Genomic DNA, 72089 nt, shown 5'->3' with positions numbered 1-72089 from the left:
CAGAGGGACGGGCTGCAGCAGCAGAGGGAGCGGCTGCAGCAGAGGGACGGGCTGAGGCAGAGGGACGGGCTGCAACAGAGGGACGGGTTGCAGCAGAGGGAGCGGCTGCAGCAGAGGGAGCGGCTGCAGCAGAGGGACGGGCTGCAGCAGAGGGATGGGTTGCAGCAGAGGGAGCGGCTGCAGCAGAGGGGGCGGCTGCAGCAGAGGTAGCGGCTGCAGCAGAGGGAGCGGCTGCAGCAGAGGGACGGGCTGCAGCAGAGGGAGCGGCTGCAGCAGAGGGACGGGCTGCAGCAGAGGGACGGGCTGCAGCAGAGGGACGGGCTGCAGCAGAGGAATGGGCTGCAGCACAGGGAGGGGCTGCAGCAGGGGGACGGGCAGCAGCAGAGGGAGGGGCTGCAGCAGAGGGACAGGCTGCAGAGGGAGGGGCTGCAGCAGAGGGATGGGCTGCAGCAGAGGGAGCGGCTGCAGCAGAGGGAGCAGCTGCAGCAGAGGGACAGGCTGCAGCAGAGGGACGGGCTGCAGCAGAGGGACAGGTTGCAGCAGAGGGAGCAGCTGCAGCAGAGGGACGGGCTGCAGCAGAGGGACGGGCTGCAACAGAGGGACGGGCTGCAGCAGAGGGACGGGCTGCAGCAGAGGGATGGGCTGCAGCAGAGGGGCTGCAGGAGAGGGAGCGGCTGCAGCAGAGGGACGGGCTGCAGCAGAGGGAGCGGCTGCAGCAGAGGGACGGGCTGCAGCAGAGGGACGGGCTGCAGCAGAGGAATGGGCTGCAGCACAGGGAGGGGCTGCAGCAGGGGAACGGGCAGCAGCAGAGGGAGGGGCTGCAGCAGAGGGACAGGCTGCAGAGGGAGGGGCTGCAGCAGAGGGATGGGCTGCAGCAGAGGGACGGGCTGCTGCAGAGGGGCTGCAGCAGAGGGACGGGCTGCAGCAGAGGGACGGGCTGCAGCAGAGGGACGGGCTGCAGCAGAGGGAGCGGCTGCAGCAGAGGGACAGGCTGCAGAGGGAGGGGCTGCAGCAGAGGGAGGGGCTGCAGCAGAGGGAGGGGCTGCAGCAGAGGGACAGGCTGCAGCAGAGGGACGGGCTGCAGCAGAGGGGCTGCAGCAGAAGGAGCGGCTGCAGCAGAGGGAGCGGGCTGCAGCAGAGGGACAGGCTGCAGCAGAGGGACAGGCTTCAGCAGAGGGACGGGCTGCAGCAGAGGGACGGGTTGCAGCAGAGGGAGGGGCTGCAGCAGAGGGAGGGGCTGCAGCAGAGTGAGGGGCAGCAGCAGAGGGACAGGCTGCTGCAGAGGGAAGGGCTGCAGCAGCGGGACGGGCTGAGGCAGAGGGACGGGCTGCAGCAGAGGGAAGGGCTGCAGCAGAGGGACGGGCTGAGGCAGAGGGAGGGGCAGCAGCAGAGGGACGGGCTGCAGCAGAGGGACGGACTGAGGCAGAGGGACTGGCTGCAGCAGAGGAAGCGGGCTGCAGCAGAGGGAAGGGCTGCAGCAGAGGGACGGGCTGCAGCAGCAGAGGGAGCGGCTGCAGCAGAGGGACGGGCTGAGGCAGAGGGACGGGTTGCAGCAGAGGGGCTGCAGGAGAGGGAGTGGCTGCAGCAGAGGGACAGGCTGCAGCAGAGGGACAGGCTGCAGCAGAGGGAGGGGCTGCAGCAGGGGGACAGGCTGCAGAGGGACGGGCTGCAGCAGAGGGAGCGGCTGCAGCAGAGGGACAGGCTGCAGAGGGAGGGGCTGCAGCAGAGGGAGGGGCTGCAGCAGAGGGATGGGCTGCAGCAGAGGGACGGGCTGCAGCAGAGGGACGGGCTGCAGCGGAGGGACAGGCTGCAGCAGAGGGACGGGCTTGAGTGGTATGATTTGCATAGCTGTCTGCCATTGGTGCAGAACACCGGCTTACCATTGGCCCTTGTCGGTCATGTGCCTCTCGACCGATTGGTTGAGGCCAGTCATGTGACGTCTCTCCGATTTTTCGAGAGGTTGAGTTAACCACGCCTCCATACCGAGGTATAAATAGTCAGAACGCCCGGCGGTCGTCCATTTATTGTAGTCGACCACAGGGCTAAGTTCTAGCTTATTAAAGCCTAACTTTTGTACAGCAACTCGTCTCACGTTCGATTGATGGCTCATCAATTTAATAAGCTAGATTTTTGAAGATGGAGTTCTGGATCAAGCCCGAAAGCCTCCGCATCAGCCCGCAAACTCAGAACGCTTCAGAAATTTTTCAACATTGGCTGGCATGTCTCGAAGGGTACCTGGCGTCTGCAAACAGCCCCCCCACCATGGCACAGAAGCTTCACATCCTCCACTCCAGCGTGGCCACAGCAGCTTACGCGATGATCAAGGAAGAGAATGATTACGATGTGGCCATGCTTAAGCTGAATGGACAGTTTCTTAAACAAGTCAACAGAGTATTCGCCCGACATCTGCTGGCCACCAGACAACAGCGCCCTGGAGAGTCATTAGACCAATTTTACCAGGCCCTCGCTGTCCTGGGGAGGAATTGCTCCTGCCTCCAAGTTTCAGCCATGGGGCACATGGAACTGCTGATCAGAGATGCTTACGTGGCTGGGATGCAGTCCCCCGCTATCCGCCAGCGGATGCTGGAGAAAGACGACCTCAGCCTAACTGTGGCATGGACTCTCTCCACCTCCCTGGAGGTCGCCGATTTAAACGCCCGCGCCTATGTCCCCAGCCGCGCTGCAACATCCTGGGCCTCCTGGCACGCTTCCCCACCGCCCCCGACCTCCCTCAGGCCTGCGCCGCGGGATGCCCCGACAAGTCTGCGGGACCCCGCTGCTATTTCTGTGGGTTCGCTAAACACCCTCGCCCGTGCTGCCCAGCCCGCTCCGCCCTCTGTAAGAGCTGCAGGAAGAAGGGCCACTTCTCCTCCGTCTGCCAGGCCAAAACGGTCGCTGCTGTACCGTGCAGCGACCGGGGATCCCCCCCTCCAGGCCCTTGCTGGCCCCCCCAGCACGCCGCGCCGATCTCTCCCCCCCGCCCCCGGGCCCCTGCGCCCGGCCCGCGCGCCTTTCTCTCTCCTCCGGGCCCTTCCGGGCCCCTCCAGCGCACCGCGCAACTCTCTCCTCGCCGCCCCGGGCCCCTGCGCCTGACCTGCGCGCCTCTCTGCCCCCGCTCCCAGCTGCTCCGGTCGGCTCGCCGGCACCACTAACTCCGCCCCCCTCAACCACGAGGGCCCCGCAGGCGCCGCCATCTTGGGGCGCCGACTCCACTTGTGGGTCCTGGGCGCCGCCATCTTGGGGCCCCGACTCCACGTGTGGGTCCTGGGCGCCGCCATCTTGGGGCCCCGACACCACGTGCAGGTCCAGAACGCCGCCATCTTGGGATCCCGACTCCACGTGCGGGTCCAGGGCACCGCCATCTTGGGGCCCCGACTCCACGTGCGGGTCCAGGGCACCGCCATCTTGGGATCCCGACTCCACGTGCGGATCCTGGGCACCACCTTCCGGGACTGGCACGCAAGGTTCTTCCAGCACCTACTCGGACGACGACGAAGACTATGGATCTGCTCCACGGCTCGCGGCCATTCAGCTCGACCAGTCATGTTCACGCACGCTCGCCAAAACGACAATGCTGATCCACCTCAACGGCCACGAGACGGGCTGCCTGCTGGACTCCAGGAGCACGGAAAGCTTTGTTCACCCTACCACGGTAAGACGCTGCGCGCTCCCTGTCCATCCTGTAAAACACAAAATCGGGTTTGCCTCAGGTTCGCACTCCGTCCGCATCACCGGCTGCTGGCTCACGGTCCAAGGGAAGGTTTTTTAAAATTATAAACTCCTTGTCCTCCCTGACCTTTGCGCACCGGCACTCCTAGGACTGGACTTCCAGTGCAACCTGCAGAGCTTGACCTTCCAATGCGGCGGCCCGATACCCCCCTCACTGTCTGCAGCCTCGCGTCCCTCAAAGTGGACCCCCCTTCCTTGTTTGCTAATCTCACCCCTGATTGCAAACCCGTCGCGACACGGAGCAGACGGTACAGCGCCCAGGACTGGTCCTTCATCAGGTCCGAGGTCCAGAGGTTGCTGAAAGAAGGGGTCATCGAGGCCAGCAACAGTCCCTGGCGAGCCCAAGTGCTGGTGGTCCGGACTGGGGAGAAAAACCAGATGGTCATCGACTATAGCCAGACCATCAACCGGTTTACGCAACTGGACGCGTATCCTCTCCCCCGTATTTCCGCCATGGTAAACGATATCGCGAAATACAAAGTCTTCTCCACTGTAGACCTTAAGTCCGCTTACCACCAGCTCCCCCTCCGCGCGAGTGACCGCAAATACACCGCGTTTGAGGCAGATGGGCACCTCTACCACTTCCTTAGGGTTCCATTTGGTGTCACAAATGGGGTCTCGGTCTTCCAACGGGAGATGGACTGAATGGTCGACAAGTACGGATTACGGGCTACCTTCCCGTATCTTGATAATGTCACCATCTACGGCCACGATCAGCAGGACCATGACGCCAACCTCCAGAAATTCCTCCAAACCGCAAAACTCCTTAACCTCACATACAATAAGGATAGGTGTGTGTTTAGCACCGACCGTCTAGCCATCCTCGGCTACGTAGTGCGTAAAGGAGTGATAGGCCCCGATCCTGAAAGCATGCGCCCCCTGATGGAACTCCCTCTCCCCAATACCCTCAAATCCCTCAAACGCTGCCTGGGTTTCTTCGCTTACTATGCCCAATGGGTTCCCAACTACGCTGACATGGCCCGTCCCCTCATTCAAACCACGACCTTCCCGCCGTCGACAGAGGCCTGCCAGGCCTTTAACCACATCAAAGCGGACATCGCAAAGGCCACGATGTGTGCCATCGACAAGTCCCTCCCCTTCCAGGTCGAGAGCGATGCATCAGAGGTAGCTCTGGCGGCCACCTTGAACCAAGCGGGCAGACCCGTGGCCTTCTTCTCCAGAACCCTCCAGGCTTCCGAACTCCGCCACCCCTCTGTGGAAAAGGACGCCCAGGCCATAGTCGAAGCGGTGCGACATTGGAGGCACTATTTGGCCGGCAGGAGGTTTACTCTCCTCACAGACCAACGGTCAGTAGCCTTCATGTTTGATAATGCACAAAGGGGCAAGATTAAGAATGACAAGATCTTACGGTGGCGGATCGAGTTGTCCACACACAACTATGAGATCTTGTACTGTCCTGAGAAGCTCAATGAGCCTCCTGATGCCCTGTCCCGCGGTACCTGTGCCAGCGCGCAGATAGACCGCCTTCGCTCCCTCCACGCGGACCTCTGCCATCCAGGGGTGACCCGTTTCTACCATTTCATTAAGGCCCGCAACCTGCCTTTCTCCATCGCGGAAGTCAGGACAGTAACCCGTGACTGCCACATCTGCGCAGAGTGCAAACCGCACTTCTACCGCCCCGAGCGCGCACACCTGATCAAAGCATCCCGCCCCTTCGAACATCTCAGCATTGACTTCAAGGGGCCCCTTCCCACAACAACCGCAACATTTACTTCCTGGCGGTAATCGACAAATACTCCCGCTTCCCCTTCGTCATTCCCTGCCCCAACATGACCACATCGACCGTCATTAAGGCCCTCCTCTCCATCTTCTCCCTGTTCGGCTACCCCGCATACATACATAGCGATAGGGGGTCCTCATTTATGAGCGACGAGCTGCGTCAATTCCTGCTCAACAGGGGCATTGCCTCTAGCAGGACGACCAGCTATAACCCTCGGGGTAACGGACAGGTCGAGCGGGAGAATGGTACCATCTGGAAGACCATACTACTGGCCCTCCGGTCCAGAGATCTCCCTATTTCCCGATGGCAAGAGGTTATCCCCGATGCCCTACATTCTATCCGCTCACTCCTCTGTACCACAACAAATCAGACACCTCATGAACGTCTTCTTGTTTTCCCCAGGAAGTCGTCCTCCGGATCCCCTCTCCCGATGTGGCTGGCCGCCCCTGGACCCATCTTGCTCCAGAAGCATGTGCGGCTGCACAAGTCCGACCCGTTGGTGGAACAAGTCCAGTTACTCCACGCTAACCCGCAGTATGCGTACGTGGAATACCCCGACTTTGGCAGGGCACGATCTCCCTCCGGGACCTGGCACCCGCCGGCGTGCGTCCTTCCCCCCCTTCACCACAGACCCCCCAGCGCCCCACCCAGGCCACCCCTTCCCCACCCATGGCGTCTCCACAGCCAGCTCGGGTGACGGAGACTGTTCAAGGACCATCGCTCCAGGACTCCCGGACGTCAGCGGAACCACCACCATCGGCTGAACCGATGTCACCTACTCCACTGCGGCGGTCTGCCAGAACGTCACGGGCCACGAAAAGACTGATCGAATTGATTTAAATTACAACAGCTCCATGGACCTTGTTGGAACTTTGTGTACTATTGTTAATTGTCTGGGCCAGTGGGAAGCCAAAAAAAATGTGATAAAAAAAAAGAAGAGAAATGTTCTTTTCTCTCTTCCTTCCCCGGCTGCTGCTCATATCACCAGTTCTCTCCCCCCCCCCCCCCCCCCCCCCCCCCCCACCCCCGCCCCGGCTCTCGTTGATACCCCCCCCCCCCCCCGGCTTCTTTCTCCGCAGGGGGTGATTGTGGTGATATGATTTGCATAGCTGTCTGCCATTGGTGCAGAACACCGGCTTACCATTGGCCCTGGTAGGTCATGTGCCTCTCGACCGATTGGTTGCGACCAGTCATGTGACGGCTCTCCGATTGGTCGAGAGGCTAGTTAACCATGCCTCCATACCGAGGTATAAATAGTCAGAACGCCCAGCGGTCGTCCATTTACTGTAGTCGACCGCAGGGCTAAGTTCTAGCTTATTGAAGCCTAACTTTTGGACAGCAACTCGCCTCGCGTTCGATTGGTGGCTCATGACATTGCAGACCTGTACATGCAGCCTGTCCCTCTGCTGCAGCCCGTCTCTCTGCTGCAGCCTGTCCCTCTGCTGCAGCCCATCCCTCTGCTGCAGCCTGTCCCTCTGCTGCAGCCCGTCCCTCTGCTGCCTGTCCCTCTGCTGCAGCCCGTCCCTCTGCTGCAGCCCGTCCCTCTGCTGCAGCCCGTCCCTCTCCAGCCTGTCCCTCTGCTGCAGCCCGTCTCTCTGCTGCAGCCCGTCCCTCTGCTGCAGCCCGTCCCTCTCCAGACTGTCCCTCTGCTGCAGCCCGTCCCTCTGCTGCAGCCCGTCCCTCTGCTGCAGCCCGTCCCTCTGCTGCAGCCCGTCCCTCTGCTGCAGCCCCTCCCTCTGCTGCAGCCCGTCCCCCTGCTGCAGCCCGTCCCTCTGCTGCAGCCCCTCCCTCTGCTGCCTGTCCCTCTGCTTCAGCCTGGCCCTCTGCAGCCTGTCCCTCTGCTGCAGCCCGTCCCCCTGCTGCAGCCCGTCCCTCTGCTGCAGCCTGTCCCTCTGCTGCAGCCGCTCCCTCTGCTGCAGCCCGTCTCACTGCTGCAGCCCGTCCCTCTGCTGCAGCCCGTCCCTCTGCTGCAGCCCGTCCCTCTGCTGCAGACCGGTACATACAGTTCCCAGTAGTCCGGGCCCACCAGAATGCCCGGGCAGCGGGATTCGCTGCCGTGGCTACGATACCCATGGTACAGGGGGCGATCGATGGGGTGCACATCGCTATGCGGATCCCAGCGGAGAACAGGGATGTGTTCATGAACAGGAAGGGGTCCTACTCCATGAACATTCAGGTGGTCTGTGACAACCACATGAAGATCATGCACGTCTGCGCACAGTACCCGGGCAGTGAATATGATGCATTTATCCTGGCACAATCGTTCATCCCCGCCATGTTCGAGGAATGCCCCATCGGCTGCGGGGCTGGTTGCTGGGTGACAAGGGTTACCCATTGCGGTCATAGCTGATGACGCCTACACGGAGGCCACAGACCGACGTGGAGACCCGATACAATGAGGCCCATACAGCAACCAGGTGTGTGATCAAGAGGTGCTTCGACCTGTTGAAGATGCGCTTCAGGTGACTGGACCACTCTGGCGGGGCCCTTCAGTACCATTAGGAGAGGGTCAGCTGCATCGTTGTTGTCTGCTGCGTGCTCCACAATATTGCCCAGCAGAGGGGCGATGTGCTGTAGGAGGAGGAGGGGGCAGAAGGAGAACCGGCGGGAGGGGACGCCTCTCCAAATGAGGAGAATGGGGACGAGGGGGCAACAGACGCGACGTGGGGGCAGGTTATGGACGGGAGGCTGCACAATGCCACTTACTTGGCCAGCGAGCACGTGAGGTGTTAATTGCCGCACGTTTCACCAACTAGGGGGGGTCAGTGCTCTCTGAACAGGGGCACTGGCACCACCGTACCGCCCCGCCTCACCACCCAGCACCCCCACCTCTCACACCACCCGACTACCTTACCTGCCACACCACCACATAAGAACATAAGAACATAAGAACTAGGAGCAGGAGTAGGCCATCTGGCTCCTCGAGCCTGCTCCGCCATTCAATTAGATCATGGCTGATCTTTTGTGGACTCAGCTCCACTTTCCGGCCCGAACACCATAACCCTTAATCCCTTTATTCTTCAAAAAACTATCTATCTTTACCTTAAAAACATGTAATGAAGGAGCCTCAACTGCTTCACTGGGCAAGGAATTCCATAGATTCACAACCCTTTGGGTGAAGAAGTTCCTCCTAAACTCAGTCCTAAATCTACTTCCCCTTATTTTGAGGCTATGCCCCCTAGTTCTGCTGTCACCCGCCAGTGGAAACAACCTGCCCGCATCTATCCTATCTATTCCCTTCATAATTTTAAATGTTTCTATAAGATCCCCCCTCATCCTTCTAAATTCCAACGAGTACAGTCCCAGTCTACTCAACCTCTCCTCATAATCCAGCCCCTTCAGCTCTGGGATTAACCTAGTGAATCTCCTCTGCACACCCTCCAGCGCCAGTACGTCCTTTCTCAAGTACGGAGACCAAAACTGAACACAATACTCCAGGTGTGGCCGCACTAACACCTTATACAATTGCAACATAACCTCCCTAGTCTTAAACTCCATCCCTCTAGCAATGAAGGACAAAATTCCATTTGCCTTCTTAATCACCTGTTGCACTTGTAAACCAACCTTCTGTGACTCATGCACTAGCACACCCAAGTCTCTCTGAACAGCGGCATGCTTTAATATTTTATTGTTTAAATAATAATCCCGTTTGCTGTTATTCCTACCAAAATGGATAACCTCACATTTGTCAACATTGTATTCCATCTGCCAGACCCGAGCCCATTCACTTAACCTATCCAAATCCCTCTGCAGACTTCCATGCACAGCACTCTCCAACTGCAGCACAATGGGCTGGTCTCACATGATTTCCTGTGGAAGCGGGTGTGTTCAATGCCATGCAGGATGATGACAACCCGCTCTGCGATGTGCTGTGAGCTCCAAATCGTTAGCCAATGTCTGACTCATGGCCACAGCTACACCCTCTACATGGGTGGTCCCTGCACACGTAACGGACACTCCATCACATGGACATATTGGGTGGCTGGTGGCGGGGGGCCGAGTACGGCGGGAGGAATATTTACACCCACCTGTGCTCACCGTTCCACCAACCTTCCAACACAGTACCACTCAGTCCCCTTCATGACCCCGCGGCTATCGGACATAGAACAGAGGCATCCTGCATTGGTGTAACAGTGAGTTTAATTGTAACAGTGACATACAAGTGCCCTAGCCCCTATAACTATACTGTGTCCTGCATCTGTGCCAACTTACTAGGTGTGAAACTTCTTGGCCTTACGGGCCCTACCACTACGTCCATGTGATTCCCAGACGGTACAGCAGGAGTGGAGGCGAACTGCTGAGACTCCTGCCCTGCGATGTGGCTCCCCGTTGGAGCGCGTTTCCTGTGACGGCCCAGCTTGGATGGGCCAGGCTGCTCGGCGGGCATGCTGGATGGCTTGGTGCTACCCTGTTCTGCCCGCTGCCCACCAGATGCACCAGGGACAGAATGGGGGGAATCCAAGGATCCGCGGTGTTCCAGGACCTCCCGTGCAGGAGTCAGCGGGGCGAGCCTCAGAACTTACTCCTCCCTCGCGGTGCCGGTGGCCCCCGGGCCTCTCTATGGGAAGGGAGTGCGAGTGGGGACAAGCCCCGAGGCACCCCCGACACCTGGCGCTTCCAGTCCTGGAGATCCGCTGTGGTATCGACCAGGGTCTGAATGTTAGCAGCGATGGAGCTCAGGGAGTGGGTCATTCCTGTCTGGGACTGCGGCAGTTCCCTCTGTACTTGTGCAACGCCATCCAGCATCTGGGCGAGGCCACAGATGCTCTCAGCGATGGCCTGCTGAGACTGAGCCATCGCCTGGGCAATGCCACCAATGCTCTCAGTGATGGCCTGCTGAGACTGAGCCATCGCCTGGGCAATGCCACCAATGCTCTCAGTGATGGCCTGCTGAGACTGGGCCATCACCTGGGCAATGCCACCGATGCTCTCAGTGATGGCCTGCTGAGACTGAGCCATCGCCTGGGCAATGCCACCGATGCTCTCAGCGATGGCCTGCTGAGACTGAGCCATCGCCCGTGCAATGCCACCGATGCTCTCAGTGATGGCTTGCTGAGACTGAGCCATCGCATGGGCAATGCCACCGATGCTCTCAGTGATGGCCTGCTGAGACTGAGCCATTGCTTGGGCAATGCCACCAATGCTCTCAGCGATGGCCTGCTGAGACTGAGGCATCGCCTGGGCAATGCCGCCGATGCTCTCAGCGATGGCCTGCTGAGACTCGGCCAGACTGCGGAGCGCGGCTGCAATGTCCTGCTGGCTCTGGCAAATGGCTGCCTATGAGAGGGCAGCCCTGTCTTGGGCCACTGATGATGCGTACACATGAAGCCCCACCCCTTGCATAACCTGACCCATGGCCGAAACCGTTGCACCCATTGCCTCCACTGCGGACGTCACCCGTACAGTGTCAGCCTGGGTGGTAGCCCTGACCGGCACCACGCCCTGCTCCTGGACGCGGATGGACTCCGGCGCCTGCAGTTGCTGGAAGCTGGCCGTCATCTAGTCCCTTGGTTTCTAACTGAATCGGATCTATGGGTGGGATTGGAAAATCCAGGAACCCGGAACTGTCTGGGCGGCAGCTGGTTGCTGGGGCTGGGCTGCGCTCCGACCGTCCAGCCCCTCGGCTGCTCCTACCTCCACCTGCTGTACCGGTACGGCTGTGTGGTGCACACCAGTCTGTGTCCCAGAAGTCTCAACACTAAAATGCCCAGCCAAGGTGCGAGTCTCTCCAATGGTGGGGGATGTGGGTGAGTGCAGTGATGCCAAGTCTAGGCCGTCATCGGACCCAATGTCCGGGGGCTCCTGTGTCGAGCCTGGGGCCTGTGTTCTTTCTGTTGCCCCCATCTGAGGGGCACTGTCTGGTCTGTCCGTCATCTGTGTGTCACTGTGCTGGCTCGACGTCCTCTGTGCATCACTATCCTGACTGTCGTGCGCCTCAGTGTCCATCGTCTCCATTTCGGGCAATGCTCATGGCATTGCCCACCTCACGCCAATTCATCCGGACTGTGCTGGCAGGGTGCCGGTGGTCATGTCAAGTGCACAGGATCACCCTCCTCTCCTCTACCGCATCCAGCAGCATCTCAAGGTGATTGTCCCTGAACCTCAGAGCGACACGGTGGGGGGGCGTCCATCTCGCCGGGCTTGGGACTTTGTGAAGCTCGCGCGCATTTTATGCGACGCTGCGCCGCGTCATCGGGGCGTCGCGTGAATGATGCCAATATGGTGCCACGCCCCCTGCAATTCTCGCTGCGCCCATGCTGGCCCCTTTTGCGGGCCAGAATTAGTTGTCGGGTCGGCATGTTCATGCCGTCGTTAAACGCGATGCTGTTTACGATGGCGTGGACACTCTGCCGCAGGATGAGATAATCCCGCCCTAGATTTTAAGGTGCCATCAAGATAGTTTCCAGCTGTTACCACCTAAACGCCACAAAGACAAACAAGCAGTTCACTGGTTTCCTAAATGAACCCAATATTCATGGGCTGAATTTTCTCCTTTCTTTCCAAGTGTTGTCTCGAGTGGGAAAAGCAGAGGGCAGACCTCCAGCTGCCTTGATGGCTGTCCCCAGCAAATTTTCAACCCTTTGGAAGAAAAATGGAAGTGGGCGAGAGAGTCAGCCCCTGCAGCAACCTCGGCCCCTGACAGATCGGGGTGCCAATTTTAAAAGGCACTCCAATCTGAAAAAAAATCAAAATACAGAAAAGGCTCCTTGTCACAGACACGGGATCTACCCTCCCACCCACTGAATCCCCCACCAAAATGTACATAAGACCCACCCCCCCCACCACAGGGAACCCCTGCCAACAGACACAGGATCCGCCTCCCTGCAAACATGGTCACCCAGCCAGGAAGCCCCTCCACCCCTGAGAAATCACCCTCCCCCCCCCATGCCCCAGGAAACCCTCCCCAACAGAAATCCCCAATGGAAGCCCCCCCGCAACATTGCCTGCTGGCACTGACTCCTGGCATTGCCCAGGACTGCCCCTGGCACTGCCTCTGACATCAGGTCCCCATTTGTCAGGACCTGTTGTAAACTCTACCGGCGTGACAGCACGTTGGTGGGGGCGTGGGAGAAATCCTAAGGTGGGAGATAATATAATGGGGAAGCCCAAAAATGACATTTAAATGTGTGCTAATGGGGTTCCTGACTTTTCATGGCAGGAACTCTGTCATGTAATTGGCAGGGGCCAGGAAGAATCGGAATGGGAATTCCCACTGATGGGGAAGCTGTTTTGAGACTACCATTGCATTCTCCATTCCCACTGGCTTTTCTGCCCATCAAAAACAGGGGCAGAAAACCGGCCTATATATCCAGACAACACACTGGAACATTTCAAGGATAATGTTCTCACTGAAAATGAATGGGAGAAACAACTTGAAGCAATGAGATCTTTTACCCTTCTCAAGCACCAAATACACTACACATGAACACTCGAATGTGATTGTTGTCGGGGGCGATAGAGCGCATTGGCCAATACATTCCAATGTCTGCTCTTTCTACTCGAGCAGCCAGAATGAATTACTGCGTCTTCCACAGCCTTGAGCTCTAACAAGCAAAATTAGGGTGACATCAATCTAAAGCATTTTATGGCACACAGTTACACTTTGCATATATTTGGAGAAATTCCTGTTACTTTTAGAAACTTCCTCAGAAGAGCAAATCCACCACTCCCACATATCCATTAAGGGAGCTAAGTTCAAAGACAGCAGAGGTCATGAAATTGGTCCTGCAAAGTTGCATTGTTTAAGTATTCCTACTTTTTGGAATGTGGGATCAGTGAATGGGAACATAGGAGCATGAGTAGGCCATTCAGCCCTTCGATCATGCTCTGCCATTCAATATGATCATGGCTGATTTTCCACTTCAATTCCCTTTCCTCCACACTGTCCCCATACCCCTTTACCTTTATTTACCCCACACTTTCATGAATAGCATTATTTCCACAAATTCCACAGTGTATTCTGCACCAATATAGACAAGATGCTTTGTCTCTTTCCTCCAACAGATTTTTCACAGCTTATGCACGTATTCAGTCACAGTTTACAAACGCTTCTCTAGATAGCATATGCCTTTGTGATAACAACTTCACACACTTGCTTTTTTTCCTTAAGGGATACCAGATTTGCTAGCTGTTGTGATCGCATCATAATGTTTCTAATCCCAGAACCAGAACAAGTCAGCTTTCAAGCATTGATTACACCTTGTCACACCTTGGTAACTTTCTTGGTGTCATAGGATTTATTTGGACCTCCAATACAGTACAATGGGATGGGACATGGAGGAGTGGTTGGTGGGATGAGGTGGGAAATGCTGGGGGATAAACTCTTCCCAAATGTTGTATCAGTCCTTGGTGTTCATGCAGCCCACTTGGAAGATTTCTTGCTGATAATCCAGTAGCTGATTTCCCAGCACAGGGATAATTATGTTAACTTTACTTTCCTCCTGCACTTTCTGGCCATTTGGTCATTAAAAGCTGCTTTGACCACTTGGATATATTGAGTGGAATTCTCCCATCTCTCAACTAAATCCGTGGCAGGGGCGTGAGCAGGGAATGTTTCCCGCTGCAGAGGCTGATGGGATACCACGCCATATCGTCCGGCCCCAGTCTCATTAATTGTGCAGCTGAAGGTTCAGTGTCATATTCTGTGGTGGGGTGGCCATTATTTCATCATCATATTTGTGTGCCACGCTGAAAAGACGCACAACATCACTCACTCACCATTGAAGAAAGAAGATTGACTTCCTGAAGAAAGATGGACCTCTTGAAGAAAGAAGACGAATCTCCAGGGACACTTTGAGGCTGGAAGACGGATCTCCTTGCTGACACTCAAGCTGGAAGATCCACCTGGTAAATGCTCCTCCTACCCATGACTGCGGTGTTCTAGAGTCCAGAGTCACTGACGGCGTTCAGAGTCACTGACGGCCTCCATCCTGAACTCCAGAGCAGCACCAGGCTTTCTTCAGGTAAGTCCCCAACCTCTGCACCCAACATTGTTGCAGATATGTTCTGGACCGGCGTGTTTCCCCGCTGGTATTACAGAGAATCGGGCGTGAGGTGCATCCCATTGGTGGTATGCAAATCAGTTTCACGCTGACCACGAGCGGGCTTCCCAATTCACCTTGGCAGGTACCAGCGGAAGATCCTGCAGAAAATTCATGTCGGTATAGAAATTATTTTTGGGTCTCCTGCCAAATTCACCGCCCTGCCTGCCATTAAACTCACTGGCTGTATTATGCAGTTGTAAAAAGCAAGGTGGCTGCCTTTAGTGCCATTACCATACCAGTTAATAATGGCACTGAAAGAAATGGACCCAAATTGAGTTCTGACGGGTGCTATGAATGGCTTGGCCTGGAGAATCATGACACCTAAAGTAGTGAACAGGGTCCTGGAGCAATGTCTTCACAGTGATTTGTGAGCAGATTCTTGTCTGATTCATCACTGACCAATATATTTCCTGGCATATCAGATGGGTGAATGAATTGCAACATGCCCTTTGCAGTAAATTTATCAGGTCAGTTAGTCTTTTCTGATAGCCATTACAGAGATAAGGCTGCAGGATGACATAGATTGGAACCTGAACATTGAATGTTATATGATATTTAGAAAGAACAGGAAGTTAGGGAAAGCTGGAGGGGTGTCTCTGTTAATTAAAGATGATGGGCAAGAACTACCAGCTGTCTCGCGCTCCATTAAGAGCACAGCATGGCCAGTAGATGCTGGGTGAAGCCTCACATGGGCTTCCTGGCAGCCAGTACGCCACATGAGGACTACCCGGACCTCGCAAGGCGGCACGATCACCGACTGCTTTCTTGGTGCATGTCACCTTTAAACAATTTGAATGCAAGATATTCTCATTTCCTGCAAACTTAATTGTAAAGATGCAATTCAATGTGCTGACCAAGCATTTTAATGAGAATGCATGACATTCTAATGCATTCAAACGCGTACCCGACGCTTGGCGTCGAGAACCACGATCAGCTGCCAACTTACTTCCCAACTTGCATCCCATCATCAGGAAGCTAACAGCTATGTAATTAAGTGTCCCTGTCAGCCTGGTTTACTGCTCTTGGGAGCTTCACTAGATTCTTCCCAATGCAAAGTTGGCTGGATGACTAGAATGCAGTTCGAATAATGCGAACACTCCATAATACTTGGAACCTGCCTCATGGCCCTGCCCCTGAGAGTGGAAGGCAATGGAAAACCACCGCTGACAAAAACTGCCAAGAAAATGGCTAAGGATGAAGCATGTGCAGAAATTACTTCCTCAAGAACCAGCCTTCCTCAGATCGGAAGTGCTCAGGTGAAATCCTGAAGACCAGTTTCCTGCTGTCGTCTAAAGCATGAGGTACATTTACAGCCTTGAAGTATTTCCCACTGTATTTATAATATACACTGTAAATTTTGTGAAGTGGTTTTATTACATTTTGGCAGTGGTGGATATACAGTAATGTAATTGCTACAAATTTGTCAAGTGGTAATTGGCAGTTGATATGGTTGGTATAGAAAAATCAATAACACCTTGGAGCGTTTTCAAGGCTCTATCTCATTTGTCAAGTTCTGATAATGTCATAACATATGACCATGAAGTTTGAGTATTTTATGTAGCTATCCAAACCAGGGAAAATCTATACCTTGAACACTTTCACAAATATAATTTCCTTTTAGCTCTCAGGTGTTTCCTGCTCTGATGAAGACAATTTTTACTTTATGATTAGATGAAATTTTATATTAAACACCATGAATGCTGTTGAACAGAACAATCATTGTGTTAGACTTAGACTTAGAACGTACAGTGTAGAAGGAGGCCTTTTGGCCCATCGAGTCTGCAACGACCCATTCAAGCCCTCACTTCCACCCTATCCCCATAACCCAATAACCCCTCCTAACCATTTTGGTCACTAAGGGCAATTTATCATGGCCAATCCACCTAACCTGCACATCTTTAGACTGTGGGAGGAAACCGAAGCACCTGGCGGAGTCCCACGCAGCCACAGGGAGAACATGCAGACTCCGCACAGACAGTGACCCAATGGGGAATCGAACCTGGGACCCTGACACTGGGAAGCCACAGTGCTATCCACTTGTGCTGCCTAACTTGAAGATAATGAGATTTCTGTAATATTATGACATTCAGAAGCTAAGTATTAAAAGATTGTGCTGCTTACTTTGGGCAAGGCGCAGTAATTAGCTGGAGTTCACAAAGGACGAGAGGCATCTGTCTCCTTTGGAGAGAGATAATTGGTGGGATTCTCCATTCCTGTGATTAACTGTTGACTCCGGAGCAGGATTTGTGGACTTCCACCACACCAAAACTGGAGCCGCACCTGAACTGATTCAGCTGCTGTTAAGGGACTAGCTCCGGCGCCACATGGAACACAATCGATTGCAATGAGAAACGGTGCTGGATTCGACAGGTCCGCGATTGACACTCAGGAGGCTGACATGCTGCAGCTGCATATGCCCACACACACCATCCCAGCCAACAAGATGGTGGGAGGAGAGCAGCACCATGATTCACTGATGTTGAGCTGGAGACCCTCCTGGACGCGGTGGAGGAGAGGTGGTTGACCCTGTCCCCTGCCCAGGAAGGAGGCTGCCAGCTGCCGCCGTTCGCCGTGCATGGCCAGAGGTGGCAGAGGCGGTCAGCGTCCTGAGCAGCACCATCTGGATCAGCCAGCAGTTCTGGAAAAAATTGCATGATCTCCTCAGGGGGTCAGGAGGCAATACTGTGGCTCTGGCACTAACTCGCGTCCCAGACAGCTATAACCCGACCTTCTCAAGGGAGTGAGACCCTGCGGTTCCCTGTGACATGTGTGTCAACTTCCCCCCCCACACCACCTCACCCCCACCCTCATCCCCACACCACTCTCACTCCCAGTGCCACAGCCGGACTGGGTTGCCACCTCACAGGCAGCCATGTGCGAGACCTACCTGGAAATTGCAGTGGTGTTTCCGAGCATGGCCCAGTTGCAACAGGGCATGGATGAGAACGTTGGCAGCATTGTCTAGGCGCTGGCCGACGTGGCGCAGACACAGAGGGAGGTGGTCCAGTCGCAGAAGGAGATGGCGCAGTCACTGGCTGATGTGGCAAAGACCCAGAGGTGGTGGCACAGTCAATGGGTGATGTGGTGCAGTCCCAGATGGCGGTGGCCCACTCCCTACGCTCCATGGCCGCGAGCATGCAGACCCTGATTGGGATCAGAGTGGGCCTCCAGGATTGGCCCCCCACCTCCCACCGCCCCCACCTCCATCACCCCAGGGATCCGCTGGGACCATGTGATGGAATGGCCAGCTCACATGCATGGATCACCCAGGTGGACGGTGGAAAGTGCTACCGTGGGCTATCGTTGCATTACGATGCGGAGCACCAGAGCTCATCGTAAAGAGGGTTCATCATTCTCCATCCCATGGACCAGATCCGGTGCCACTGTCAACCCACCTGCATCAACTACCACAACTGGTACTGGGATTGAACCCCATCATTGTGTATCATACTCCAGCTGAGGTAGCCAACCTCCACTTATTTTAGGTAAACATGTAACATATTAGCAGAAACCATGTGGGCTGGATTCTCTGATTGCTATCGCCGAAATCGCGATCATCGATCGGTTGGAGAGTGCGTTGTTACGCTGCAATCGGTGGTGGCGCTGTTTTTCCGATGCTCCGTCTCCTCAAATATGCCGTACTCAAGAGGTACACCACACGCCGTCGGGACAGCATCAGGGCATTACCTGAGGCTCTCCCCCAATGCTCCCCCTGCCATGAGCCATGTCCCTGATGGCGTGGGGTGCATGTCCTCACAACTTCCAGGGACCTCATGTGGCAGCTGCGGACTGTGTCCAGTGCCACCACAGTCAGGGGGTGGAGCCGTTCCGCTGGCAGGGGGGTCTTCGGTCGGGGCTCAGGTACTGGTTCGGGGGTGGTGAGGGCGGTTGCAGGGGGATGTTTTTGGCAGGCCGGGTCCGCCCACGGCCGGCACCATGTTGTACGCCGCGGCCGCCACCGGCCGCCGCCGTGCCCATGCACGGCCACGGACCCCGCCATTCTGCGGCAGTCTCCGGAGGTAACGCGGCGCGGCTTCTAGCCCCCCCCCCCCCACCGGGCGGAGGATCAGTGCGGGAGCGGCGCCAACTGTTTGGTCGTAAGACATGGCCACAGAATCGGAGAATCCAGCCCACTATGTTCTGAGAGAGAACCTCAAATCCAGGAAAATGTCTCAAAAAAGTCTTATATTGAGGTGGAAAAATCATGAATGATGAGCAGAAGGTAAATTGGGGGAAAATTACGGCAGTTATGGGGCTGATACAGTTACAGTATTTCGGAGATTATCAAAAATTGAGCAGTAACAAGATGTTGAAGTTTAGAGAACGAAAACTGGAGAACAGAATTATATTGGATGAAAAATCAGCGACCAATGCCTGAGCGGAGATTACAAAGGATAATGAATAGCAGTGATGCACAACCCTGTTTATAAATACATTGCGTCCAACTCTGGTTACCTTTCAGTGTATAAAGTCCCTTAGCAAAGAATATTGCTAAATATTATTGAACCATTATGTAATTATTTGACCATTACCATTGAAATTGAAAGGAAGAATTTACAAGACATTTATGAAACCGGCCTTGTACAGAAACCTGGGCAATTTCAAGAAGGTAGGAACAATGCCTGGATATGAATGAAATATGATTGGTGAGATTAATGCATGGAGTAATGAACACGGACAACAGCAGGAACCGGAACATCAGGGGGTTTAGTGCAAATTGTGGAAGCATTGAAGAAAGTAGCCAGGAAGAGATTGAAATGACATGGTATTCTGTTGTGGAGAGAGAGAGGAAACATGGTGAGGTGAGTAATTGAGATGGGACTATCAGGAAGGAGGAGAAGAGGAAGACCGAAGACCAGATGGAAAGGTGTGGTGGCAAGAGTTAAACGTGGTGGAATTGGAAGAGGAATGGGTGACTGACAGGAGGGGATGGAGAAGGATGGTCCAGCAGCACTGTGATGACTCCAAGTAAAAAGTGAGAAGGAAGGAAGGCACAATGTGGATAGCACAATCGCTTCACAGCTCCATGGTCCTAGGTTCGATTCCGGCTTGGATCACTGTCTGTGCGGAGTCTGCACATCCTCCCCGTGTATCCGTGGGTTTCCTCCGGGTGCTCCGGTTTCCTCCCACAATCCAAAGATGTGCAGGTTAGGTGGATTGGCCATGATAAAATTGCCCTTAGTGTTGGGTGGGTTACTGGGTTATGGGGATAGGGTGGAGGTGTTAACCTTGGGTAGGGTGCTCGTTCCAGGAGCCGGTGCAGACTCGATGGGCCGAATGGCCTCCTTCTGCACTGTAAATTCTATGATCGATGATAATACGGGAGAAACTAAATCAATCTACAAAGCACAGATTATTTTATTTCAAATTCGGAAAGCTTAAATTATCTGAAATAGGCAGGTAGATTACACAAAGTCATCTTCAGAAGAGTGGGAAGATCAGGACTAATACAGGATTAATAAATATGAAAACTTCAATACATCAGGCTAATCCTAATTACTTCTATAGGGGAGCAGCAATGTGGATGTGCGAGGAATGTTCCACACTGGAATGAGCTAAATTCTATATCTTGGTCACAGTAAAGGCACCTGTTTATTCAACATGATAATTCTATACATTGGGAAGAAGGCAATTAAGTCTGTAGAAAGATTGCTTGATACGTAGCAAATTAAAGGCATACTTCAAAGTGAGTTTGGTAAAAAATAATCCATGAACAGGTCTTTAGTCCTGTTCACATTTACTGTAGACAAATGCAAGGAAATGAATGTGGAGTTTGGAAATGTACAGTACGAGTATAAACTAGTGGCTCCCATGTACTGCACAACACAGGATTTGGTGGTTGCAGTGAACGTCTGGTAATTCAAAAGTTTCTTGCCAGGAGTTTGAATTAAACAATTAAAATAAAATGATACATAATTTCAGATATGATTGGACTGGCGGCTTCATGATCTCCCCAGCCATTTCTCAGTGGGAAACGAGTCGAGAAATGACCAGTTTGGCGATCACCTATTGTAAATTTGTTGAGTTGGTGCTGCTGTTGGTGAGCGCAGGCCTGGGGTCCCCATTTGGTCCAGACATCATGGTCCCAAAGCACACGGGGAAATCATGCCAGTCATTATAGAGCACTGATACGCATCAATTTTATCACCAAACCGCAGCGCTCTATTCGGAAATCATGGAGAAGAATGATTTGAATGTATGTCTTCTGAACAGGTGCATAATCAGGAAAGAAGTTGGTATATCAGGCACAATTTTCCATCCGAAAAATGGAAAATCATGCAAGAAGGACTGACCTCTATGCCTAGATGCTTGATGTGCATTTCTGTCAGGCAACACTCCATACCATGGGCACTAATTTGTAGAATCTACCAAAAGTCAAGGTCTGATGGTGATTTGGGGTGTTTGTCCCTTTAAGGGAAACGCAGCAGAAAAGGGTCACCTGGCTTGGGTGACCAATTCAGACTCAGGGGGCTGGGGAGAGTCCTTTCAGGCAGGAGACAGCTAGGGAGCTAGGTGCAGCCAAAAGGCTGCTGTTTTCTTATTAATACATCTTTTCAGTGTTCACAAATGAAGTCTGTGAAAGTGCATCATTAAATCTGGTGACCAGTATACAATTATTATGATACTGCATTTGGCCCGACATCTGTGAGCATCCTGTTTTAATCTCAAGTCTGAAAAAGGACTTACTCACTGGAATGTCTCTCTTTGGATGAATAGATCCATTTGAGATATTGAGATAGTACCAGACCCTGAGCAATATTGTACCAGAAAAAATAGACAATTTCAAGATACATGGGCAACAGAGAGAACATGGCAAGACCCCTAGGTCAGAATCCACAAGAAGGGTGAGCAAAATGCAGAACATATCTCCACTTACATTGTAGACTAAGAGGCGGTCTGAGAGGCTAAGTGCATTGTAAAGGTGGAGGGACCATTGCAGACGAAACCTGAATTGGCCGGCAGATTCAAACCTTTAGACAGAAACATATGGAGAGAAAAAAGAAGTGAAAGTAACCTTGCGGAGAGAGCACACGGAAAGCAGTATTTAAGTCAAATAAAAGCCCCAAGTAAAGTGAAGGGGTTGTCCCGAATCACAGGAAAAATTACGGAAATGAAACTGGCAAGATCCCAAGATACAGAATCAGGTGAGAAAGAGGGCAACTCTCAGAAAAGGTCCAGAAGCAATGAAGACCTCAAGGAAGATGCAATGGAAGACATCAGAGGAGGACAGGAGGGCAATGAAAAATCCCTAAAAGGAGGGCAATCAAATACTCCAGATGGCAATGAAGGACCCCAGAGGAGGGCAATGAAGGACCCGAGAGGAGGGCAATGAAGGACTCCACAGGAGGGTAATAAAGGACCCCAGAGAAGGGCAATGAAGGATCACAGAAGGAGGACAATGAAGGTCCCCAGAAGGAGGGAAAAAAGGGTCCCCTGAAGGAGGCAATGGAGGCCCCCAGAAGGAGGGTAATGAAGGATCCCAGAAGGAGGGCAACAAAGGTCCCCAAAAGGAGGAAACTGAAGGTCCCCAGAAGGAGGGCAATGACGTGCCTCAGAAGGAGGGCAACAAAGGTCCCCAGAAGGAGGAAACTGAAGGTCCCCAGAAGGAGGGCAATGACGTGCCCCAGAAGGAGGGCAACAAAGGGCCCCAGAAGGAGGAAACTGAAGGTCCCCAGAAGGAGGGCAATGAAGGATCCCAGAAGAAAGGGCAACAAAGGATCCCAGAAGGGGGCAATGTATGACCCCAGAAGGAGGCCTTGAGAGACCCCAGAATGAGGGGAACAAAAGACCGCACAGGAAGGGCAACAAGAGAATTGCAGAATGAAAAATAGTCAACACTTTGTCAGAGACAAACCTTACCAACAGTGAAGACAAAAGGGTTTGGGTGAAGTTAGACAAGTAGAAATGAAGGTTCCATTTTGTGAAATATATATGTCCAGTAAGAACATGATGGACTCCCCCCCCCCCCCCCCCCCCCCCCCCCCCCAGAAAAATGTTATCACATGGCCGAGAAAATGGCCTAGGTACCTGAAGCAGAGTACCATGACCATTCCGTCACATGCAACTAACCAAGATTTCGAAAGAACTGGGACCGGAGAGCGGCACTGCCCACAGAGCAATGTATGTAGTCACATGGTCAGAAAATAATCCATGACAGAACTCGGTAAGCAGCAAGCCTGCATGTCACAGCTCCATGCAGGACCATATTTGGAATTGTGCATAGTTAAAGCCAACTAATAAAAGTGTTTATGGTTAAACATACAAGCCTCAAGATCTCATCAATGAGTCATCACCACTACAAAAAAAGAAAAAAAACCTCATATTAAGTACATAATGTGACATGGTGTCACAACATGAAATTTTGACAGTGGATCAAGTTGGATCCCCGGAACTATTGTCGCTTCAGACCATACCTCTGTCGTAACAACTGGACAAGGAGAGATGGATGGTTTGTAAACAAGTGGATCACTTGAGGATTAAGAGATGCTGCAGCAGTCACAGTTGCTATCAAGAAATGTTTTTGAATCTGTAAGCACCAAAGTACCTGATCAATCTGTTTTAGACATAACTGTTGTTTCCACGGAAACAAGTAGTAATAAACTAGTAGTAGTGAGGGTGGTACGATGGTGCAGTGGTTAGTACTGCTGCCTCACAGCGCCAGGGTCCCAGGTTCAATTCCAGCCTTGGGTAGCGGTCTCTGTGGAGTTTGCACATTCTCTCTGTGTCTGCGTGGGTTACCTCCAGGTACTCCGGTTTTCTCCCACAGTCCAAAGCTGTGCAGGTTAGGTGGATTGGCTACACGAAATTGCCCCTTAGTGTCCAAAAGGTTAGATGGGGTTACTGGGTTGCGGGGTTAGGGTGGAGGCATAGGCTTACATAGGGTGCTCTTTCCAAGGGCCAGCACAGACACGATGGGCTGAATGGCCTCCTTCTGCACTGTAAATTCTATGATAACTGCCCGTGCCCAAACTGTTACTGCAGTTCCTGTTAGTGTCAATCCTATGGAATTATCTCAGTCTTCCAAATAATGCCGCTCTACAAGAAACAAAATAAACCCTCAAAGACTTGATTTATAATTGTCCAACGCATGTATATAATATTTAGTTGGTATCTAGGATTGAGTAACTTAGGGCGCGATTCTCCGCAAATGCGGAGAGTCGTGAAGGCTGCCGTGAAACTGGCCGTGTTTCACGGCAGCCTCCGCGCCCCCTCCCGGGACCCGATTCTCTCCCCGGGCGGGGCTAGCAGCGGGGCCCCGTGAACCACGGCATCGCAGACTTAGCGAACTTCGCTAAGCCCGCGCGCCAAGGGTAACAGCGGCTGACGCGCACGATGACGTCAGCCGCGCATGCGCGGATTGGACGGCTCCAACCCGCGCATGCGCGGATGACGTCATCACGCATATGCGTGAAACCCGCGCATGTGCGGGCCGTCATGCCCCTCAGCCGCCCCGCGGACTGATCCAGCGGGGCGGCGAAGGAACAAAGAGTGCGCGGTCGGAGCCGCTGCCCACGATCGGTGCCCACCGATCGCGGGCCTATGCCACCCTTGGCACGGCCGTGCCGATCGGTGCCATGGTTCTCCAGAACGGCACTTTGCGGCCGTTTTCACGAACAGTGAGAGCAGGTGTGTTTGCGTTCGTGAAAACGGCCGTAAAGGCCTGGGAACTCGGCCCATCGGATAGGGGAGAATCGCTGTTCGCCGTAAAAAAGCGGCGAGCAGCGATTCGTGTCGTGGGGCGGCTGTGGGGGAGGGGGTGGAGAGAATAGCGGGAGGCCGGGAAAAATGTCGGGAAGGCCCTCCCGCTATTCTCCGACCCGTCGTGGGGAGCGGAGAATCGCGCCCTTAGTTATTAAAGATTGTATAAGGCAGTTAAAGGGGGAGGGATGTGGTGATTTGTGGTGATTGTCCCTTTAAAGGCAACACAGCAGAAGAGGGGGACTAATTTGGACTCATTGTGGGTAATCATCCAGGCTGGGGGTGGGGGGGGGGCGGGGGCGGGGGAGGGAGACATATCGGGAGCTAGGTGCAGATATGAGGCTGCTGTTTTCTTATTAATAAAACCTTTTTATGTTCACAAATGAAGTCTGTGAAAGTGTATCATTCAGTATGTTAGTGGTGAGGACTGCTTAGCTCAACTGGCTAAAGGTGGTGGTGTCGGCGATTTATGGGGTTATTCTGGGAGAAGATAAGGTATCACTGGATGGGACTAAGGCAAAGTGGAAGGAAGAGTTGGGAGAGGGCATGGAGGCGGGCTTGTGGTGTGAGGTGCAACGAAGAGTGAATGTGTCAACTTTGTGCTCGAGGTTGGGGCTGATACAGGTGAAGGTGGTGTACAGGGCGCACCTCACAAGGGCGAGGACGAGCCCAGTTTTTGAGGGGGTAGAGGATGTTTGTGAATGCTGTGGGGGGGCTCCGCAAATCATATTCATATGTTTTGGTCTTGCCCAAAACTGGAGGGGTATTGAAGGGAGGTCTTTCGGGTAATCTCAAAGGTAGTGCACGTGAAACTTGAATCAGCTCCCTTTGAAGCCATATTCAGGGTATCAGATCAGCCGGGGTTGGAAGCGGGTGCGAAGGCAGATGTCTTAGCCTTCGCCTCGCTGATTGCCCGAAGGTGGATTCTGTTGGGGTGGAGGTCGGCTTCCCTGTCCTGTGCCTCGGCATGGCGGGGAGACCTGCTGGAGTTCTTAATGCTCACAAAAGTAAAGTTCGAGTTGAGGGGGAGGGTGGAAGGGTTCTACAATACATGGGACTTGTTCATCATGCATTTTCATGAATTAGATGACATAGAACATTTGGGGGGAGGGGGTTTGGAATGTATAAGTTATTATGATTCTTTTTCATTGGTGTTTTGAATTCAAAATGTTGGGATCTATTTGAGGGTGGGTGGGATGAGGGGATTTCATAGAATTTACAGTGCAGAAGGAGAACATTTGGCCCATCGAGTCTGCACCGGCTCCTGGAAAGAGCACCCTACCCAAGATTAACACCTCCACCCTATCCCCATAACCCAGTAACCCCACCCAACACTAAGGGCAATTTTGGACACTAAGGGAAATTTCTCATGGCCAATCCACCTAACCTGCACATCTTTGGACTGTGGGAGGAAACCGGAGCACCCGGAATAACCCATGCGCACACGGGGAGGATGTGCAGACTCCGCACAGACAGTGACCCAAGCCGGAATCGAACCTGGGACGCTGGAGCTGTGAAGCGATTGTGCTATCCACAATGCTACCGTGCTTGTTGGCTAGGGGATTGCCATTGTATTTGTTGTTATTGTTAATTATTTGTTGTTTCAAATATGATGAAAATGTGAAAAAGGGGGAGATTAAAAATATTTTTTTTTAAATGAAATGATTTACTGGCACTTTTAATTGACAACTGCAGTTACAACTGTTATTGAGAACCGCTAAAAGGCTAAATACAATCAATCTATAATCTGTCAGTCATGACTTCTGTCTGGGTGGAAGTAGCGAAGTAATCATTTATAAGCTGTCCCATCACCAGGTCCTGCCAGAATGACTCCTGGAGTTTATCTTTGTCCTGAAGTTGCGCAAAACTCTTGAGTCAGGCGTTCTAAAGCTTTCCTTTATACTTTTGAACAACATTTGATTGATAGTTCTGCATCTCGAAGTTTGGGAAATATATGGCAAATGTTCTCTGGGGTTTCAGTTCAGTTGATATAGTTTTGCTGCAAAGCTGGATTCCATGAGCAAAAAGGCATGAATTTTTTGAAGAAGTGGAAGTTTTGAGAAATGATGAGAAACAGCGCTGGGTATCATCAGCGCACACATGGAAACCGGACCTGTGCCTAGTGACAATTTTACAGTCAACAGGCGTAGAAAGAAAACACTGAGGGAAAATATGCTGACTGCATGCAGATAGCTCAGAATTGAACCAAACAAGGACAGTCCTATGGAACTGAGAAACAGGAGAGAGGCAATGCAGGAGGGTAATGGGTCCAAATGATAGACAAGGGAGCCAAAGGACATGGGGGTAGATTGGAAAGTGGAGCTGAGGCCAAAATCAGATCAGGCATGTCCATATTAAATGGTTGAGCAGGCTCGACGGAACAAATGCACCACAACCAATCCTGCTCTTGTATATTTGTATGTGTAGTTGAGAGAGTGTGGCGCTAACAATTGCACACAAAGACTCGAATCGGTACAAGACAGGCTTTATTACAGTGAGATGCTATTCCTTCGGCTGCAGCTGTAGAATGGCATCTCAGGAAAACTTATGAATATTTATACTGCTCCCTGTGGGCGGAGCTAGCCGGTAGGGGCTTACTGGAAAACCTGTAATACAGGTACTGTCGTACATCCCCTAATGCAAGCACACACATATATACAGTGGTAGATCACCACAGAGAGACTGGAGGAATATTGTTCTGCTGTCATTATCACAGGGTGGCCTTTTATAATTGTGATCAAGACAATCTTCGTGCTGTAAGCAGGATGGGCGCCAGGCTGAATGAATCGGACAAGTTGATTTGTGAGAGGTGGGCACAGAGCCGAGACGTAATAACCCTTCCTACGACATGGGGCAGTAGCTCTGGGGAACAAGTTGATGATAGGATTTTTCTGATGCAGAATACCAAAGGAGGTTTTGAAAGGAATAGCAACAGTGCTTAAGCTGAGAATGTAATTTACAGTAACAGAGCATTACGGAACATTAACCAATGCATCTCTACGCTGAAATAAAGGCATTGCTAACCTTCCCTCTTTTACTACCTCACAGATTTTGTGGAAAATGAATATGTCTCAGATTGCGGCTCTGGGATAATAAGCCTCATCCGCTCATGTCAATTGACTTTTAATGATTCAATATTTTCATAAAATCTCACTCACTAACGGTATTTATTACTGTGGCAAGCACATCCTTAATGGAAGTACAATATTGTAATTAGTAACAAAAACAACAAAGATGGTCATATAAAGCTGTGGGATGTTAGGCTGAATAGATTTTGAAAGAAGAGAATGTAAAATAGACATGAGAATATTCCACTTCGAGCCATCATTATGTTGAAACTTCCAACTTGAAATTAAGCGGCAATTATCAACATCTGAATTCTGAATATGTTTGCATTCATTTGCTATTTTAGCAGGGATTTTGCTTAGTTACTTTAAATAAAATTCACACAGCATAATTTTGCCACTGTGACGTTTAAATCAAAGCTCAGGATCAGTGAAATGAGCAGAACTGTGCCTGTTTTGCATAGCATGCATATATGCAATGCTTATTTCTTTTGAGTAAGTACAATTTATTTGTATAGTCATGATTGTGTAATATTACAATGTTGAAATACTGTATATAGGGCCAGGACCAGGTGAACTATGGAGTGTATGGAAAAACTAGTATTTCCAGGAGATGCTCAAATATTTTAGGGAAAAGAATTTCTAAAAATGGACCAGCATCTGAAATGGAGTCTGTGAAGTGTGCTTCCTCATTGGGAAGGTAATTTTCTATTCATGAGTTGTGCACTAAAATTTGTACTGGCACAAAACAAAATCGCTAAATTGAATATTGGGAAGCCAACATGGACTTGGCACAGAGCCTGAAAAATAAAGTTATTAATGCGAAGCTGACCTGGCCTCCTGTTGGCATAAAATGGAGACATGCAAATCATTTGAATCTTTCCAATGGGATTCCTTTGTGGCATTTTCTTATGGTCCTGTCATGTTGATTCAATGTCTGACTTCTTCCTTCTCCATCTGGATTGATTTATCCATAAAATCTATAGACTCCCTATAGTGCAGAAGGAGGCAATTCGGCCCACCGTGTCTGCACCGACTCTCTGAAAGAGCACTCTGCCTCGTCCCACTCCCCTGCTCTATTGGTCTAATCCTGCCGAACCTGCACGTCTTTGGACACTGAGGTTGAATTTGTTCACAGCATGGTCAATCCACCAACCCTGCAGATCTTGGACTGTGGGAGGAAACCGGAGCACCCAGAAGAAACCCACACACACATGAGGAGAACGTGCAAACTCCACACAGACAGTGACCTAAGGGTCCTTGGCGCTGTGAGGCAGCAGCACTAACCACTGTGCCACCTTGTACTCCTTTTACTGCATTGCTTACTTTCCACTAATTGTTAGCTTTGTTTCTTTGTGTCAGTCTCTTGTTCTCCCAGATGGCACACTCAGGAGGAGAAACTCTGTCCAACAATATCAAAACACAGGCAACAGAAAATCTGCAATTGTGAAAACTAAAAGCTAACTTTTCTCTCCCACTCCCTAGCAGATGTTTCCAAATAAATAACAATAACTTCCAATAGGGGTCTGCATTCTCAGCCACCTGTGGTCCCAGGAGGCCTTGTAATCCAGTCCTCAAAGCCAGGAAATGTTTGCTCTTCATCTTTTTTGTTCATTGTGTTCTCCACTTTAAATTTTGTTGATCTTGAAGGCTTAGAAATTATTGTTTTTAGTGCAGCCCGCCTAATTGCTGGATAACTCCTGAACTGACCAATCAATGGAGTAATATTATTCCTACAAAGCTAGTATGAACTAAATAGCTGGGAGGTTTTAAATTAGATAGATAACTTAGCTGTTGCTGTCCCTCCTGAATCCTGTTACCTTCCATTTTATCTACTCTTCTCAGCATGTGGCAGAAGCCTCTGTCTAAATCAATTTATTATTTATAAGGTTTGATGATATAATTAGGTCCCAGCTGCAATTGTAACCAGGCCCAGGAACCAGGACCAGAGAGAGTATTTAAGTTATTTTGTTTTATTTTTCTTGAGGGCCATGAAAGATGAATTGGAATGTTTACCCCTCCTCACGCCGCCCCCCCCCCCCCCCCCCACCATCAGGCCACATCACCTTCCCACAAGCCCCTCCAGAAACTCTTAGGTTTTACTTGCCTTCTCGCTGGTGAGCTTTCTGTAATAATAATCTTTATTGTCACAAGTAGGCTTGCATTAACACTGCATTGAAGTTACTGTGAAAAGCCCCTAGTCGCCACATTTCGGCACCTAATCAGGTACACTGAGGGAGAATTCAGGATGTCCAATTCACCTCACAAGCACATCTTTCGGGACTTGTGGGAGATAACGGGAGCACCCGGAGGAAACCCACACAGAGACGGGGAGAACGTGCAGACACCGCACAGACAGTGACCCAAGCCGGAATCGAACCTGGGACCCTGGAGCTGTGAAGCAACAGTGCTAACCACTGTCCTACCATGCCACCCATTTATATTGCTGTGAGCTGGTGACCTCCTGCCTATTGGTCAGCTACTGCTTCCAGCACATTTGAAACAGAGTCAGTTGACCTGCGGCATGCAGATGGAGCCCAGGAATTAAAAATCAGCCATGGCATTATGCTGCTGAGGTAGAGTGCATTTGCCCTGCCCACTAAAATCGCAGTACCAGTTAAAATTTCTCTTTGGGATCTATTGATATCATGAATGTACACAGATTTTAATCTTTGTAAACCTGACCTCCAAGGCTATTTGTTGTACTGGTCTTCTGCCTGGATCCGGGGAATGTTGAGCAAATCATCCAGGCCTAGATGCTTAGAGGTTGCTCTGACAGCTCCTTTAGGCAGTAACAGCAGTGTTCAAGATGGGGGTCAAGCTGAAATGTCAATTTTAGTCAGTTTTAGTGCAACATGCCTTATTGGGAAATTAGTTCTCTCTGGGAATGGTTGCCAGAGAAACAACAAGCGGCTGAATGCCATCTGAGCTCATTAGATGCATGTCATTTTAGTTGGTAGCAATTGACCTAATGCTCTCTTATAACAACAACCATCTGATTAGGGGTAAGTTGTTGCGAAGGAGTTTGAGCATTATTTGAAGGTACATTCATCATTTACTGTTCACTTGCTGCTGGAAGTTTCAAGAGGACTTTGAAAACATATCAAGAGACTTTCTGGGAGAGTTTTTCAAGACTTCACCAATATTCCATCAACATTTATTCTGGAAATTCTCTTCGTACTTCAGCGAAAGAAAAGTGAGTGCTGTGCTACTCTACCTTATTGGAAATCCCATGGGATGAAAAGGAGAATCGAACATGGTAATCTTGTTAGGGATCCTTCTCGAACAGCCAGAGGAATGTGAGGAGGCTACGAGGTCATCCAGAGCCTTGCCAACGGTATCAAGAAAGAAGGAGTTGACACTGAGGTAACATCCTTCAATGCTTGTGGGTATAGGGTGTAATTTGGAACTTACAGGGTGGTTATGCTTGTCTTCCCCATGCACCTTGCGGAGTATGAGTTCCCCTCACTAGGGTCGGGATATCTCAATTAACCAATGTAAGGCAGGCCAGTAAGGCACAAACCAGATTAGGATCCGGTAGAGATCCAACGGGTGGTGTACGTATCGTTTGTGTAAATATAAGTTTGTTTCTTGTTTTACTTGGTGTAGACTCCCCTATTCCTTATCAAACATGTCATCCCTCTTCCCTTGGACCTCCTCCACCAATACTGCCAGATGTACACCCGAGAATTAGTGCTGCACCCTCTTCCTCAGTGCCTGAGTCAGTCAACCCACAAAACTCAGTGTGGAACCCACATATACTGCTCCATGAAAATTGCCTCTGATCAATGCTTCAGTGCTAAACCCAAACCTCCAGGCAAATTCCGATCATGGTAAATCAGCAATAAGGATCAAAATTGCCTGCTAAAAATTGGGCTTTCAAACAGGGGTGTCTTATTAGCTGAGTATCCACTTAGCGCCTGTTTTCGCTCTCTCATCACAATCACCCCTAAAGGATTTTCAGTTGCTCAGGATAAATTGTGTGTGAATGTGTCAGTTGCAACAACAAAGCTTCTGTGGAAAGGCAGTAGCCAGAATTCTCTGTTTCAACCAGGCAGCAAATTTTAAATAAAAGCCGAAATATGAATTGTTTTATGAAATCTTTATGAAATGCTGCTGTTGTTGAAAGATTATAAAAGCTTCCAGTCTTCAACCTTGAAATAAAGCAAACGAGGTGAACTTGTAGAGAGATAATAAATGTAACAGAAAAGATTGACCCTAATACTGCATAAAGTTTAAACATAATTTCAGGATGGAGGAATGTCAATATAAACTGACAAAAGAAAACCCACACTTATTTTTGAACTGTGATCTAATTTGCTGTATCACAGCGATAGGTGAACTAATGCTGCATTTAGACTGCAGTGGTACAGTGGCCAATATAAGACACTGCATTCCAGACTATTCAACCACCTGAGTAGTGTCATTGTAATGATTTAATCGTTGCAGAAAAAAGAGGGAAAATTGGTCCTGCTTGTTGCAATCAAAGTATGGTTATGTTCTAATAAGGATATTCCGGTTGTGAAGATCACATATTTAACAGATCCTGTGACAAAATAAATATCCTGGGTTCAGTCATACAACAACTGTTACATCGGCTTTGATTTTTACTTATCTGACCTGCCAGGGACAGAGGGGTGGAAAGTGTTGGGGATCCCAGAGTTTGGGAATCCCCCCTCTTGCAAGAGAGTTTTAACTGCATAGTAAGCTTGAGATGTCACTGGCCAGTCTCCGACTTGTACGTCAACCTGTTAACAAGCTTCCAGTCAGGTAGGGGGACCAGACCATGGAGAATATGGGACATACCACCTGGGGGTGGCGGGGAGAACTTTTGGAGGGTCGGGGGTTGATAATCAAGGTTAACAGAATGGATATGCTAATTTATGAAGTACATGATTATGTAGCATTGGCATTAGGCAACCATGTGCTGGGTATTCCAGGCCGCAACCAGGCAGCCCCAATTGGGAGATGTGTCTTTCCTGTAATCCACTATTTACGGACTGTAAATGCTGTAAATAAACTTGTTTTTAAGTAAATACCCCAATATGTCTACAGCTCGTCCTTGCCAAAATCTAGACTTTGTATATTCCTGAACAGGGGGAATCCGAGTTCTGCAGAAAGATCATTTAGATCTGAAATGTTAAATCTGTTTCTCTCCATGGATGCTGCCAGACCTGTTGAGCTTATCCAGCATTCTCTGTTTTTACTTCTATTTCCAGCATCCGCAGCATTTTTCTTTTATGCCGGGAACACAGGCCTGATGGGAAAATGGGAAACCTGGGTCTGAATTTTCATTCCGAGGTTGGGAACCTGGCACCTGGAACATTTCTGGATCCCCAACCTACGCTGCACCAGTGGCTGTGCGCAAAACAATTTTCCAAGTGTCAGTCACTAAATGGCCCAGAGGTGGGCTCGCTGCCCAATTAGAGGCGGCAGGCACAGGCAGGAGGAAGGAGCTAAGCACGGAGGGATAATTTAAAGGTAAAAAGTATCAGCCAGGACTGGACTTTGGAAATGGATGAGGAGGGAGAGCGGAGGGCCAGCTGAAACAAGCACGGAAATGAAAGTACTACTTGTAAAAAGTGTAAGCACTATCCTGAGTGTAGTAGGGAAATTGTTTTTTCTTCATATTGTGCAATGGTTTCAGGGGGTTGTTCTACTTGGCTACCAAATTTGTTCAAGTCTCAGATATTGAATTTGTCTTTGAGACAGCAGCAGTGAATGTTATAGACGTGAAATTCATCATAGAAGTTGAAAATTCTTCATGCGCTTGGGCATTCCCTTAGTGTGCAAATCAGAAGCAGAGGGAATGTCAATTTATTCTCTTCCTATTCAAAGGGGTGTTATCGTCCATGTCCTGAAGATTTCTCTCTTCAATCAGTTTTTCATTGAAGGGGTTTCACTTTCTTTACAACCAAGTTGTGATAAAGGTCACAGCCCAGGCAGTCATTGGAAGCTGCTGTCCTACTCCACTATACTAAATCTGACCCTATTTCCAGTTCTCTTCAGCTGTGGCAAACAGTCATCCAGACTCGAAATGTTCACTCCCTTCTCTCTCCACAGACCTGCTGCGATTGGCCTGTATTTTCTGTTTTTGTTCCATTTTAGAAAGTTCCATGTTACATGTGTAAGTGTTTTCATTTATGTGTCTGAGTGCATGTAAATATGAATATATTTTATAATGCCGAATAGCATATCTTTTATTACGTAATGCAGTCGTATATGTGTGTATATGTGAACAGAAGGATGTAAAGAATATTCAGTTAAAGCTTTGATCTCAATAAATATGTGGTCATTTACTGATTCAAAAAATTTAAACTTACCTTGCTTTCCCTGAGGAACAGTGACATTTCTAAATTGTGCATTAATGGAAAAAGTGACCTTCATTTGATGAGAATTTAATTCAGTATGACACAAGGCAATGGTTGTTAACCAAAGAAGATTACAGACTGAGGTTGGTTAAATTTAGGGAAAGGTGCCCATGGGATATAGGAAGAAAGAGATAGAGGGCACAATTCTCCAGAAAGATTTCTAAGTGTGGTAGCGAGCGGGAACTGCCACGAGCATCCCAGCGCTCGGCGAGGCTAGGCCGGCAACGCAATACAATGTTAATTGGTCCGCTTAGCGAGGCCCTACAGACTTCACGCTGCAAATGAATGTTTGTCAGCCGATTCACCGGGACCACGCTCGCCAGCCCCAACTAACAAGGCTGGGAAGCACTTAAACAACATTCGCACAGCCAACCCCACTCAGCTCGCAGCCATGGCGCCGAGACGACCGGCCCCAAGATTTGGAGACGTGGACCTAGGGAGGATCCTAGATGCGGTTGAGGCCAGGAGAGACCTCCTGTTGCCCCAAGGGTCCTTGAGAGTGAGACACAGGGCAGCCAGTGTCCCCCAACCCACTCTTCCCTTCACTCCCCTCCCTTCAAGCTCCTGAATCTGCATTGGAGCAAAGTTTTTCTGGAAGCATAATTAAGGGTTTAAGCCCATCTGTTGGCAGAAAGGTGTTGCAGGTTCACTCAATTTGTGCTGAGTATTCCACTGCAAAACAATGGGCCTGTTTAGTTTACAGATTTTTAGCCCATTGAGGTGGTAATTTCATTAGAACAGGAATAATGTTTGATTTGTATTGTTACGGATGAATTGGAATATGGAGATGGATCATGCTGTACTTTGGAAAGATATTTCCATGACACTGTATCGAGATTAAAGGAAGTTTCCCATTACAATACGTTAAAGGTTTCCAAGACAACGTAGACATTTTAAAAGGCATGACTGTTGCTCTTTGTTGGACCATAAATAACACAAAAACGATAAAGGACGGCATTGGACCCAGCAGAAACTGGAAAGCACCAATTCAATGTATTATTCCCTCACTCTCATCCGTCATTCTACAATGTAATTTGCTTCAATTGTGTTAGATAATAGTGAATAATGTTGCTCAAATTTCAGTCAGTAGAGGAAATTCAGGATATCATCTTCTTCGTCATCCATCACCTCAATGAATGCTATGGCACTGCCTAGTCAGCAATGCTTCAATCTTAATATGATATGAAAATCAGGAAAGTTTTATTCCAGTTTGCTGAATTCATGCCAGACAAAACCTCTTTTAATTTCAGATTCAAATATCTAAATTCTAAACCACCTCTGCTCTACTCTAAATGTAATGTAATCTTACTTGATCTCCTATTGTGCTGTATGAGGAGTTACGCACCTAATATAGCAACTGTTTTTTGCTGCTGTCTAAATGATAAATTAAGTGCCTCTCAGCAATTAATTTCTGTGTCAATGTGTTGGCAGTTTCGTTCATGTTGCACCAAATATACTTTGTGCTAATATTTCCCAACTTACAGTGTTGTTAAGTGTTATGCCTCATTTACAATTGAAAGGCTGGTACGTCTCCTTTTTAAATTTGATTACTTAACTATTGTTGATTTCTGTTTTTATTTATGTTCCCAAGGTTTGCAGGGGCCACTCCTCTTTTCAACTGAGCAAATGTTTTGTTTCAGCGGCTTGCAAATTCTAGTTCCAAAACTGCTACTGATTTTATACATGGACATTTGATTTTCACCTAAGTGGCACTGTGGATAACTGCTCTGTCCTACTTCCTTTCCAGTCAGGGTACTTTCAAATAATATTTTAGTGGCTGGGTGCCATCATTTCTCAAGATTAGTCTAATGAGCTGCAGTAACACTATTGGAATTGACATGTCCTTGCAATTCTCGTACTTCCTACTGAATTTTTTTTGGTCTTTCCCTTTTTGAAAAATCTTTGTGTTCCATAACAATAGTTTCAGCGAATGCTGAGAGAGTTTACCTTTCCTGTAATTAACACGTTCCCTTTTAACTAACTTTTATTCTTACAGTCTCTATGAGTCTATGGGCGCGATTCTCTGGCCTTGTTGCACTCTCGCTTTAGCGACACGAGGCCGGTGAATAGTGGGAGAGGCAGAAAGTGAGAACTGCGCCATTGGCCAAACAGTTTGCGATGCAACGGGCCCGTTCCCCAAGGCGAAATCGGGATCATGCCATAGAGTGGCAAGAAACTAATTATCACCATTTAAGCCCTATTTCCATACAATTAACCCGAGCCACCCCATATCCAATGGCCTCCCGTCATTCAGCGGCCTCCCCAGCAAGTGGTCACGCTGGCGCCGAATAGTACTCCTTTTGAAAAACGTGAACCTGGTGGAAGGGCTTCTGTGGGGAACCAAGGAGGTGAGTAGCCATCTTTTCTCACATGCAAAGAGCCCATGGGTGCTAGGCCTGCCACCCCAGTGCTCAGCAGGGGTGGGGGGAACCTCCACATGGGTGGGCCGCCATGGGAGGGTGGGCAGAGGGGCATTGGGGGGGTGGGGGGGGGGGGTGGAGGGGGAACAACTGGGGCAACCACGCGCAGCACAACCATGCCGACCTCTGGATTGTGTGTACCTGTTCTGAGGGCAACTCCTGTCCCTGCCTGTCTGCCCCCCTGACCAACCGTAACCCCCACCGACTGCTGAGGCTGCTGGCCATGCGGCTGAAAGTTATTCCTAATTGGGAATTGGCAATCGTGGTTAAGTGAGCACTTCACACAACCCAAGTAGATTTCCGTGGGTGGACGGGCGATGTAGCATGTGGGAGTCATTGCCTTGCATCCCAATCACACCTGATGCACGGACACTGTGCTTGAATACTGAGGGAAGCAACACCACACACACAGCAGCAAAAATCAGAACACCCAGAGGATGGGACACAGCTCCGGGGACATGTCCATAGCTGGAGGGTGGGTGAGAGCCACGGGGAGGGGTAGATGCTTGGAGAGATGTTCGGAGGTCGGCCAGCATTGCAGAAGAAATTGACAGGGGCATCATACTGTTTGTGCACAAGGATATTTATTGTGTTTTACAATTCTCCATCCTCCTGATGGTTCTGCCTCCTCCCCTAACCCCGTCCCCTCAACCTCCCCTTCCCTTTCTCCCCCGGTGCCTTCAGTGATCCTTGATGTGCTTAGCCTTCCTTGCTCTACCGCTACAAATAGGTGTATGCACAGGATGCACATCTGACATGAAGGCAACCAGCTTCTTATCTCGTCCTGTGGCCTTCGATGCACCTGACGGGCATCCTTTGGGGGCTCGGAGACAGGAGGGCCCCGACTCACTTGTCGGGCCCCTGCATCATCTGGCTCTGCCAGCACTGGTGGTTCCCCATGATCTACACCATGGTTTTAACATTCTTGGCTATGCTCCTCAGTAACTGGGTCATTCTCTGCAGCACCTCAGTAATGCCCACCTGCGACTAGGAGAAGCTCCACAGCACCTCAGCCATTTCCGTCTAAGAGCGGGACATGTCCCATAGAACCTCACCAAGGTCAGCCTGGTACTGGGTCACATCTTCCAGCAAGTTGGGCATTCTGTGGAGGCCCTCAGCCACAGCCGTCACTGACAAGTGAAGCCTTGTATACCTTCACTAATGGTGCCGATGTTGTGCACCAGGCTCTCCACTGTGGTCGCCACCCTAGCAGTGTTGGCCTTGGTGCCACACATTGCCGGTGACATCTCCAGCACTCCGAGCCTCTGGGACTCCTCCGAGCGGCTATGGATCTGCTGGATGCTGACTCCTCCCTCTGAATGTGCCGGCCGCACCCTAACACCTCCATCAGCTCCGGAATGACCTCTTCCTCAGGCTCAACATCAGGCTGTGACCCAGCTGGATCCTGGGATCTAGCAGACCTCCGATTACTGTATTGCCTGGGGGTTCCTGCCGCCTCCTGATGTACATCAGCAGCAGAGTGGTGCTCACCAGATTGTGTCCCAGGCGCCTGACCACTAACATTTCCCATCGAGTAATCTCCTCAATGCCATTGTTGTGAGCTGGCTGGGGTCGGATGAGCAACTGCAGCTTAAGTGCCACTCAACCTTGTTAGCTGGGGTGCTGGCAAGCGCGGTGCTGCCGAATTGGCTGGCGAGACTTCATTTGTGGCGTGAAGTCCGTGGGGCTTCATTTAGTGGACCGATTAACAGTGAATCGGGTTGCCGACCTCGCCATGCGGAGCGCCGGGAAGCCCACGCCAGTTACTCCTCGCTACTACACTCAGAACTTTTTCCAGATAATTTATTTAAGTATTCAGAGGTGTACTTGAGATGCCAAGGCATCCAAGGCTATGGGCCAAGTGCTCGATAATGGGATTAGAATACTTAGGTGGATGGATTTGATCAGCACAGACGCAATTGTCTGAAGGCCTTTTCTGTGACTCTATTGTATTGCATGTGCCCATTTGGCAACAAGATGTCTCCAAGTTTATCTCACCACAGCTGAATTTGATGTTAGCCAGAGTATTATTTTCCAATATTTTTCCATGTGTTGCATTATTCATTCCAGCTATTACTGTTTTCCCTTAACTTGCTTTTCTGCTACTCTCTGGATGTGGGAGTGTCTTGACTTGTCCTTCTCCAATAACAGTGTGTGCCCACTCCATCATTTCTTTCATAATCAATGAATTATGGACTTCAAGGACACACGAACAATTTTTGCACACTCATTGCGATTATTGATAGTTGATCCGTGTTTGCGCATTTTTAAAAATTTAATGTGCTTTCAGATTTACTTTAGCCAGTAAGCATTGTTTCCCCAAGTATCATTTGTAAATATTGTAAAAAAAGAAAAATATACTGCAAGTGAAACCTCATCTCGTTTCACTAGAAGACCGCATCTATATGACTCAGCTATGAATCAGCACTTAATTTCTCTAATTACTTCCTTCAAACATTGCAAGAATAATTTCAGCTTCTGAAAAAGGCAAAAATGCTACTACGTACGTTTTTTAAGCTTTAAAATGTTACGTTAACTATCATACGTTTGACATTGAAACAAATCATGGACAGATTTACTTGCACAAGACAAGCACTTCATGTAAGGAGAAAAACAATACTCAATTCATAAATATTCCAAAGCACTTCATGAGTTATGAAGTACTGCTCAGGAATCCGCTGTCATTCCAATTTGAATGTCAGATAGCCGTTGACATTTAAAGAGCAAGATTTTCCCCCTCAATTCTAACTATACAAAGTTCTGCAATCTCTAAAATTCACATTGCTGCACCAAGGGAAAATAATCTAGCATGGCAAAAAATAATCTAGTATGACGATAACAGTCTATTTCATAGAATTGACTACATGGCTGATTATCAAATGAGTGTTGGCAAGTACAATGGTTAATCGTGCGCTGAATAACATAAGTTGATACTGCGCGATGAAGAACATTGTTGCAATCATTTATTTCCTTCTTCTGCATGGAGTGCTAATATTGACGGAGCTCATGAAGGACAGCACAGTTATAGTCATAATTGCCACAAAACAGATTGCTGCAGATGCTTTCAAATTCGAAAAAAGGATTTAGTTTAAAAGAAGCTGATGTTACGTAGGATCTGACCTTTTGCCCCCCAAAATCAACCAGTGCGTGTAAGCAACTCATCAGAACACATGCTTCAATTCAACTGATATCAGACTAGTATTTAAATCAACTTTGGTATTCTGCATAATTTACAACAGCTTCTTGGTTTAACAGTGGCGAAATAAGGTCATTCAAGCAAATTTGGATAACCAGTTTACTATGTCCTTCAACCAGAATCTAAATGAGGAATTGAACAAAATTTCTTTAAGAAACCAATGGATTGATGTTAATAGTTGTTTGCTAATACAGGACTTGAGTATCGCTGAAAACCACATGAGTCAGTCCTCAGACTTCAATTGTTTACAATCTGTATAAATGATCTGCAAGCAGGGACAGAGTGTAACATAGCAACATTTGCGAATGATACTAAAATAGGTGGGAAAAGAGGCAGTGAAGAGGAGATAAAGAGTTTACAGATGGATATAGATAGGCTAGGGGAATGGGCTAAAATTTGGCATATGGAGTGAGGCACAGACAGAGTGAGTTGTAAACTTGGGAATTTGAAGCAGAGTGGGAAGTCGGTGCAGAAGTGATTTTTGCTTTTTCTCCTTGCTTTGTAACTTTTACTCCGAGAGTAGTCTTGCCCTGCGGCAGCTGAGGCTACAAGGGAGGGAGCTGATTTGTAAATAGTGGGCAAGGTCGGTTAGTCTTTACAATGTTCATCACTTATAGTTTGAAAATTAATTTTGTCATTTATAATCTATAAATTCCATAATTAATAGGATCAAGGAAAGAAGGGCCAAGAGAATAGGATCTAAGCTAATACCAAGCACCTTCCAAAGTTTTAATATAAAGGTCATGGCAGGAGAACTCAAAGCCTTGGTTTGCTCCTCTTGCTCCATGTGGGAGGCTGGGAACATTTGCAGTGCCTGGTGCCAGCATTTGTGCAGGAAATGTCTCCAGTTACATGTCCTGGAAGCCTGCGTTTCAGAGCTGAAACAATGCCTGGGGACACTGTCGAGTATCTGCGAGATGGAGAGGATCACAGATAGCACATATAGAGAGGTGGTCACACTGCAGATTCAGACTCCAGAGGCAGGAAGGGAATGGGTGACCACCAGGCAGAGCAAGAGAGTTAGGCAGGCAGTGCAGGAATCTCTTGTGGTCATTCCCCTGCAAAACAGATATACCGTTTTGGGTACTGTTGAGGGGAATGAGCCCTCAGGGGAAAACAGCAATAGCCAAATGTATTGCACCATGGTTGGTTCTGCTGCAGAGGGGTGGGGGAAGAAGTGTGGAAATGTAATAGTTATACGGGATTTGATTGTAAGGGGAACATAAAATCATTTCTGTGGTCGCAAACGAGACTCCAGGATGAAATGTTGCCTCCCTGGTGATAGGGTCAAGGATGTCTCAGAGTGGTTACAGGATATTCTGGATGGGGAGGATGAACGGCCAGTGGTTGTGGCATACATCAGTACCAACTACATGGGTAAAAAAAGGTTGAGGTCCTGAAAGCAGAATATAGGGAGTTAGGAAGAAAGTTGAGAATTTGAACCTCAAAAGGTAGTGATCTCAGGATTACTACCAATGCCACATGCTAGACAGAACAGAAATAGTAGAATGTATGGGATAAATATGTAGCTGAAGAGATGGTGTGAGTAGGAGGGTTTCAGATTCCGGGGGCATTGGGACTGATTCTGGGGGTGGTGGGACCTGTACAAATTGGACAGGTTACATGTGGCAAGATCCGGACTGATGTCATTGGGGGCATACTTGCTGGAGCAGTTGGGGAAAGTTTAAACTAATATGGCAGGGGGATGGGAACCTATGTAAGAGTTTAGAGCAGGGGCAATCAAGAAAAAGAGAAAAGGACTGTGAGCAGAATAAGAAAAGTGATAGGCAGACAAATTGAGGCCCTCCATCAGATAATGACTCTGTCAAAAATATTAGGGGCAGGACAAGGAACGTTAAAAGGACTAGCCTTAAGGTTCTGTACCTGAACGCGCGGGGCACTTGAAAGAAAATAGATGAATTAGTTGCGCAGATAGATGTAAAGGGATATGATATATTTGGGATTACGGAGACATGGCTCCAAGTTGACCAAGGATGGGAACTAAACATTGAGGGTTTTTCAGTTTTTAGGAAGGACAGACAGAAAGGAAAAGGTGATGGAGTTGCATTGTTAAAAAAAAAAGAAAAAAGAAGAAAAAAAAAGGAGTTGCATTGTTGATTAAAGAAGATATTGATAGAATACTGAGGAAAGATGCTAGTGCAGATGATGTGGAATCTGTCTGGGTGGAGTTAAGAAACATCAAGGCGCAAAAGGCATTGACAATCATGAAGCTTTGATAAAGGGTCATCAGGACTCGAAACGTTAGCTCTTTTCTCTCCCTACAGATGCTGCCAGACCTGCTGAGATTTTCCAGCATTTTCTCTTTTGGTGGCAACAAACATTTGTAGGGGTGGTATACAGACCACCAAACTGCAGTTTGTTAGGAATAGCATTAGACAGGAAATCAGAAAAGCAGATGATAAAGGAACATCTATGATAATGGGTGACTTTAATTTGCATATAGATTGGGTGAGTCAGTTTAGTCACAGTACAATGGAAGAGGAATTTTTGGAATGTATACGGGATGGTTTTCTGGACCAGTATGTTGAAGAACCAACAAGGGAACATGCCATCTTGGATTGGTGTTATGCAATGAGGAAGGATTAGTTGGAAATCTAGTTGTGAGATGTAGCCATGTAAAATGGCCACCTGCAAAGGACCATGGGAATTGTGGTCAATTTGGGACACAGACAGGTACACAGCCCCTGTGTATTGCACAAAGAAACCACACTTGGCTGAAACTTGTATCCATTAAGAGTCGATCACCATTTCTCCCAGGACAATAGAGTTTGAATCAAGGAGTTACAACAGTAGCAGTGATGCACGATCAATAACTCCCGAAGCGAGATTGTAGGACAATTGAAGGCTTTATTGAACTAGATGTTTCCCCCAGCAGCGCAGGTACAGAATGCAGCAGCTAGGGAAACACAGACTCTTATACTCCGCCTTACTGGGCGGACCCAGCAGGCAGGCTTCACCAATGATCTTACAGTATCAGGTACCTCCAACACCTATGATCTTACAGCATCAGGTACCTCCAACCTAGGTACTGTAATACCCCTAATACCGACTACCACAAGCAGACTAACCGGCGCCACCCCCCCTTATTTGGAAAGGCTGACTTGCCTGGGACAATGATTGCTGGGACCCGCCCAGTTATTGATGTATCCACCCCCTAATTGGCTGAGATCAATGAGGGTGATCGAAAACCCTATTGATCCATTGGACCCGGAGTAAGGACCGCCCTAAAGGGTGTGAAAGAGATAAAGGATAAAAAGCCCTGCGCACTAGAGATCTGCCTCTTTTGGGCCCGATCTGTGTGCGACTAACTGCAGCAAAACAACGAAGTTCAAGGACCTGCAACCATTCCTGAAGGATGAGTGCAGCTGAGACGAACCCAACAACTTCCAAATCGAGCACGCGGACCCGATAAAGGCCTTATCTCGCACAGTGCCGGCCACTTGAAGTTAAGTAAAGGTCACCTTAGTCGTTAGGTGTAGTTTAGTAGGGAGCTACATGTGTTATTGCATAGAGATACAAGTCTTGTATTATTAATAAACTGTGTTTTTGAGCTAACATATTGGTTGTGTGGTCATTTGGTCGATATAAGAAACAGCTTGTGGTTCACCCCAAAGTGGGTGGATTGGCCATGACAAATTGTCCAAAATTCTATGATTAACCTAGGACAAAAGTTTGGCGGAACATCGTGGGCCGAAGGGCCTGTTCTGTGCTGTATTTCTCTATAACCTCTATAAAGAAGGCAACAGAGAGAACCCTTGGGGATAAGTGTCCATAATACGATAGAATACTTTATCAAGGTGTATCGTGAGTTGATTCTGAGATCAGGGTTCAGAACCTCAATAAAGGTAACTATGATGGCATTTGGCATGAGCTGGGTATGATTGACTGGGAATCCTTACTGAAAGGAAGGACAGTAGACAGGCAATGGCAGGCATTCAAGGAATGAATAAATGAACTCCAATTTGGCGCAAGAGTAGAAAGGGAACTGTGGCCAAACCATGGCTTACATCGGAAATTAGAGATATTATTAGATTTGAAGAAGAGGCAATCAAATTAGCAAGAAAAAGCAATAGACCTGAGGATAGGGAACAGTTTAAAATTCAGCAAAAGGCGGACAGAATGATTGATTAAGAAGGGAGGGCAGCACGGTGGAGCAGTGGGTAGCACTGCAGCCTCATGGCGCCGTGGTCCTAGGTTCGATTCTGGATCACTGTACGTGTGGAGTTTGCACATTCTCTCCATGTTTGGATGGGTTTCACCCCCACAACCCAAAAGAAGTGCAGGGTAGGTGGATTGGCCATGCTAAATTACCCCTTAATTGGAAAAATTAATTGGATCCTCTAAAAAAAAATTTTTTAAAGGGGACAATACAATTTGAAAGTAAGCTAGTGGGAAACATAAAAACAGGCTGTAAAAGGTTTCTATAGGTATGTAAAGAGAAAAAGATTGATAAAAATTAATGTCAACCCCTTACAGTCAGAAATGGGGGAATTCATAACAGGGAACAAAGAAATAGCTGAGGAACTAAGTTCATACTTTGTTTCTGTCTTCACAAAGGAAGATATAAATAAGGTACCAGAAGTTCTGAGAAACACAAGTTTCAGTGAGGAGATGAGGGAAATTAGTATTAGTAAAGAAATGGTTTGGGGGAAATTAATTGGGAATGAAAGCAAACAATCTCCAGGGCCTGATAATCTTCACCCCAGAGTGCTTAAGGGACTGGTCCTCAAAATAGTAGATACATTAGTGGTCATTTTCCAAAATTCTTTGGACTCTGGAATGGTCCCTACAGATTGGAGGGTGGCCTCCTCCTGCTTCTATGTTTCTGAGTGGGAGGTTATCCATTTTGGCCAAAAGATCGCAAGGCAAACTATTATCGAAATGGAAAGCAGATTCAAAATGCATCTGGGCAGAGGGATCTGGTTGCCTTTGTTTATGAATTACAGAAAGTCGATATGCAGGTGCAGCATGTAATAAAAAAGCCAAAAGAAATGTTAGCTTTTATTGCAAAAGGACTGGAGTATAAAAGTAGAGAAGTGTTGTTGCAATTGTATAGGGTGTTGGTGAGATCACATTTGGAGTATTGTGTCCAGTTTTGGTCTCCTTATTTGAGGAAGGATGTAATGGCACTGGGGGCAGTTCAGAGGAGGTTCACCAGGTTGATTCTGGGGATGAAAGGCTTAACATATGAGGAAAGATTTAACTCTATACTCACTGGAGTTTAGAAGAATTGGAGGGGATCTGATCGAGGCATATAAAATATTAAGAGGGATTGATAAAGTAAATGTAGACCAAATGTTCCACCTTGTGGGGCACTCTAGAATGAGAGGTCACAGAGGTAGCACGGATAGAGGATTGGTTAATTAATAGAAAGCAAAGAGTGGGGATTAATGGGTGTTTCTCTGGTTGGCATCAGTAGCTAGTGGTGTCCCTCAAGGATCAGTGTTGGGCCCACAATTATTCACTTACATAGATAATTTGGAATTGGGGACCAAGTGCAATGTGTTCAAGTTTGCAGACAATACTAAGGTGAGTGGTAAAACAAAAAGTGCAGAGGATACTGGAAGTCTGCAGAGGGATTTGGATAGTTTAAGTGAATGGCCTCAGGTCTGGCAGATGGAATACAATGTTGACAAATGTGAGGTTATCCATTTTGGTAGGAATAACAGCAAAAAGGATTATTATTTAAATGATAAAATATTCATTAGGTTAATCCCAGAATTGAGGGGGTTGGATTACAAGGAGAGGTTGAGTAGACTGGGACTGTACTCATTGGAATTTAGAAGAATATGGGGGGATCTTATAGAAACATATAAAATTATGAAGGAAATAGATATGATAGATGCGGGCAGGTTGTTTCCACTGCGGGTGAAAGCAGAACTAGGGGGCATAGCCTCAAAATAAGGGGAAGTAGATTTAGGACTGAGTTTAGGAGGAACTTCTTCACCCGAAGGATTGTGAATATATGGAATTCCCTGCCCAGTGAAGCAGTTGAGGCTCTTTCATTAAATGTTTTCAAGATGAAGATAGATATTTTTTTGAAGAATAAAGGAATAAACGGTTATGGTGTTCGGGTGCAAAAGTGGAGCTGAGTCCACAAAATATCAGCGATGATCTCTTTGAATGGCAGAGCAGGCTCGAAGGGCCAGATGGCCTAATACTGCTCCTAGTTCTTATGTTCTTACTTTCTTATATATGTTGAGAGACAGTAGATTTAAAACTGAGATGAGGAGCAACTACCTCTTGCAGAGGGTGATGAATTTGTGGAACTCGCTGCCCCATAGCCCCATTGTACGTTGGAGTCTGATTCATTAAATGGTTTTGAGAAGGAGATAGATATATTTCTTATAAAAAAGGGTCAGAGGAGAATGGGGGACAGACAGAGGGTGGATTTGAGACCAGGAAGGTATCAGCCATGATCTGATTGAATGGCGAAGCAGGCTCGAAGGACTCAATTTCCTACTTCTGCTCCTAATTCCTATGTTCCTATGACACACTGTCAAAGTTGTCAGTTATCGGTTAACTGGTGCACTCTCCATGGCAATGCCTCTCTCAATCAGAATCCACCGAACAATCAAATCAGCTTTCTCACCTCATTGTTTTTTCCTTTACAATTTGATACTCCTGCACGTTGCCTTAATGAGTGCAGGATGAAATGATTCAACACTTGTCTTTTTTCAACAATACTCAAATTGATTTTAAATAGAAAGCATTCCCTCTTGAATGATGTCCCCTATTATTTATATACTGCTTATTTGCATTAAAAGTTCTGCTCCTGGCTGCATTGAATGACCAAGATAGCTAATCACAGCCCTATCAATCATATTAACATCTTCATTCAGGAAATTGGAATTTCAAGAACTTTCAATCAGCCAAATAATGAAACTGGCATTCATAGATTCAACCGGTGTGCTAGTATTAAAGTGACTTGGAAAATAGATCTTTATTCATGGATTTGAAGATTTAACCAGCCACGTACTTAGATATGTTAGCATTTGTAACAAATATTTATTATTTCAACATTATCAATTCTTGTGCTTCCTTCACTTCTGTGAGTTAAATATTTCAGAACTTTGTTGACCTTGAAAATGTGTTCTCAATTATTCGACTTTATTTAAGTCTATGTGCAAAAGACTTCATTCACTTCTGTATGTTAGGGATTCTAGCATTTTGCTCAAGAATACATTATAGATTCCAGAGCTTAATCAAATTACTAATGAATTACAAGTTCCTGAGCTTTTCCATTTCTATATGCTGTACTGTAGTTCCTAGACTTTTAATGACTTGTATGCATTATAAGCGTCTGTATCCCAGTATAGAAAATTGGATTTGTTTATTGTCACGTGTTCCGAAGTACAATGAAAAGTATGGCTGTGCATACAGTTCAATCAGATCATTTCATACATGAAAAGAAAATACATAGGGCAAACATAAATACACAATGTAAATGTACAGACACAAACATCGGGTGAAGCATACAGGAGTGTAGTACTACTCAGTAGAGAAGATGTGTGAAGAGGTCAGATAAGTCCGTAAGAGGTTCGTTTAGGAGTCTGGTAACAGCGGGGAAGAAACTGTTTTTCAATCTGTCAGTGTGTGTCCTCAGATTTTTGTATCTCCTGCCTGATGGAAGAAGTTGGAAGAGTGAGTAAGCCGGGTGGGAGGGGTCTTTGATTATGCTGTCCGCTTTCCCAAGGCAGCGGGAGGTGGATGGGAGACGGGTTTGTGTGATGGACTGGGCGGTGTTCACAACTCTCTGTAGTTTCTTGGGCTGAGCAGTTGCCATACCAAGTTGTGATGCAGTCAGATAGGATGCTTTCTATGGTGCATCTGTAAAAGTTGATAAGAGTCAATGCGGACATGCCGAATTTCCTTAGTTTCCTGAGGTTGTACAGGCGCTGTTGTGCTTTCTTGGATGTAGCATCGATGTGAGTGGACCAGGATAGATTGTTGATGTGCAAACCTAGGAATTTGAAGCTCTCTAACTGCCTTGGCACCATTGCTGTAGGCAAGGGTGTGTGCGATACTTTGCTTTCTGAAGTCAATGAACAGCTCTTTAGTTTTGCTGACATTGGGGGAGAGATTGTAGTTGTGTGGTGGTATGATTTGCATAGATGTCTGCCATTGGTGCAGAACACTGGCTTACCATTGGCACTGGTCGGTCATGTGCCTCTCGACCGATTGGTTGAGACCAGTCATGTGACAGCTCTCCGATTGGTCGAGAGGCTGAGTTAACTCCGCCTCCAGAGCGAGGTATAAATACCCAGAACGCCCGGTGGTCATCCATTTACTGTAGTCGACTGCAGGGCTAACTTCTAGCTTATTAAAGCCTAACTTTTGTACAGCAACTCGTCTCGCGTTCGATTGATGGTTCATCAATTTAATAAGCTAGAATTTTGAAGACGGAGCTCCGGATCAAGCCCGAAAGCCTCCGCATCAGCCCGCAAACTCAGAACGCTTGAGAAATCTGTCAACATTGGCTGGCATGTCTCAAGGGATACCTGCCGTCCGCAAACAGCCCCCCCCACCATGGCACAGAAGCTTCACATCCTCCACTCCAGCATGGGCACGGCAGCCTACGTGATGATTGCGGAGGAAAAGGATTACGATGCGGCCATGCTTAAGCTAAATGGACAGTTTCTAAAACCGGTAAACAGAGTATTCGCCCGACATCTGCTGGCGAGTGATTAGACCAATTTTACCAGGCCCTCGCTGTCCTGGGGAGGAATTGCTCCTGCCTCCAAGTTTCAGCCACGGAGCACATGGAACTTCTGAATAGAGATGCTTATGTGGCTGGGATACAGTCTGCCGCTATCCGCCAGCGGATGCTGGAGAAAGACGACCTCAGCCTAACTGAGGCACGGACTCTCTCCACCTCCCTGGAGGTCGCCGATTCAAACGCCCGCGCCTATGTCCCCAGCCGCGCTGCAGCACCCTGGACCTCCTGGCACGCTTCCCCACCGCCATCCGACGCTCCTGACCTCCCTCAGGCCTGCGCCGCGGGATGCCCCGACAAGTCTGCGGGACCCCGCTGCTATTTCTGTGGGTTCGCTAAACACCCTCGCCCGTGCTGCCCAGCCCGCTCCGCCCTCTGTAAGAGCTGCAGGAAGAAGGGCCACTTTTCATCCGTCTGCCAGGCCAAATCGGTCGCTGCTGTACCGTGCAGCGACCGGGGATCCCCCCCTCCGGGCCCTTGCGGGCCCTTCCAGTACACCGTGCCAATCTCCCCCCCCCCCCCCCTCCCACCTCCGGGCCCCTGCGCCCGCCCTACGCACCTCCCCCCCTCCTCCGGGCCCTTCCGGGACCTTCCAGCGTGCCGCGCTACTCTCTCCTTGCCGCCCCCGGGCCTCTGCGACTGGCCTGCGCGCCTTTCTGCCCCCGCTCTCAGCCGCTCCAGTCGGCCCACCAGCACCGCTAACCCCGCCCCCAGCAACGACGAGGGCCCCGCGGGCGCCGGGAGAGATTGTAGTTGTTACACCACTCCACTAGGCTCTCTATCTTCCTCCTGTATTCTGACTCATCGTTGTTCGAGATATGATCCCCTACAGTTGTGTCATCAGCAAACAAGTAGATGGAGTTGGAGCCAAATTTTGCCACGCAGTTGTGTGTGTATAGGGAGTTTAATAGGGAGCTAAGTATGCAGCCTGGCGGGGCCTTGGTATTGAGGACTATCGTGGAGGAGGTGTTGTGTGTTATTGTTTATCCTTACTGATTGTGGTCTCTGGGTCAGAAAGTTGAGGATCCAGTTGTAGAGGGAGGAGCCAAGTCCTAGGTTTTGGAGCTTTGACATGAGCTTGCCTGGGATTATGGTGTTGAAGGCAGAGTGTAGTCAATGAGTAGGAGTCCTTATTGTCGAGATGCTCCCGGAATGAGTGTAGGGCCAGGGAGATGGAGTCTGCTGTGGACCGGTTGTGGCCATATGTGAATTGCAGTGGATCAAGGCATTCTGAGAGTCTGGAGTTGATGTGCCTCATCTCCAACCTCTCGAAGCACTTCATTATGATCAATGTAACGGTATAATGGTGGTCTTCTTGAAGCAGGTGGGGACCTCGGAACGGAGTAGGGAGAGTTTGAAGATGTATGCAAACACATCTGCCAGCTGGTCCACGCAGGCTCTGAGTGCACGACCAGGGACCCCGTCAGAACCAGTCACCTTCCGAGGTTTCACTTTCAAGAAGCCGATCTGTCTTTAGAAGCTGTGAAGCTGGGTATGGGTGTGCCCAGGGCTGCTGGGGCAGTTGACAGCGGTTTGATGGTTTGCAAGTTGGCAAAGATGAGCAATGATTTCACAAATGTATGTGTGCAATCTAACAGTGACGTGAAAAATCTGCTTATTTTGATCAGCCAGCCTTCAGTCCCATCCATACTCCACTGACTTAAATGTTCATATTGACAAGCTTTAAAAGCTATTAAAAACCTTTCTTGTGCAATGCTAATAAGCTGATGAATGGATTGAAATGCTGACGCCATATTCAAAAGCTAAAGGTTGGCAAGTGTGTATAGGTTCTTGAGCTTTGCTCACTTATGTTACGGGTAAGTTGGCTTTACTGACTGTTACATGTTGTAGATTCCCGAGTTTTATCAATTCAGTTTTGCTTATCCATACAGAAATTCATTGCAGATGCATTTCTCGTATGCTCAAAAGTTACATATAAATGAATAATGACAATTAAAAAAAGAAAATGACCCAATCACAAATCTTACTTTAATGAAAAATATCTATTAAAGCTATTCCAATGCATTAAAATATTCAGTTAGTGAGTACGACCGTGAGTGGACACCCTCATTGTTATGACCCCCTCGAGGGTCATGGGTTATGCACCATTTTGTTCCCCGTGACCACCATGCAGTATGAACTTCCCGGTAAATGGGGTGGGGTTTCCACTTAACAAGGGGGAACCTCATTGTATTCAAACCCCGACATGCTCTTTGGGGTTAGGAGAGTTAGCTGTGTATATTGAATAAACCTGTGTTCATTTTACTGCCTACTGTGCATCTCTTCATTGGATCCGACATTGGTGATGAGGCTGAAGAAGTGGAGCTGCCACTGGCACCACGTACTGCACAACCAGTCTCCAGACTTCGGCCCAAGGTGCCAGGTTGTCCACCTATGTAGGGGAATCTCTGGCCATTGAAAGCACCTCTCTGGTAAACCTTATGGTAAACAGCCAGAATGCTTGCCCTTAGTGGTGATCCTCGGTGGCGACCCCAGTTTATTAGGCCGCGACTGGCTGCATCACCTAAAGTTGGGCTGTCACAGGTGCCCCCACGGACCTGAAGGGATCCTGGCAACATTCCTCGGGGTTTTCGCCGAAGCTTTGGGCACCATCAAGAGGCCTGCAGCAAAATTCAGCGTGGATCTGCAAATGCAGTCCCCTATTTTTGCGTCAGCCAGTACCGTACCCATTGCGTCCTAAGGTCAATGCCGAACTGGACTGCTTAGAGCATCTGGAAATTATCCGCCCTGTCCAGTAGTATCGGTACTGAAACCTAATGGGTCAGTGATATTGTGCAGTGACTAGACCGTCTGGACTGCTACTCGGTCCCAAACATAGAGGACTTTACACAAAGCTCAGTGGGTGAAAGACATTTACTAAATTTAATATGAGACAAGCACACCTAAATCTGGTCCTGGACCCCACCTCCAGGCAATTTGTCAACATTAATACCCACAAGGGGCTATACAGGTACACCTAGCTGCTTTTTGGTATTTCATCAGCTTGCGTAATATTTCAATGAGTGATAGAAAACATCCTGGGTGGCCGTGTATTTGGACAACGTCAACAACACTGGAGCCTTGGACAAGAAACTCCTGAAAAACCTGGCTGAAGTCCTCCGGTGATTAGAACAGGCTGACGTCCACCACCGAAGAGAGAAGTGCGTTTTCAATGCCCTCCAGGTCACCTACTTGGGGTATCGGGTAGACAACCACAACCTACACTCTAGGATATGGTGAAAGCAATCAAGCAGGTACCCATCACTGGAGGACAGATTGAGTTACGCTGCTTCTTGGGGTTAGTCAACTATTTTGGGAAGTTTCTCCCGACCATGGCAACACTGTTCAGCCCGCGCCACCAATTATTGAAGAAGGGGCATCCTTGAGAGTGGGGCTCTCCACAATGGAAGGCGTCCACAGAGGTGAAACGGGAACTATCCTCCGAGAAACTGCTCACCGTCTTCGAGCCCACGAAGACACTTCTATTAATATGCGATGCTTCCCCTTATGGGGTGGGGGTCGTCCTTACACACAGCATGCTTGATGGATCGGACGACCCATAACATTCGCAACCGGAACACAAGCTGCAGCGTAACAACACGCAAATTGAGAAGAAGGCTTGGCTGTCATTTTTGCAAGTTCCACTAGTACGGCCACGCGTTTACAGTCTACAGCGACCACAAGCCACTGCTCGGTTACTTAAAAGAGGATGTGGTGATTCCCCTGATCGCGTCGGCCAGGGTCCAACAGTGGGCTTTGCTATTAGCCACATATGAATATACCTTGGAATAGCGCCCTGACACACGGATCCCACACGCCAATGCATTGAGCCGCCTCCCCCACTCCACGAGGCCACCGGCACCCGGATTGGCCGGAGAAGTGGTTGCCACCCTCTATTTCACTGATTCTCTGCCAGTCATGGCGACTCGCATCAGCATTTTCTGTTTTTATTTCAGATTTCCAGCATCTGCAGTACTTTGCTCTTAATCAGTCAGGAATTTGTTTGCAGGTTTAACATCAAAAGACTGAAGTTAATGAACAAATCTGCTAATTTGTACCAAGATATATTTCGATCCAAACTGAAAATGAAAGCATTTTGAAGTTGCACTCAGCCTTTGTTTGTGCAGCAACAACAATCAGCTCAGATGGATTTCCTCAATTAAAACATTTCCTGTTAATTGAAACGCAGTGGGAAAGACATGCATGGTAGAGTCTTCTGTGGATGTACAGCTATCATAAAAAGAAAATATTAATTCAACACCAACATAAATTTGGGTTATAGAGGTAAATGACACACTGATGAGGAAACGTATGGTGACATATCAGCCTTAGTCAGTTGGTACAATCATGCCTCTGAGCTGGCAAATAGTGAGTTAAAACTCACTCTATTTGTAATCTTATCCATTACAGAATCTAGGCCAAAACGTCAGCTCAGTTCTGACAGAGTGCTACCCTGTTGGAATTGCAGCCTTGAGTATTAAATAATAAAAATCAGCGAGATGAGGCAGACATAAGACAGCTCAAGGCACCATTTGAAATGATTAGGGAGTTTTCCTTGTATTTTCCTAGTTCCTTGTCTATTTATGCCCTTTCTGATATTTGGAGAATTTTAACCCGTCAAAAATATTTGTATTTCAGTCGACTGGCAGTTCAAAGTGTTCTAAATCTGAATCCCGACACCAACCCATCACTTCCAGTTTAAACAGGATGGTGGGTGAGTGATGAACCCACACCAAGAAGGTAGGTTGGTACTTTATAATGAGACAGTGAGTCTCCATATTATTCGCCATTTTGAATTGAACAATGAATGACCAAGTTTGCCGAGCCTCGGGAAACCTGATGACTAAACCCAGAGCAGGGGCAGTCAGGATTTAAATGGCTTTCCATCACCCTGCTGGATCCAGCATAATTGCACACTCATCTTGCTCTTCTGATCCCCCTCTGAATTTCCCTTCAGGCCTCCTGCCTGCGGCCTCTTCTCAAGGCCTCTGACTCCCCCCGAGGCCTCTGCTCCCCTCACCTGCAGTTCTCCCAATCTCTGACTCCTCCTGTGACCGTGGCCTCGATTACAAACCCCAAGGCTGCCAATACCTTAACCCCAGGACTCTGGGATTGGCAATCCTCATAAACCTGCTCCTGGCAGATCAGGCAAGTTAAAACCTAACTGTTAATGTCTCTCTTTCTAAAAGTCTTCTCTTTATAAAGCAACTCTTTTAATTCAAGCCTTTTCCCTCCAAATCTATTCATGGAAAAGCAGCCAAACAAATTCTGGAGAAATGACAATGCCACGCAATGAGACGAATTGTCATATTTCTATTTCTGGCTCTCACATTATTAGCTCTAAAATTAGGGTAAATTAGAAATCTAGATGTGTAACTTTCTTGGCACGGCAGACAGGATTATCTCCCTCCGCTGGTTTTCTAATCAGAGAAAAATTACCCACTTTGTGTCCCACACGGCACTATCAGAGAGAGTAGGGTGAAAACGTAACCTGATAATGTGGGTGGGTTTGCCAGCAGGTTAAAAGTGGTGTAAATTGCCAGCGGCAGGATTGTGCTGATATCCACTTTTAACACCAATGCGATCAGTGGCATGCAGGAAACATCTTGGGGAGAGGTGGGAGTCAGACATTTCTATGTGTTAAGAGCTCATATCTGCTTCTTTAACCCCAAATTCTGCTGTTAACTATGTGCATGGGTTTCCCAGGCTTCTTGAGAGTCTCCAGATAAAACTAGATGAGAGGAGAACAGAAATCGATGGAGCTGATCAAACAACATGCAAAAAGGTTTTTGAATGATGGGATCTCATACCTGTACTGTGAGATATTAAGCGGGATTCTCCGCAATCGGCTTGATGGCCTGACGCCGGCGTCAAAATCGCCACGAACCACTCCGGCGTCAGGCCGCCCGGAAGTGCGGAATCCTCCATCCAGAAGGGGCTAGCACTGGCGTGACGCCAATCACGATGGCGTGACCCGGGAACGGGGTCACAGACACGCGTGCGTCATTGACACCGTGCGCTGTCGCTCCACAAAGGACGCCACTGCCGGAGAGACGGCAAAATGGCCGCCCGCCGCCGAGGTTCCAGGAGCGGGACATCGAGGCGCTCCTGGACACAGTGGAGCAGAGGAGGGAGGCCCTGTACCCCAGACATGGCCGCAGGGTCACACCAAACGTCAGCCGGCGCCTGTGGAGGGAGGTGGCAGAGGCCATCAGTGCCGTGGCCGTAACAGCCAGGACAGGCAGCCAGTGCCACAAGAAGGTCAATGACCTTGTCAGGGCAGCCAGGGTGAGTACGCCCCCCCCCCCCCCCCACCCCCCCATTGTCACCCTCCCCCCTCCAGGATGGGCGGCACAGCCCCAGCTGAAACCGACATGGCTGCACCCACCCATGCAGGCTGCATTGGCAGGATGGGCTGCGAACCTCTGCCAACATACACAGAACCGCTGGTCCGCAAGGATATGACCGCCTGACACTGTTGCCGTTTTCCTCCCCAGGAGAAGCGCGCCCATAACAACCGGGAGCATGAGAGGTCCGGAGGGGGTCCACCTGAATTGCGCCCCCTCACCATTCATGAAGAGAGGGCCCTGACCTGGCAGAAGGACCCGAGGACCGGGAGGTTGCGGAAGCAGAGGTCGGGGCCGCAGCACCAAGTGAGACACCCCACTGCCTGCCCCCTGCACACCTATCCCAACTTTCACCCTTCCCCCATCCCCCCATCACCCCATCACCCAATCCCCCTTCCCCCATCCCCATCCCCCATCACTCTTCCCACGTTCCCCCCATACCCCCTTCCCCCCATCTCCCCTTCCCCCCTTCCCCCCCATCCCCCCTTCCCCTCCCATCTGTGTCTAACCATGCATGCTGTATTGTGTATTGCAGGACCAAACGTCGACCCACCCGTCCCTGTGGATGCCGACCGCTCCCAGGACGTGCCAAGGTGCCCACAAGGCATGGAACGACCCGGGCCGTCAGGCATACGGCGCCCCCACCCAGTGCCAGGGCACCCACGAAGCCAGGGATAGACCCGGACCATCAGCTGTCCGCCGCCCCCATTTAGTGCCAGTGCGGCGACGACATAGGGCCACATCCAGCGACGAGGAGGGCAGCCACACCAACAGGTCCCCGTCCCAGTCAACCCAGGACACTGACACACAGGACACAACCACCCAGGACACTAACACACAGGACACAACCACCCAGGACACACCCACCCAGGACACCCACACACAGCATACACACACCCAGGACACTAACACACAGGACACAACCACCCAGGACACTAACACACAGGACACAACCACCCAGGACACACCCACCCAGGACACCCACACACAGCATACACACACCCAGGACACTAACACACAGGACACAACCACCCAGGACACCCACACACAGGATACACCCACTCAGGACACCCACACACAGCATACACCCACCCAGGACACCGACACACAGGCCACACCCACCCAGGACACCGACACACAGCACACACCCACCCAGGACACCCACACACAGGACACACCCACCCAGGACACTAACACGCAGGACACACCCACCCAGGACACCCACACACAGCATACACCCACCCAGGACACTAACACACAGGACACAACCACCCAGGACACTAACACACAGGACACAACCACCCAGGACACTAACACACAGGACACAACCACCCAGGACACTAACACACAGGACACAACCACCCAGGACACCCACACACAGCACACACCCACCCAGGACACCCATGCACAGGACACTGACACACAGGACATAACCTCCCAGGACACTGACACACAGCACACACCCACCCAGGACACCGACACACAGCACACACCCACTCAGGACACTGACACACAGCACACACCCACCCAGGACACTGACACACAGCACACACCCACCCAGGACACTGACACACAGCACACACCCACCCAGGACACAACCTCCCAGGACACTGACACACAGTACACACCCACCCAGGACACCCACACACAGCACACACCCACCCAGGACACTGACACACAGCACACACCCACCCAGGACACTGACACACAGCACACACCCACCCAGGACACTGACACACAGCACACACCCACCCAGGACACTGACACAGCACACACCCACCCAGGACACCCACACACAGCATACACCCACTCAGGACACTGACACACAGCACACACCCACCCAGGACACTGACACACAGCACACACCCACCCAGGACACTGACACACAGCATACACCCACTCAGGACACCCACACACAGCACACACCCACCCAGGACACTGACACAGCACACACCCACCCAGGACACCCACACACAGCATACACCCACTCAGGACACTGACACACAGCACACACCCACCCAGGACACTGACACAGCACACACCCACCCAGGACACCCACACACAGCACACACCCAGCCAGGACACTGACACACAGCACACACCCACCCAGGACACTGACACACAGCACACACCCACTCAGGACACTGACACACAGCACACACCCACCCAGGACACAACCTCCCAGGACACTGACACACAGTACACACCCACCCAGGACACCAACACACAGCACACACCCACCCAGGACACTAACACACAGCACACACCCACCCAGGACACCCACACACAGCACACACCCACCCAGGACACCCACACACAGCACACACCCAGCCAGGACACCCACACACAGCACACACCCACCCAGGACACTGACACACAGCACACACCCACCCAGGACACCCACACACAGCACACACCCACCCAGGACACCCACACACAGCACACACCCACCCAGGACACTGACGCACAGCACACACCCAGCCAGGACACCCACACACAGCACACACCCACCCAGGACACCCACACACAGCACACACCCACCCAGGACACTGACACACAGCACACACCCACCCAGGACACTGACACACAGCACACACCCACCCAGGACACTGAGACGCAGGGCACACCCACCTAGGACACCCAAAGACGGGACGGACGGACAGGAAACACCACCCCAGGGGACCCCAGACTTCAGGTCCGTGAGCACCTCGACATTATGCCACTGCTTTCTCCTACACCCTCCACCATCGCAGAGACAGTCACCTCGGTTGGTCACTTTAGTGATGAGGCTTCTGGTACACTCACTGGTGTGTACCACATTGCCGTCCCGGTACAGCAGGTGGAGGTCAGACCAGCCGAGGGGCCGGATGGTCGGAGGGCAGCCCGTCCCCAACAAACAGCTGCTGCCCAGACGGGTCCCGGGTTCCTGGAGTTGCCACACCCACCCATAGACCGGATGCAGTCATGGACCCAGGCACGATCGAAGGGGGTGACGGCCGGCTTGCAACAGCTGCAGACGCAGGTGGAGGAGTCCATCCACGTGCAGGAGCAGGGAGTGGTGCCAGTCATGCGTGCCACCCAGGCCGAAACCGCACAGTGGCGTCCGAGGTGGAGGCAATGGGTGCGACGGTGTCAGACATGGGGAGCAGTATGCAAGACCAGGGCCTTTCCGTGCAGGCGATGTCCGTGGCCCGGGACATGGCTGCCCTCTCACAGGAAGCCATGAGCCAGAGCCAGCTGCAGATCACAGTGGCACTCAACGCTGTGGCCCAGTCTCAGCAGGCCATTGCTGAGGGCATCGCTGCCATTGCACAGGTGCTGACCGGAGTGGCCCAGACACAGATAGGGATGGCCAACTCTCTGAGCTCCATGGCTGCAAACTTACAGACCCTTGTTGATACCAGGGCGGGCCTCCAGGGCTGGCAGCGCAAGGTGCCGGGGGTACGTCGGATCTGTTCACATCTCTGACCCATGGAGAGGCCCAGAGGCCATCGGGCACCCCGATGGTGGTCGGACTCCAGGGAGGTCGGGGAACACCGCGACACCTCGGACACTACCCCTTCCGTCCCAGGTGCACCTGGTGGGCAATGGACAGAACAGGCTGGCAGCTTGCCATCACGCTCGCTCAAGGCGCATCTTGGCCTATCCAGGTCGGGTCGCCCCAGGAAACGGGCGCCAAAGAGGATCCCAGTCACAGGGCAGGAATGACAGCAGCCCACCTCAAGTTCTGCTATACCGTCTGGGGAACCACCTAGATGTAGTCATAGGGCCAGTAAGTCCAAAAGATTATACACTGAGCCCAGCCCTGGGGAGCGTCCTCCACCGGCACCCGCAACCCCCCCTCCAGCCTCGGCCGTCTGCCACCTCCTCTCCAGTGGGTCACCCCACGCCGCTCCCTACCTCCTCGCTCGCCAGCGTCAGCGAGCATGACTGGTTGACGCCATTTAAAACCTATTTTGATTTACGCCGGCCCCTCTGTGGGGATTTGCAGCAGCAGTCAATTCTCGCCATTCTGCGAGGCGTGCGGTATGATTCCCGTCGGCAGGCTTTTTCGCAGGCTGGAGATTACGGCAGCCGGTGTCGGAGCGGCGGGGTGCGATTCGCGCCACCCTCTGGAGATTCTCCGATCCGGCGGGAGGTCTGAGAATCCGGCGCGAATCCCGTCCTGCCGCCCCGATGCAGGCTGCCGTATTCTCCGGCGCCGATTTTCAGGCGGGGGCGGTGTTCACGCCATGCTGATCGGGGGCCGTTGGCAGCGGCCCACCGGCAATTCTCCGGGCCCCCATGGGCCGAGCGGCCGTCCGTTTCTGGCCAGTCCCACCGGCGTAGATTAGATATGGTCCCTCATGGCGGGACCTGGCAGGTAAGTCAGCTGGTGCGGTCCTCAGGGGGGGCGCGAGGGGATCCGACCCCGGGGGGCCCTCCACGGTGGCCTGGCCCGCGATTGGGGTCCACCAATCTGCGGGCAGGCCTATGCCGTGGGGGCACTCCTTCCTTCCGCGCCGGCCCCTGTAGGGCTCTGCCATGGCCGGCGTGGAGAAGACAACCCCCTGCGCATGCGCCAGAATATGCCGGCCGGTCTGCGCATGCGCGGAACCAAGCCGGCGGTTCTGCGCATGCGCGAGATCACGAGGGCCTTCGGCGCATGCGCTAACTCCCACAGTCTCTTCGGCACCGGCTGGCGTGGCGCCAACCCCTCCGGTGTCCACCTAACCCCGCAGTTTTGGTGGCTGTTGATGCCAGAGTGGTTCACGCTGATTTTCCTGCCGGCATGGGGACTTAGTCCCTGGAAAGTAGAATCCTCCCCCCGGTATTCACTCTAACTTTAATTGTAAAAACTTCAGTCGATTGTTAAACTGAGTTGTGAGAATAATCTAAAAGGAGCCTGCAGTTCCGATTCGCTACTAACCATTCTGGGTACGAGTATGCTGTCACAAGTTTCACAGAATTTGTTAAGTTAATTGCAATAAGCACAAAATGCAACACTTAGAAGAGGCAGTGGATCAGTCAGTTCACTCTGTTACACTGGCTCTAGATTTCTGGTTGACTGCAGCGATGCCTCCTGTCCTGCTGACCGAAGTCTATCTTTGTTCTTTTTACCTCATCATGCTGCATGCCTAGCTGCTGAAAGCTGCTGCTTATCAACCCTTACTAGCCATTACCTCTGTGCATGGTCAGTAGCTTCCTTGAGTTCTGATTGGTCCAGGCAACGCATGATCAGTCCCCGATTGATCAAGTGGTCCATGTCTTATTGACTGTCTGATTGGCCTCGAAAAGGCGATGGTCTTCTTACTGATGTTATTGTCTGACTAGCTCCCTAAAATATCAGTCACTTGTGGGATATTGATTTTTGGTTTGATTTATTGTCACATGTACCGAAGTACAGTGAAAAGTATTTTTCTGTGGCCGAGGGAATGTACACAGTACGTCCTGTGGTAGTCACCACTAGTTCTATTACATGTATTATGGCACTGCCCGTATATTAGAGGTACATGGGTAAATCCCTGCCTGCTGGCTTCGCCCAATAGGCGGCGTATAAATGTGCGTGCTCGCCGGTGCTGCAGCCATTCTGGTTCCAGCTACAGGAGGCACAACATCTTTGCTCAATAAAGCCTCCATTATTCCACTACACTTGTCTTTGTGGTGATTGATAGGGCATCAATTTATTGAATAAAGATTTTTTTTTAAACGATGGATCTCCGCATCAAGACGGATCACCTGCAGCTGTGCCCTCAAGCAGCCAACGCTACGTCCGCCTTTGACTACCGGCTAGCCTGCTTCGAAAGCTACCTCCGAGCATCCGCTAAGGAACCCTCGGACTCGCTGAAGCTCTAAGTCCTCTATTCACGGGTAAGCGCTGACATTTTCGCTCTCATCCGGGATGTGCCCACTTACACCGAAGCGATGGAGCTCTTGAAGGGACATTACGTTCAACCAGTCAATCAAGTATACGCCAGGCACCTCCTGGCCACGAGACAGCAACTCCTCGGGGAGTCTCTGGATGATTTCTGGCGTGCCCTGCACGTCCCAGGTAGGAACTGTGACTGCCAGGAAGTTCCGGCAGTCCAGCACACAGAACTTTTAATTTGAGACGCTTATGTTACGGGCATGAAGTCTGCTTACGTCCGCCAGCGGCTACTGGAAGGGGGTACGCTCGATCTTGCGGGAACTAGGCAGCTCGCTAATTGGTTAGAAGTGGCCTCCCATAACGTCCTATGCCCCCGACCGCGCGGCACCCTTGAGGGCGTCGTGGACCTCACCGGCTGTTGACTCTAGCTCACCGCAAGCCTGCGCTGTGTGGCAGCCAGCCAACTCTGGGGGGGCCCAGTGCTATTTTTGCAGGCGTAACAAACACCCCAGGCAGTGCTGCCCGGCGCGGAACGTGACCTGCAACGGCTGTGGGAAGAAGGGACACTTTGTTTCTGTTTGTCAGGCCCGGTCGGTCGCCACTGTTTCCAGGCCCGGTGTTCCTACACCCCACACATGCCACCCACGGGCGCCGCCATTTTCCCCTTCGCAAGCCACGTGCGGCCCGTGTGCACCGCCATCTTCTTCACCGCAAGCCACGTGCGGCTCGTGGACGCTGCCATCTTTGATGTCACCCGCCATGTGCGCCCCGTGGGCGCCGCCATCTTTGGCGCCATTTTGGACAGCGTCTCAGGACCCCTGCTCATCTGGCCGTTCATCGCCTGCCGCTACCTCCACCACCGCTGACCAGCCTGGGACCTCGCAGCATCTGCTGCAGCTCGCCTCTATCACCCTGGATCAGTCCTGGCCCCGCAACCTCGCGGCGACAACGGTGAAGATCGATGGGCACGAGATGGCCTGCCTTTTTGACTCCGGGAGCAGAGAGAGCTTCATCCACCCCACTACGGTAAGGCGCTGCTCCCTCCCGGTACACCCCGTCACCCAGAAAATCTCCCTGGCCTCCGGATCCCATTCCGTGGAAATCCGGGGGTACTGCATCACGACCCTCACCGTCCAGGGCGTAGAGTTCAGCAACTTCCGGCTCTATTTCCTCCCCGACCTCTACGCTGCCTTGCTTACTCGGCCTGGACTTTCAGTGCCATCTCCAAAGCCTAACCTTAAAATTCGGCGGAACCCTACACCCCCCCCCCTCACTGTATGCGGCCTCACGACCGTTAAGGTTGATCCACCTTCCCTGTTTGCAAACTTCACCCCGGATTGCAAACCCGTCGCCATGAGGAGCAGACAGTACAGTGCCCAGGACAGGACCTTCATTAGGTCGGAGGTCCAGCGGCTTCTGAGGGAAGGAGTCATTGAGGCCAGCACAGCCCCTGGAGAACTCAAGTAGTAGTAGTAAAGACTGGGGAGAAGCACAGGATGGCCATTGACTACAGTCAGACCATCAATCAGTACACGCAGCTCGACGCATGCCCCCTCCCATGCATATCTGACATGGTCAATCAGATTGCGCAGTATCGAGTCTTTTCCACAGTGGACCTGAAGGCCGCCTACCACGAGCTCCCCATCCGCCCGGAGGACCGCCAATACACTGCGTTCAAAGCAGATGGCCGGCTCTATCACTTCCTTAGGGTTCCTTTCGGCGTCACTAATGGGGTCTCGGTCTTCCAGCGAATGATGGACCAAATGGTTGACCAGTACGGACTGCGGGCCACCTTCCCGTACCTAGATAAGTTCCAGATCATTTATAGAGGAATTTCTAGTACTGTGAGTTTACATACAGAAGCCCACAAAACATTTTGTTGGCTAGCTTGAGGGGCTTTGGAGTCCTTACTGACTATAAAATCTGTGCCATTGTCATGTGGTGTTGCACACATCCCATGGACAAATCTAAAAATATCTTTCAACAAATTTCACATACTACTATTCTGAAAAACATTTTCTACATGCTCCTACAGGTGTTGTAGCGTGCAAATATTCTATTTTGTTTCCTTTTACATCCCACATCTGTCAATTAGTCTAGACTGCCTGTAAAGATCAGAGCAACAATATAGTATAAAAATTGGATGTTTGGCCAGATTGGCACAATATAATCCAACTGACCACAAATGATGGATGATACCTGACAGACTCTGGAACAGAATAAAACAGCAGGATGCAAAAGGGACTTTCTACTTTTTAGTGAAACAGGAAAATACGTTTTAGCGTTCCTCATGATGCTGTCGAACATGCTAGCATCACCCATGGTTTAAACAGCATTCAGTTGATTAAATACATGTACAAAATTTCTGGTCTTTTTCCAACACGTTTCTTCTGTTTTACTTTGTCTCCCTGGGATACAGACCAAAGACAGCCACCGGGTAGCATACATTATTGAGGCCTTTGGCAAAGTCACTTTGAACAGATTGTTGGCAATGGTTTAGAACTGGGTTTTAATAATATTAAAGACAATAATCACTCCTTTTCAAGGAGTCACGTGTTAATTCAGCAATCGTGTCCTAACTTGTTGGGGCTGTATATTTCAGCCAGAAGCTTACCAAGTGGCCTCTAGGAATTGGCTTCCACAGTTGGATTCAGCTGTGATTACATAATACACTACAAAGTACTGAGGAAATATATTCCAGTTGACTGTTGCCTCGTGATATTCCCCTCCTGCTGTGGGGAGTGTTCCCAAAGGTTGGCAAATTGGTGTTGGACACAAACCAATTTCTCATGGTTCTTTAACGCTGCAACTTTTTAAAAGTAATTTTAAAAAGCATTTGTTAAAAAATTTAGTGGTTAGCTCACCCACACAGTTTTGCTCAATATAATAGTGGGTGTGGGTTTAACCAGCATTAGCAATCTAAAATGAAATAATTTAATTAAACCTTGTTCCTTACTTAACTTTACTTAATTTAATTTTAATTCAATAATCTTTACTGTCACAAGTAGGCTTACATTAACACTGCAATGAAGTTATTGTGAAAAACCCCTCGTCTCCACATTCCGGCGCCTGTTCGGGTATACTGAGGGAGAATTCAGAATGTCCAATTCACCTAACAGCACAGCCAGGATTCTCCCCCAATCGGCTGGCGGGCCGTACTGGCGCCAAAGAGTGGCGTGAACCACTCCAGCGTTGGGCCGCCCGGAAGTTGCGGAATCCTCCACAATTCCAGGGGCTAGGCTGGCGCTGGAGTGGTTGGCGCCGCGCCAACCGGCGCCAAAAGGGCTTCTGCTGGCCGGCGCATGCGCGGGAGCGCCAGTGTGTTCTGGCGCATGCGCAGGGGGTTTCTTCTCCGCGCCGGCCATAGCGGTGCTTTACAGAGGCCGGCGCAGAGGGAAAGAGTGCCCCCATGACACAGGCCCGCCCACAGATCGGTGGGCCCCGATCGCGGGCCAGGCCACCATGGGGGCCCCTGGGGCCGGATCCCCCCGCGCCCCCACCCGAGGACTCTGCAGGCCGCCCTCAAAGGCAGGTCCCGCCGGTATGGAACTTGTCTAATCCATGCCGGCGGTACTGGCCGAAAACGGGCAGCCGCTCGGCCCATCGGAGAATCGCCGGGGGGCCACTGTCAACGGCCCCCGACTGGCGTGATGCCATCCCCGCCAAAAAACCGGCGCCGGAGAATTTGGCAACCGGCGTCGGAGCGGCGGGGCAGGATTCACGTCGCCCCCTGCCGATTCTCTGCCCCGGCGGGGGGTCGGAGAATCCCGCCCCATGTCTTTTGGGACCTGCGGGAGGAAACCGGAGCACCCAGAGGAAACCCCTGCAGACACAGGGAGAATGTGCAGACTGTGCACAGACAGTGACACAAGCCGGGAATCAAACTTGGGACGCTGGCACTGTAAAGCAACTGTGCTAACCACTGCATTATTGTGCCACTGAGGTGCATTATTTGAGAAAATACAATTCCTTTAGTAGACAACTAAAAAAAAGCATGAGGAAAGAACGCAGTCCATGGCAACAGCTTATGTATATTTAATTCTCCGGCAGTTGCCATTCGCTCTTCCCGCTGGCAGCGGAATATCGATATAGTATCTATAGATCCAAGTCAGGATGCTGTGTGATTTTGAAGTAGTGATGTTTTCTTATGCCTGCTGCCCTTGTTCTTCTAGGTGGTGGAGTTTATGGGTTTGAAGCCTCGATGAATTGCTGCAGTGCATCTTTTAGATGGTACACACTGCAGCCATGCTGCGCTGCTGGTGAAGGAAGTGATGTTTAAGGAAGTAGAATTGGTGGCAATCAAGCACAATGCTTTGCCCTAGATGGTGTCAATCTTCTTGAACATTTAGCTGCCTTATGCCTTGCAGATGGGGGAAAGGCTTTGGAGAGTCTGAAGTTGAGTCACTCACTGCAGAATACCAAGACTCTTGTAACCACAGTATTTATGTAGTGGATGCATTAGGTCAAAGGTGACCCCAAGATGTTGACGGTGGGGCATTTGATCACCGTGTCATTGTCAAGGGTGGTGGTTCAGTTCTCTATTGTTGAAGATTGTCATTGTCAGACACTTGTTTGGCGTGAATGTTGCTGCCACTTATCAGTTCAAGGTTAGATGTTTCTCAAGTTCTGCTGCAGGCAGGCATAACTGCTTGATTATCTGAAGAACTGTAAGTGGAACTGAGCACTGTGCAGCCATTATCGAACATTCCGACTTCAGGTCGCGAATTAATGCCCGTATTGGGTTTAAGTGAGTGCGCGACGAGGCCTTTAGATTGCAGGAGAGGCCAAAGTCGAGAACTATGCCGGGTGCTGATTTGTTTGCAATATAATCGGCCAATCCCATTGACAAAACCCGCCGTAGCGTGGTGCAAAACCAATAATCACCACTAAAGCCCAATCTCGATTCAATTAACGGGAGCGACCCCTGTCTAACAGCCTCCCGTGATCTAATGGCCTCCCCAGCAAGTGGTTATGTGGGCGCAGTATAGTACAGTACTCCCTTTTATAAATGTGAAGCTGGTGGAAGGGCTACTGTGCGGAACGGAACCAAGGAGGTGAGTAACCATCTTTGTTCCTGGTCAATGGGTGACCAGAGGGTGGGCAAGTGCACCGGGGAGGGGACCAGCACCCGGTCGAGGTAACGTGCAGATATCTGGGGTACAAGGTGTGGGATCCAGTAGGCAGGGGCCCTCGCTGCAGCCGGGGGTGCGTGTGCAGGAGGTGTCAGCAGACAGGGGATGTTGGGGGGGGGGGGGGGGAACAATGGGAGAATGGGGATGTATGAGGCGGCAGAGGGAGAAGAGACATCCATGACCTCCATGTCTAGGGAGATAGGGCATGGAATTGGTGGTCAGCCTGCTTTGCAGAAGAAAGTGCCAGAGGTGTGATTAGGTCAAGATCAACGATTTTTAATAATCATTGCATATGTCCCCAATTCCACGATGGTGCCGCCCCACTCTCCCCACCTTTCCCAGATCCTCCACCGCTCCCCCGACAATGCACCCAATGTTCCCTCCACCCCAAGTGCCCTCTCAGTAATCCATGACCTGCCTAGCCTTCCATGCTCTACCACTGTGTCTCAGTGTGTCCCCAGGATGCACATCAGAGGAGGAGGCAGCCTGCTGCCTACCCTGTCCCGTGGCCTTCGATGCCCCTGGTGGGCATCCACTGTGGGCCCTGTGCCTGAGGGCCCCAGCGCAGTTGTCGATGGCACATGCCCCTCCGTACCACCCTGTTCCGGGTGCTGACTCCGAGACGCATCCTTGTCAGGGGCATGTGTCTCTGGGGAGCAGGTGGCTGCCGTCGTCACTCCGTAGGATGGCTCCGGTTTGGCACCCGGTCGGTGCTCATAGGGCCCTGGGGTTCAACTTGAGACGGAAGGCCAGCCGGATCAAGCACCAGCACATCAAAGTCCACCTGGTACTGAATCACGTTCCCCCAGAGACTGGGACATGCTGTTGATGTGCTCAGCCTCGGGCGTCACTAACTGAGCCACACCTTGGACACCTCCACTCATGCTGCCGAGGGCGTGCAGCAGGCTCTCCACTGTAGTTGCCACCCTAGCATTGTTAGCCTCAGTGCCAGGCATTGTTGCCGCCATCTCCTGCGCGTTCTCGTTGGGGGGAGGGGTGGGTTTGGGTCAATCCACTCGTGCGGCCTGGCGGAGGTTATTGATCTTCTTGCGGCACTGGGTGCTGGTCCTCCTGGTCACATTCCCCTTGCTGACATTCGTCTGCTGTCCTGCCTGGGCGTTACTGCCTCCATCTGATGTGCATCAGCAACTGTGTGGAGCTCACCAAATTGTGCTCCAGAATTCTGCCCAGTACTGTTGCCCAGCGAGGTGTGTGTCTCTGTGCTGGTCTGCGGATGACAGCTGTGAAGCATCGACGGTGGCACCCTCGGAACTCTTCTCCGAGATGTTCTCATGGGAAGGAGGGGGAGGGTTACCTATCCTGGCTGGGCTAGCACAGTCGGGTGAGGATCCTGTGGGAAAATGAACATGTGGTCAGTGAGCGAGATGGGTCATTCTGTATGGTATTATCAACTCACGAGTGACGGGTCATCTTTATGGGGACTGGTGAACCCTCACCTCTCCACCATACGCCAATCTCTACTTTGGTGACCGATCTGTACTTGACCACCCCCATGGCCACCAGGGCCTGTTTCACATAGGCGGTGAGGACTCTGATGTCCAGCACCCTGCTGCCCATCTGGATCTGCCCCCGTCTGTTGTGAGCCAATTTCTTCCGCGGGGTCACAAAGGGGGTATTGTTAGCCACACGCGTTGTTCATTGTGGAAAACAGGAGGTTTGCTGGGGCGTAAGGGGCCTGGGGGAGGTACATTTTGTCTGGGGGGGGGGCTAGGGGGTAGGGGGTGGAAAGCATGGCATCCGGGAGGGGGAGAATGGGGAGTATGGTGTTGTGAATGAAGAGTATGGGGGAATGGGAAGTATGGGGGAGGGGGAATGTGGAGTATGGGGTAGATGGGGGCTATGGGGGGGGGGGGGGTGCTGTGTGGGCGACGCAGCTGGATATGGGTGGGTGGAGAATGGAACGGTGCTCCTAGTCACGTTCCCCTTGCTGACGGCCGCTGCCTCCCAGGCAGCACTTGCTGCCCTGTGGCAGACTCAAGTCGGCATCCATGAATTGTGGGGCTGGTCTTCTCAGAGGCATGGCTGTGAGCTCAGTGGGGTTGACTGTGCTGGGGCAGTTAAAGTATTGCTCTTCCTTGTTAGCGGGGGGCTGGCAAGCATGGTCCCAGCGAATCAGTTGGCGGGACCATAATTTGTGGCATGAAGCCCATGGGGCCTCGTTAAGTGGACCAATTAAAGTTTTAAAGCAGTGATGACCTCGCTGGTCCAAGCGTGGGGGGCACATGGCAGTTCCCGCTCACTACCACAGTTGGAAACTTTTCCGTGAAATCGCGCCCTACGTTAGAGGGAAGGCCATTGCTCAGGATTGTTGCATATAGGTCTGTGTCCTAGGAAACCATTACAGACCTGTTCTGGGGGCTAAGCTGAATGGCCTCCAACCATTTTCCTCTTTGCTCGGTATGACTTCAGCCAGGGGAGAATTTCCCTTTGACTCCCACTTATTTCCTCAATCTTGCTAGGGCTCCTTTGTGCCACATTCAGTAAAATGTTGCCCTAATATCAAGTGTAGTCACTCTCACCTCATCTCTGGAATTCAGTTTTTGTCTATGTTTGGACATAATGAAGTCTTGGGCCATAGCACTGTTGACATTCCACACTTTGTTGATTGATTGTAGGTTTGATAGGGTGATAATTAACTGGATTGAATATGTTCTACTTTTTGTGACCATGGCATACCTGAACAAGTATTCCCTTTGTCCTGTAGATGCCAGTGTTGTAGCTGTACTGGCACAGTTAGGCTGCCAGTTTTGGAGCACATGTCTTAACCCCACAGCCAGGATGTTTCAGGGCTGTTAGCCTTTTGCTCTCTCCCTTGTGGTCAGCCATTTCTTGGTATCATCTGCAGTAAATCAAATCGATTGGAGACTGATCTACAATTGTTAGGGTCCTCAGGAGGAGGAGGAGGTGGACAAACCACTCGAATGCTTCAGCCTTGACTCTTGTGGTCAGACGCTGGGCTCTGCCATCGTTGAGTGTGTTTAACATTTCTCCTGAAGAATGGCTGCTCTAACAATGCAACAGTGGAATGTAATTTAGAATATACACTCCAGTCCCAGGTGTGACATCTTTCATAACTGTCTAAAATATTATTGCTTGCATTTCCATTTAATTTTTCCAAAGCTAAATTGCTCATTTTGGAATACATTGATTTGAATATTCAAGTGTGTCAAGCTATGGCTGGTTATTGAATACACACCTCAGATAGATGGAAGTCATCCATAATATTTATCAATTAGTTACAAATTGAACTGTGTTCTATTACGTCATATGAAACCACTGGCACAGTAATGCCCAAAACAATTGTATAGTATTTCTTTTTAAACTAATGTCGCTTCTGCTTACGGGGAGTTGTGGGTCAGTTGGCACAGGCAATGTTACATTCAGGCAATAGTTGAATTATAAAAGTGATATAATTTGGCCTAAATACAACTGGGCTTGGATTTCCTTCATTAATAAATGGTGGCAGACCGAGTTGGCTTGAAATAAAAGGACATATAAGAAAATGCAATTTAATGTAGGAAATGAATCAGTTTGACTCATTGAGGTTAGTAGCTGTGAATTATGTTCTATATGGAATACCTCATTTATTTGACCTATTCCTCATTCTCATTTCAGCAGTAAAATGAATTTAGGAACATTTTTATAACCATTATAGTCCTACTTCAAAGAACACTAGTTCCTTTGATGATATCAATTGGCTGACCATGTTTTACACTGTTGCCTCATTTAAGAAATGTTAACATTTCTCACTATAAACTTATAAGCAGCATGCTGGGGGAAAACATTTGACTTGGTCCATTACTGAGCACTATCAACCTCTCACTCTACTCAATGCACCACAACTTCATCAGCCATCAGCAATCAGGAGCCATGCTTAACACTCAGGTATTCCAGCTCAACCTCACACACTTACCAGTGAGTGACAACCAACTCTCGCAGTTTCCACATTCTTCCAGTTATTCAGCTGCAGCAATAGCAGACATATTACTTAAACACATTGCAACACACTCACTGCCATTCTTCCCTCATGGTTGCAGGATAAGGTCACATATAACCCCAAGGAGCAGCAGACAATCGGCAGGGAACAGGGCATGCCTGTATCTCCTGAATCTGTTGGAAGAGAAATTGCTCCACATCATAGGGCCAGCAGTGATTGAGGCCACGGTATCTGTCATCACTGAGATCTTTGGAATGTTCTTGCAATTTGTACCTTTTTCAAATCATAATTCACCATCATCCTCACTATCTTAACTACCAGCAGCTGATGGTGTGACCCATGAATCTCTTGCTTTCCACACTCCTTGTCCCAACCCTCCCCTTCAACATTTTTTACTTTTGAGTACTGAAGATTTGTTGCCTGGCCAGTGACTGCAGTCTCACCACCAGCAACAGCGGACCTCTGATGAAGATGCACTGTCACTTGATCTGACAGCTCAGACACTCGCACTGTGTACATTAAGCTGTGCATACATTAAGGGGATAGTATAGATTTGGGACAGCACGTGATGGCTCACTGAACATGAATGGTTTGCAGCCAGGCCAGGGAGAAAGAGTAACGTGAGTGCCATGCTCCCCAGAGGGCGAGATCGCAGATGCGATCTATTGGAGAAGGCACAGATATATAGATGCATAGAACATACAGTGCAGAAGGACGCCATTCAGCCCATCAAGTCTGCACCGACCGATTTAAGCCCTTACCTCCACCCTATCACTATAACCCAATAACCCCTCCTAACCTTTTTTGGACACTAAGGGCAATTTAGCATGGCCAATCCACCTAACCTGCACGTCTTTGGACTCTGAAGGAACCAAGAGCACCTGGAGGAAACCCACGCAGACACGGGGAGAATGTGCAGTCTCCGTACAGACAGTGGCCCAGTGGGGAATCGAACCTGGGACCCTGGCACTGTGAAGCCATAGTGTTAGCCACGTCTGCTACCTTGCTGCCCATGTGTGCTATCGTGCTGCCAAAGGTGAAGACTTTGATGTGTTGGATAATGCTGGTCTGGTGTGTATGGAAGACAGATGAGTATGCAACAGAGATGCTTGGTGCAGACTTGATGGGCTGAATGACCTCCTTCTGCACTGTAAATTCTATGATTCTATGATTTCACTGAGTCTAATGCTACTGTTAAGCAGCCTGGAGGGATGTACAACCCAACTTCATGACATCCGAGATTCAGACTGCTGCCATCTTGACTGTGGATACCAATGCTCAAATGAGCATGTAAGCATGAGCATGATGAATTTCTCTACATTGGTCCTGGTGGTGGGTTGGCTTTCATTGTAAACATACTGTCCATGTATGGTTGAGTGGCAGAGAGTGTTATGAACCAGGTGTAGATTGGCTAAGCCTTGTCACCAAGAAACCAACCTCTAAATCGTCAAGGTGACCTAAATCTGAGAGGAATGACGGACTGGTGCAGGACAAAAACATCATGGCTGCTCACAGGGGATAGCAGGCATTCACCAACGTGATTTTCTGTACACAGTTGCACAGGACTGCATGTTCAGTTGGCGGTGGTCCTTACCATTGTGGTGCATCTCTCCATTAATATGTGGGAGACACAGAGTCACTTGTGAGCAGTTGATGACACCCTGCTACCATGGGAATCCTGCTAGCCTTGAAAAACCACATGCTTGCTCCTCCTGCTTCTCTTTGGTCAGAGAGAAGACTCTGATATGGCCGCACTCCTGGTCACATGGCCTCTGTCAACCCCCTGATGCAACAAGGCAAGTGGAACTAAAATATGTCTCGCCTAGAAGTGGCATTAAAATGAAGGTCTCACATGATGTAAACAGGCCCAGGCAGTGCTATTCTCATTCTGCTTTGCGGCTGCAGGTCTGATTGAAGAAGGTGGAACATTTCAGTGGCCTATTCTTAGTAAAGTGTAACTGCCTCCAGGCTGAGGTCCCACGCCAGATTCTCCGCAATGTCAGCAGGAAAATACATCCTTCTGGCCTCGACGTTGCATTCAACAGTTTCAGATCAAAAACTACAGGCTTGATCTTCTGGCCACGCTTTGTCGGAAAAGCATCTCGCCGCGGTGCAGCGTAGTCGGTGAAAGCCGGGAGACCCCACTTCCAGGATTTACCTGGCGCGTAATGCTTCATGAGATTTAATGCAGTCTCGCAAGACATTGCAGGGGAATCCCACCCACAATGGGCGCGATCATTTTTTGGCAAATCTGCATGTTAGAGCGAGGCAGTAAGCTGTACTCTAATGTGCAGATCCCCAAGGTACCTGAGGCTTTGGGATTCAATCACTTCACCTCAGGGACTTTGGGCGAATGCTGTTTGTTACTGGTCCCCACAAACGGGAACTAGAGGGAACGGCATTTGTGGGGGTCTCCAAGGGGATTGGAGGCCCCCCAGCTACCTGCCCTTTGGGCAGGGTGGTGCCCTCCAATGTTTTACAGAGGTCTCCTGGGCGCCCCACCTCTGCCTCCATAGTCACCACATGATTGCTGTGGTCTGAGTTCACTGCTTCGATCTCCCAAATCTGTGACCCCTGACCTCCAAACACTTCTCCACCCATTCCAAAGAACTCTTCAGAGGTGCCACCGCTTCTTTGATGGCCTTTGCGCGATCCTCACGCATTTGTCTCCTCTGCTGCTGGAATTCAGCTTTAGCAAAGGCCATCAAGTCAAGTTGAAGCCTTCCACCTTGCATCAGGCCTTTCCCCGCCTGCATCTTTAAAGTGGCTGTTGCTGTTGCTGCAGCACAAGCCTGTTCCAAG

Source organism: Scyliorhinus canicula, chromosome 7 (genome assembly GCF_902713615.1).
Source record: "Scyliorhinus canicula chromosome 7, sScyCan1.1, whole genome shotgun sequence".
Taxonomy (NCBI): Eukaryota; Metazoa; Chordata; class Chondrichthyes; order Carcharhiniformes; family Scyliorhinidae; genus Scyliorhinus; species Scyliorhinus canicula.
Note: the sequence above shows the minus strand (reverse complement) of the source record.